Source organism: Adiantum capillus-veneris, chromosome 17 (genome assembly GCF_014529385.1).
Source record: "Adiantum capillus-veneris isolate H3 chromosome 17, ASM1452938v2, whole genome shotgun sequence".
NCBI classification, from domain to species: Eukaryota; Viridiplantae; Streptophyta; class Polypodiopsida; order Polypodiales; family Pteridaceae; genus Adiantum; species Adiantum capillus-veneris.
This window is the reverse complement of record NC_140947.1, coordinates 22912612-22984700: the sequence shown is the minus strand read 5'-3', so window position 1 is coordinate 22984700 and position 72089 is coordinate 22912612.

The following is a 72089-nucleotide window of genomic DNA, read 5'->3' as shown; positions in this document are numbered from 1 at the left end:
AATTAAATTTTGTGGCACCTCGATGTCACCCAACAAGAAGTTTTACAAGATTGAATTGCTAGTCTAGAGGCCTTGCAGATGAATACAGAGGCATCAAGGAATTATTATGTGAAGCAGTGTGAGAAGCAAATTGCTAAGTTCAATCAAAGTTTACCTATTAAGGGTATACATGAAGGAGATCTAGTGATGAAGTATGAGAGCTACTTGGATTTCACATTCCAAAAGAAGTTTTAAGAAGAAGTGGACTGGTCTGTAAAAAGTGCAGAAGGTTTTTTGAATGGGACCTATTAGTTAGTGAGAGAAAATGGGAAGCTTCTTAGGCACAGAGTGAATGGGGTGTGACTTAAGCCATGTTTTGAAAGGAGTCTAGTGCCTTAAGTGCTTCAGATTGTAGCCAAAGGGGGTGGGCAACCCACCTAAAGTTTGCAGTATGCGGAGAGGATGAAGCGTTTGTACATAGCCTATACATATGGTTCTGCTCATGTAAGTGCTTTTAGTTAACAGTTTGGTGTGACAGCTTTTGAAGTTCTATAAATATGCTTTTAGTTGAGCAGCCTCTTTATATGGACATAAAAAGTCCTTTAACTTTTCACCTTCATGTGTCTTTTTATTTCCTTAACTCGCCCTTCACTTACGCACTTAAGATGTTTTGAAAGGTTTTTAATCTTTAGAGACTAGGGAGGCTTAATCGTGTATTATATATATATATATATATATATATATACACACACACACTATATAACTTATATAAACTTATATAATATGTGTAGTTATGGTAGGTCGGACAATTAATTTTTTGGGCATTTACAATGTGAATGCATTGGTTTAGGGTTTAAAATTTATAACAAGATGAAGTGAAGAGGAGCTACTTTTTTTGGAGCATCAAGTCTTCATCAATTCTCTGTGGCCATCATCATTTCCTCTATGTCCATTGCCGTCTATCACTGCTTGCGGATTAGTAAAAAAAAGGGGAGTAGAGCCCCCCTCATTTTCTTGATAAATTTGCAGCTGCTACAGCCCACCCTAAAATAATTTTTTTTGCATTGTGACGCATTGAATGCGCCAGATCTGGGGGAGGTGGGAGAGGGGGGGGGGGGGGGGGGGGGGGGGGGGGGGGGGGGCTCTGAAATCCCCCCCCCCCTCTCCTCCTTTTTTGCTTGATTTCGGAGGCCACTAACACTGCAAATGCTTGAGATGGTCCGGATCTCGTGAAAAAAAGAGGGAGTATGTGGGGGAGGGCTCTATCTCACTTTTTTTTTTTCATAATACTGTTCTTAATTCCTCCATTTTTCGTCCAAAAATTTGGAAAAAGAAAGGGGGGGGGGGTGGCTCTGCCTCCTCTCTTTTTTTTTTTCCTAATACTGTTCTTGATTCCTCCATTTTTTGTCCACAAATCTGGAAAAAAAAAGGGGGGGGGTGATTATCTTTGCAATTTTTGCCTAATACTGTTCTTGATTCCTCCATTTTGTCTGAAAAAAAATGGAAGGGAAAGAGTCCTCCCCATCATCTAAAATCAAAAGGATGATGGGGGGGCTCCCCCTCCCCCCTTTTTCTTTTAGATTTGCAAACAAAATGGAATTACCAAAAGATTAATTTTCAATAATTTTATTTATTTTTACTAATTATAAATATGCTTTTTTAAAAACAAATTAAACATGTATGCTATGACTGTTTTAATCATGCATATTACATTTTATATATACCATGTTGATGTTTGTTACCAGTTCACTAATTTCTCAACTGACTCTCTTGTTTTTCTTTGATGCTTGTGCTTATAGTTTTGTGTTGTTCCTATGTAAAGCATTTCTAGGGCTCATGTCATGTCCAATATTACTCATGAGGCATATATGTTTCAAAAATTTGGTATGGAAAACAAAGACTCAATTCTTGACAAATTGACACCCAAGATGAGAGAGTGGGCCAAGGTGGAGATGACTATGGAGGCAAGGTATTACTATGGTGATGCACCATGCTACAACTCTCCATGTCGATTGATCTCTCAACTTGTGTGGAAGGTGATACCTACACTTTATGTTTATAGATTAATGCATGTATTATTTTATGGTTTCAATAAGGTATTATGTTTTAGGATAAGTTCAAAGCATTTATATCCAAAGAAAATGCAAAGCTTGATGCACTTCGACTAAATGATGTTGAGAAGAAGAAGTGGCTAGACATGGCCACGAAGGTAGAAGAGGAATTGTAAGGTTTCCAGCTTATGAAACCTTAGAAATTGTACAAAACCTGATCAAATTAACTTGGTTGTTAAGAAAACACTGTAGAATGATCCAACTATGGCAAATATTGGTATTTTTGGAATCGTGACCAGAGCTTCACTATGGTTATAATTTTTCAGAACCAAATTTCGATAAAATCTGGAAAAGTTACGGGCTCTGAAAGGTTACACTATGAATCTAATTAGTTAATAAGTAGAATTGAATGGTTTCAGTAATTACTAATGCTAAAGACTTTTTATCCAAAGGTTCTAGAAATTACAGATATTTCCAAGTTTAATCATTAAAAGTCAGGAAAAATAGAAGAAATTGATTCTAGAAGCTGGGGAGGCTGTGTGGAACCTGCCCAAGACACAATTAGTATCAGGGGGCACCATCTTGAGCCTAGGGGGCTGCTTGAGCTGCAAACAACTGCCTTTTTCAACCTATGAGAGCTTGTGAGTGCCAGAAACCTATAAATAGGACCCCTTGCTTCACAATTTCAGACAGACTCGGAGCCTTGGAAAATTCTCTCTCATCTAGAGGGACCTCTACGCAGAAATCACTAGAGAGCAAAGCTCTAGTTGGTTAATCAACGGAATAAGAGGTTATGGCACCTAAAAGGACCCTACCCAATCCTACATTTGATGATGAGGGCAGAGCTCTAAAAAGAACTAGAGCGTCACATGACGATTGGTGGAATTAGGCTTGCAGAGAAACACACACAGCTTGGAGAAGGCGAAGGAAGCTCAAGGCACACAATAGATAGTGTGTTACTTAGTATGCAATGGAAAGATAGATAGCCCTAGAGTGATGGGTGTATATACAATGCACAGGGAAAAAAACCTCCTAAAGAGGGAAAAAATGCCCCGGCGGTCCTAGTGCGTTCACACACATCACTACCACATGTATATGGTAACAAATCCCCCCTGGAGTGATGCGATGAGCGAGAGCTGGCACATGAGTAAAGGAAAGTACCATGCCCTGGGGACATGATCGGTCCACAAAGGGGAGTAAGCCCAAAGCTTTGCGGAAAGCTTCAAGCTTCTCACGAGACAATGCCTTTGTGAAAAGATCTGCAAGGTTGTCCTGTGTTGGCACATAAGCCAAGCTGCTGCTGAGAGCCTCTCCCTGACATAGTGGTAATGCACCTCAATGTGCTTTGTGCGAGCATGAAAAACTGGGTTCCTCGCAATTGCCAATGCGCTCTGACTATCAGTGTAGATAGTGTTGGCAGTGTCCTGTTCAACACCCAAATCAGCCATAAGGCATCTGAGCCATACACACTCAACCGTAGTTGTGAAGACTGCACTGTACTCAACCTCACAACTCGAAGTGGCCACAGTAGGTTGCTTCTTGCTCAACCATGATATACATGAACTGCCAAGCATGAAACAAAAAGCACATGTGGACACTCGCGTGTCAAAACAACCAGCCCAATCTGAGTCTGAAAAAGCATGTAAGTTTGGCGGCAATGATCCCCCCTTGGGTTAAAACAAGCCAAGATGTAAAGTGCCACTAAGGTAGCAAAAAATCCTCTTGGCAGCCTGCCAATGCTTAGACCCTGGGCTATGCATAAATCTGCTGACCTGTGAGACTGCAAACTAAATATCTGGACTCGTGTTGCATACATAAATGAGGCAGCCAACATCAGTTTGGTAAAGAGTGACATCATCAGGATCGCCAGCATCATGTAGACTCAACTTCAAACCTGTTTCCATGGGAGTGGCAATATCCTCAAGTCCAAACTTACATAGCAATGTCTCTATGTAACTTTTCTGACACAAGGCAATACCACCATCACATTGCTTAAACTGTATACCCAAGTAATGATGCAACAGCCCCAAATCTTTCATCTTGAAAGTAGCATTCAAATCAGCCTTAAATTCAGCAATATGTCTCTCATTTGGTCCAATGATGATCAGAAAATCATCGACATAAAGAACCACAATGAGAAGTACATCACCCTCATGCTTTACATACAATGTGCTTTCTGTTGGACTGTTACAAAAGCCTCGTTTAATCAAATGAGTGCCAGCTTTCTTACATCTGCACACTTTGTCCTCTTGTCCTTTTATGACCAAACCGCGAGGCTGCATTACATTAACTTCCTCAAATATGTCACCATTCAAGATAGCAGAAACAATGTCTGATTGATGTACATCCCAACCAAAATGAGCTACCAATGCACATAGAATACGCATAGTTTCCTTATCAAGTACATCATGTACATCTGCATCAGTAATAGGCTGATCTATGACATTTTCAGAAACCCCCATAGGCTATACATTTGCCTCATTGGAACTTACATTCGTATTTCCACCACTGAAAAAGAGGCAACAACGTGTCATAAATGTCATGTGAGCTTACATTACTGTCTCTAGTACATCACAGCAAGGGATGAACAGAATCTTCCACAAACACTACATCCTATGAAACCAGAATATGCTTTGTTTGTGGACGATATAACTTGTAACCTTTGCCTTCAGTACTATAACCAACAAAAATACATTTGACAGCCTTATCATCCAATTTTATGCACTGTGTTTGTGGCACCAAAGCATATGCCAAACAGCCAGAAACACGCATGTGCTCAATAGAAGGCTTTCTATCATGCCATGCTTCATATGGAGTAATAGACTACAAAGCTTTCGTAGGACACCTGTTAAGTACATAAGTGGAACACATGATGGCCTCAAGCCAAAAAGAATGTGGCAAAGCTTGACTTTTGACCATACATTGTGCCATTTCCATCAGTGACCTGTTTTTCCTCTTAGCAACACCATTTTGCTGAGGTGTATAAGGCACTGTACATGTGAGGTCCCCAGCCCGCCGTATCAACCAGCGGATTTGATGGTAAACCTGGTGGCCACTAGATCTATCGCGGAAGCAAACAAAATGGTCCAGGGTTCGACTAGTGGACGATCTCTCATCACAAAGTGAGTCAAGTTCGAGCCTACTAGCAACGAGATCTAGCTCCACCTCGCAGGGGAAGCGTACATAAACTATCTAGCGATCCTAAGACCCACCTTCCAAGAGAATAGAAACCCCGAGTGCCTTTTTCCCCATGTTTCAGAGGCACGTACTCTCGAGATTTCACCGCTCTAGGTGCAATGTGTATTACTAATATTGAAGTAAGCACTATGGGGACAGAGAGTTCCCGACCAATCGGGACCACCCATCTCATAGGCATTGGCAACCTGAGCCAAGCCCCCACTTTTCACCCCCACACTCACAATTCCTTGTGTGTCCTAATTACTACCACAATGATTGTTCAACATAAACATTCCTTGATTAGATTCCAAATCACAATGTTCGTTAAGACAGCCCTTCAACCAGTATTGCAAACAACACCAATACAGTATTCTAGTAAAATTCATTAAAATTCCAATGTTCTCGAGTTACAACATCCCCCCTCCAGCGAGAGTTTACTCCTCCTGTTAAGTATGGAGCCTGATTTACCCTTGTAATTTTCTGTGGTAAAAGCGCACATTTGTAAGGCCTTCATTATGAGGAGAAGCCATCGTGCGTGAAGGAAAATCACTCACCGGAACCAAAATTTTCAGGGACAAGAATCAGGGGCAACTTTAAAGGCCTCGGGGGCAGAGGCCCCCGAGACTTTTTTTTCGCCGGAATATTATGGCCGGACGACAGCTAGAAAGTGGTCGGAAAACAACCGGTCGGTTGGCCGGTGGCCGGTAGTCAATGGCCGATGGCCGGTGGTCGGAAGTCAATGGCCGGTGGTTGGTGGTCGGAAGTCAATGGCCGGTGGCCGGTGGCCGGTGGCCGAATTCAAAAGCGGACTTGTCTTCTCAAGGGCGGCCACACATGGGCGGATTGGAGGGTCTGATTTGGACTTATTTCCACAAGGGCGGCTACACATGGCTGTCTCTCATAAGAGAGGGCAGCCCTTTTGGCCTATAAAAGGAGGCCATTTCTACACACATTTCATAGTGTGAAGTTGATGCAACAAGGTGAGTGTGAGGTGGTGAGAGTGAAGCAAGGCGAGAGCTCCATTAAGGGTATAATCCCTTTGTAAACTACTTCTTGTTTTGAAGTACTAAATCCATTGAGTGGCTGCTTTCCCGTGGACGTAGCCCACATTGGGTGAACCACGTATATCGTGTGTACTCTCTCTCTCTCTCTCTCTACTCTATAATCTCGTGTATATAAATCTGTCTCTCTCCATTAAGTAATCTACTCAATTATCTATTTAGCTACGTCTTATTTCCTGACAACTGGTATCAGAGCAAGGTTTGCTTGTAGCTAAATTATCTCAAGGAAAGGATTCCTTGAATTGAGTGGGAGTTATGGCGGAGGAAGGGAAGCTCAAGATTGAGAATTTCAACGGCAAAAACTACCAACATTGGAAGATGCAGATTGAAGACTATCTCTACCAGAAGGACCTCTATTTGCCACTAGGCGGTCTTGCGAAGAAGCCCGCAACAATGGCAGATGAAGCATGGATTGCCCTTGATCGAAAGGCACTGGGAACAATCCGGTTAAGCTTGGCGTCAACGGTGGCCTTCAATGTTTCGGAGATGAAGACGACGGAGGACTTGATGAAGTCACTTGACGACTTCTACGAGAAACCATCGGCATCCAATAAGGTATTTCTTATGAAGCGCTTGTTCAATCTAAAGATGGCAGAGAATGGTTCAGTTGCAGAACACCTAAATGACTTTAACACAAACATAAGTCAACTTCGATCAGTGAAAATCAATTTCGATGACGAAGTGCGAGCTCTCCTTATACTATCATCTCTACCGGATAGTTGGGACAGCCTTGTGATGGCTGTAAGTAATTCTATCTCTGGCACAAATACTCTTAAGTTTGATGATGTTGTGGGTGTTCTCCTAAGCGAGGAAATGCAAAGGAGAAGCACAGGAGAATCATCAAGTGCTGCACTATCAGTGGAAACAAGAGGAAGGCTTAAGGAGAGGTTCAAAAACCAAAAGGGTCGTGATCGCTCAAGGCGGAGCAAGTCACGCACAAAGTCAGTTCTTGAATGTTGGAACTGCGGCAAGAAGGGCCACGTCAAGGAGGATTGTTGGTCCAAGAAGAAGAAGGAGACAGAGTCTCAAGACAACAAGCCAACATCGGAGGCCAATGTGGCAGGTAAAGTAGAGCAAGATTCTCTAATTCTCTCATTAGACAATGTGTCTAATTCCTGGATAGTAGATTCCGGGGCTTCATTCCATGCGACACCACACAAGCAACATTTCCAAGACTACACCAAAGGTAATTTTGGGTATGTATACTTGGGAGATGATGAAGCTTGTGAGATTGTCGGCAAAGGTACAGTTTCTGTCAAAACTGCTAACGGAAATTAGTGGAAGCTTAAAGATGTTAGGCATGTTCCTTCTCTTCGCAAAAATTTGATCTCTACAGGACAATTGGACGATGAAGGTCACAACATTGCATTCGGAAACAAACGGTGGAAGATTTCAAAGGGATCTTTAGTGGTTGCCAAGGGTGAAAAAGTCGGTACACTTTACTTGTGTACTGTTAGCACGCAACCTTCAGCTTGTGCAGCAACTACACAAGTTGACAGTGCGGTGTGGCACTACCGACTTGGGCATATGAGTGCCAAAGGAATGCAAATCCTTCAAACAAAGAAGCTTCTACCAGGTTTGAAAGAAGTGGACTTAGAGTTCCGTGAAGATTGTGTTTATGATAAACAAAAGAGGGTAAAATTTCAAAAATCAGGAAATGAAAGAAAAAATAAAAAGCTTGAGTTGGTTCATTCTGATGTTTGGGGTCCTGCAAGTACACCATCACTTGGTGGCTCATTGTACTATGTAACATTCATAGACGATGCGACTAGAAAAACATGGGTTTATGTCATGAAAAATAAATCCGATGTATTTTCCATATTTCAAAGGTGGAAAGCCTTTGTGGAGAATGAAACAGATACCAAGGTTAAATGCCTCAGATCCGACAATGGAGGCGAATATTGCAGCCAAGCTTTTGAAAGCTTTTGTGCTAGCAATGGAATTCGGAGGCAAAGGACAACCCCAAGGACACCTCAACAAAATGGGATTTCGGAAAGGATGAACAGGACAATCATGGAACGACCACGAAGCATGCGGCTACATGCAGGCCTACCGCTTGAGCTTTGGGCGGAAGCTGTAAGTACATCTTTGTACTTAATCAATCGGTCACCCTCAACGGCATTGGATGGGGGAGTTCCAGAAGAGGCATGGACAGGTAAACCGGTGAATTATGCATTTCTCAAAGTGTTTGGGTGTGAGGCTTTCATGCACATAGATAGAAGCCTAAGATCAAAGTTAGATGCAAAGTCCAAAAAGTGTTTCTTCATTGGCTATGGTGAAGGAGACTTTGGGTATCGCCTATGGAATCCTGAAGATGGTAAAATCTTAAGGAGTAGGGATGTAATTTTTAACGAACAAAATATGTACAAAGATTACTTGGAAAGAAAACAAACAAAAGAAACAGGTGATGAGTACATGGAGCTTGAGGACGGTGAAGACTCAAGGACTACAAACAGTGACAATGTGCAACAACGTCAACCAAATGAGGAGCCTCAACCTATTCCCCGAAGATCTACAAGAGCAAGTAGACCTCCAGAAAGGTTTGTTCCTTCCTTCAACCATCTCTTGATCTCAGATTCTGGAGAGCCGGAATCATATGAAGAAGCTATGCAACATGAATCCAAAGAAGAATGGATGAAGAGCATGCAAGAGGAGATGGACTCACTACATCGCAACCAAACATGGGAGTTGGTTGAGTTGCCTAAAGGTAAGAGGGCACTTCAAAACAAATGGGTGTACAAGCTAAAGGAAGAAGAAGGTGGGAAGAAAAGGTTCAAGTCTAGGCTTGTGGTAAAAGGTTTTTCTCAAAAGAAAGGTATTGACTTCAATGAAATATTTTCTCCTGTCGTAAAAATGAACTCAATTAGGCTTGTATTAAGCCTTGTGGCTGCTCATGATCTAAATCTCGAGCAAATGGATGTAAATACGGCATTCCCTCACGGTGACTTAGAGGAGGAAATCTACATGCTTCAACCAAAGGGGTATGAAGTAAAAGGTAAGGAGAAAATGGTTTGCAGATTAAAGAAGAGCTTGTATGGTTTAAATCAAGCATCAATACAATGGTACTTGAAGTGTGATTGATGGATGTTGGATCATGGATTCACAAGATGCAACTCGGATCACTGCGTCTACACGAAGAATTTGGGAGATGGGAAATTCATCATCCTAATGTTGTATGTTGATGATATGTTGATTGCAAGTGCTAACATGCAGGACATCAAAGACCTAAAAGAGAAGCTGTCCAAATATTTTTCAATGAAAGATTTAGGTGCTGCAAAGAGGATACTTGGTATGAAAATATCAAGGGACAGGACGAAGAAGACAATAAAGCTATCTCAAGAATATTACATCAAGAAGGTACTAGAAAGGTTTGCAATGCAAAATGCAAAACCAGTTTCTACACCTTTGGCTGGTCATTTTAAACTAACGAAGGATATGTGTCCAAAGACACAAGAGGAGATAGCCTATATGTCTAAAGTTCCATATGCTGCAGCGGTAGGTTCTCTAATGTATGCTATGGTCTGGACAAGGCCAGAGCACATGCAGTGGGAGTTTTGAGTAGGTTCATGGACAACCCAGGTAAAGAGCATTGGCAAGCTGTGAAGTGGATACTTAGGTATCTAAAAGGGACAACAACAAATGCTTTGTATTTTGGAGGAACTGATATTTTTCTAGAAGGGTATACTGATGCAGATATGGCAGGTGACAAAGATACTCGAAGGAGCACTACTGGCTATGTGTTCATGGTTGGAGGCACAACAGTAAGCTGGGCTTCAAAGCTGCAGAAAGTGGTTTCACTTTCTACCACGGAAGCAGAGTATGTAGCAATGACGGAGGCAAGCAAAGAAATTCTGTGGCTTCACAGATTCTTAGAAGAGCTTGGATTCAAACAAGACAATTGTGTCTTGTATAGTGATAGCCAAAGCGCTATCCATCTTGCGAAGAACTCAGCCTTTCATTCAAGGAAAAAGCACATTGAGGTGAGATATCACTTCATACGCACTCTTTTGGAAGACGGACAACTAAAGCTAAGAAAGGTGCATACAAGTGAAAATCCTGCAGACATGTTTACAAAGGTGGTCAACAAGGAGAAGTTGAGCTTTTGCTCATCTTCAATCGGCATTCAAGGATAAGAAGCCAGAATGGAAAGCAGTCACAGGTTTAGTTTGGAGATCAGTCTCCAAGTGGGAGATTGTTAAGTATGGAGCCTGATTTACCCTTGTAATTTTCTATGGTAAAAGCGCACATTTGTAAGGCCCCCATTATGAGGAGAAGCCATCGTACGTGAAGGAAAATCACTCACCGGAAACCAAAATTTTCACGGACAAGAATCACGGACAACTTTAAAGGCCTCGGGGGCGGAGGCCCCCGAGACTTTTTTTTGCCGGAATATTCTTTTTTGCCGGAATATTATGGCCGGACGGTAGCCAGAAAGTGGTCGGAAAAAAACCGGTCGGTTGGCCGATGGCCGGTAGTCAATGGCCGATGGCCGGTGGTCGGAAGTCAATGGCCGGTGGTCGGTGGTCGGTGGTCGGAAGTCAATGGCCGGTGGCCGGTGGCCGAATTCAATGTACGGTGGCCGAATTCAAAAGCGGACTTGTCTTCTCAAGGGCGGCCACACATGGGCGGATTGGAGGGTCCGATTTGAACATATTTGCACAAGGGCGGCTACACATGGCTGTCTCTCATAAGAGAGGGCAGCCCTTTTGGCCTATAAAAGGAGGCCATTTCTACACACATTTCATAGTGTGAAGTTGATGCAACAAGGTGAGTGTGAGGTGGTGAGAGTGAAGCAAGGCTGGAGCTCCATTAAGGGTATAATCCCTTTGTAAACTACTTCTTGTTTTGAAGTACTAAATCCATTGAGTGGCTGCTTTTCCGTGGACGTAGCCCACATTGGGTGAACCACGTATATCGTGTGTACTCTCTCTCTCTCTCTCTCTCTCTCTCTCTCTCTCTCTCTCTCTCTCTCTCTCTCTACTCTATAATCTCGTGTATATAAATCTGTCTCTCTCCATTAAGTATAGCACTACAAGAGGCTCTTCACATTAGCGACGCTCACACAGCGACGCTCAAAAAAAAAATTCCCGGCGTCGCTATGAGCGTCGCTATAAGCGTCGCTATGAGCGTCGCAAATTTACAAAGACATTTGCGACGCTCATAGCGACGCTTATAGCGACGCTCATAGCGACGCCAGCTGGGGTAAAAAAAATAATCGAGCGCGCCCAAAAACTCAGATCTCAGATCTGAGTTTTTCGACGCCCTCAAGCAAAGAGCAGGTAACGCTCTCCCTCACTCTCTCTCTCTCTCTTTTTCTTTTACACACACACACACACACACACACACACACACACGAGGAGAGGAAGGAGAGACAGGTATGCTCCTTCCCTCTCCTCATTCTCATGTTCCCTTCCTCTCTTTCTCTCTCCCTCGCTCTCTCTCTCTCACACACACACATACACACACACATATAGTGTTTTTGAGAGAGAGAGAGAGAGAGAGAGAGAGAGAGAGAGAGTGCAAAAACGCACACACATACATAAACAAAGAATGCACACACACATTGAGAGAGAAAAAGAGAGAGAGAGCATGCATAAACAGAAAACGCACGCATTGAGAGAGGAAAAGAGAGAGAGAACATGCATAAACAAAAAACGCACACATTGAGAGAGGAAAAGAGAAAGAAAACATGCATACGATCCAAAAAAACGCACACACATTGAGAGAGAAAAAAAGAGAAACTAAGGGAGCGTCGTAGGAAACTAATTAAAATTAAAAGACCTAAAGATCTAGCCGACGAGGAGTTGAACTGAAGACCTATTATTCAAGAGAGAAATGGCATAATCAATCTATCATACTTGGCATGGGTGATAGAAAGGTTATACCATTTATCTCTTTTTATTGGCACACACATCCACACACGCGCACACACACAGGAAGAAGAGAGTTATAACGTCGTAGGAAACTATTTTAAAAGACGTTAAAGATTAGGTTATATGTAGACTTACATTAAATTAGATTTAGGTTTATTTTTAACTAGATTTACATTTATTTAAGCTAGATTTAGATTTATGTTATATTAGATTAGATGCGGGTCTCCATAGACTGCGATGCCTGCATGAAGCGGGTGAAGAAAGCCCTCAATGGAATATAGGGTATTGCTGCCTTCACTCATAGTGGGCTCCGTCGATCCAAAAGTACTGGTGAAATGTCTTCAGAAGATAGGGAAGAAGGTGGATCTTCAGGGCGGCAAGAGTCACTACATCCCCGACACAATGACCATCTAGACAACCTCTAGTCATTAGACTTACGTTAAATTAGATTTAGCTTTATTTTTAGTTAGATTTACGTTTATTTAGATTTACGCTTATTTACGTTAGATCGAGTCCACGCAAGAATTACTTACGGTTTAGGGTTTAGAGTTAGACGAACAGTGAAAAGATCTACTGTGAAAAGATGTTAAGATGAAGTGAAGTGCTACAGCTAGAGAAGAGGCAAAGGGATTTTGTCCACTACATGCAGTATCATGTAGACGTGGGTGTCTAGATTTCTTGTACCCACAAATATAGGTATTGACCAATAAAGACGAGATTATAACCCGGTGGTTCTGATCTCCGTGCACCTCTAGACCGAGGTGTGCGGGGATTGGACATGACTAGAGAATGTGAGGTAAAGAGAGAGAGAGAGAGAGAGAGAGAGAGAGAGAGAGATAAGACGAAGAATGCCAATAGAATATTAAATTTGTTGTCTAGGTTATAAGTTTTTTATCCTCATTATGAGTAGCGACGAGGATGTGGGACCGTCCAACCGAAACACCTATCTCTCAACGAGGGTCTTATGTCCTTGTAATCAATGCAAGCATGCTGTGCGACGGACAAGACGTGTTTCTTTGCAGCACGTTCGTGAATTTGGCGAGTTCGATCCATCTATTATAGATCGAGTTGTTGCCAATTATAACTCGTCGGACTCTGACGCTGGCCAACAAGCAGCAATCTTGCAACCCAATAGACGTGTTCGCAGGCGCTTTGGTCAAGCAGCATATGTGAGGCCACAAGATGTAGCCTCTGACAGCTCGGGGGATGATCATGCAGAGCACATTCCCAACGAGGCAATGTTTGAGCCCGAGATTGATGAAATGATCGAGACGATCATGGATTCAGAAAGGCTTATCTATGATGATATGAAAAGTGAAGCCGATACATCATTGTATAATGGAGCACGTATGTCTAGATTGAAAGCACTCCTGGTTCTTCTCAACATGCAGGCAAAGTTTGGATGGAGTGACACTAGCGTCACAGCGCTTTTCAGGTGATCTATTACAATTAGTTTACTTTAATAGAACTCATGGTGTATAATGATCTGATAGATTTTTACACGACTGTATCATATTTTTATGTTGTGTAGATTGCTGAAAGAGCACATTCTACCAGCTGACAATGTGATGCCAGATTCCCGAGATGAAGCAAGAAAGATTTTGCGAAACTTGGGGATGGATTACAATTCTATCCACGCTTGTCCTAATGACTGCATTCTTTTCAGAGGGGAATACACAGACATGGAGAAGTGTCCGAAATGTGATTCCGAAAGATATCGAGTAGATCTCCACGGGACAAAAATTCCACAAAAGGTTTTGCGACATTTTCCTTTGCTTCCTCGCATCAAGCATTTCTTCGAATGTAAGTCCATGGCCGCCCTAGCATCATGGCATGAGGAGAATAAATCTTCGGATGGTGTGCTACGAATTCCTGCAGATTGCGCAGCCTGGAAACATATAGATGGAACATGGTCGGATTTTGCCAGGGAAGCTCGAAATTTGCGCTTGGGCCTGGCTATGGATGGCGTAAATCCATTTGGTCAAAGATCAACATCTTACAGTGTATGGCCCGTTGTCATCGTCAACTACAACATTCCCCCGTGGTTGACTACGAAGAAGGGGCACCTATGGCTAAGCTTGATTGTGCCAGGGCGATATAAAGTGGGGAATATGGATGTGTATCTTCGTCCACTATTGGAAGAGCTACAACAATTGTGGATTGGCATAGAGGTGGTGGATATGAGCCGACACACAGGACGACGGAATGCTTTGATCAGAGGTATTCTAATGTGGACCATGCATGACTATCCCGGGCTAACAGAATGCTCAGGTGATCTATTGACACTCCTCTCTCAGACACTGTAAATCTGGTTTTTCCCCATAGTTGATCTATTATCATGTGTATACATGCAGGGCTTCAAACAAGCGGATACAGAGCATGTGTCACATGTGGACCTAGACTGAATGCACGTAGGGCACCCTCACTGAAGAAGCAAATCTACGAAGGTCATCAAGCGTATCTTCCGGAGAATCATGTGTTACGCGACGGCTTTTTGGGAAGAGAGCCACCAAGGATGTCTGCACAAGCATGGTTAGAGCAGAAGGAGATGTGCGATGACGGATTGCCTCCAGGGATGAAGAGACTATCTCTATGGTACGAGTTACCATACTGGCCTCGACTCGTGATCAATCACTTGCTCGATCCAATGCACATATTCAAGAATGTGGGTAATCTACTATGGGACCATTTGACCGGCAAGAAAGATACTTTGGGAGCCAGAGTTGACCTTAGAAATGTGGATCGTATGGAGCAATATTGGCCGCAAACAGCGTCTGATGGATCGATAAAACTTCCTAAAGCACCATGGATTTTCACAGGAGCCCAAGAACGCAAAGTAAAAGAGGCCATTCGATCTTTGCGGACCCCCACTGGCGTAATGCACTCGCTCCGAACGTGTTTTACTAAAGAAGGAAAGCTTACCGGTTTGAAGTCACACGATTGGCATAAAATGTGTCAGGTACGTTCATAGTGGACTTTAATATCATTGCATAAAATGTGGACTTTAATATCATTGCTGCACATACTTTACAGTTTATCTTACCGGTTGCCATTGAGGGATGTTTGTCTCTCGACATCCGTAACACAATCTACAAACTTGCAAAGCTGGTGCAATGGATCTCACAAAAGGAGATCGACGTAGACTCCATACCATTCGCCAAACTAAATGCTGCGGAGCTTGTGTGCATGTTTGAGAAACATTTTCCTACTACAATGCTAACCATTCAGGTGCATCTTCTTATTCACATAGTTGATGAGGTGGAAATAGCTGGCACAGTTCATTCCAGATGGATGTTCTTCTTAGAGCGTTTCATGAAAACGCTTAAGGGATATGTGCGTCAAAAGGCACGTCCAGAGGGTAGCATGGCAGAAGGTTGGTTGGTATCAGAGTCCCTAGTGTACATTGGAGAGTGGTTAGACGGATTTGATAAATCCCGGGACACGCTATGGCGTAGAGGAGAGTCTGGTTTTCTTGAGGTGGATTCTACTAAGAAATGGACTGACCTAAGAGACACTTTCGTACTACCCGAGCATTGTGAACAAGTAAGTATATAAATAGTTAACATCCCCCTTTTACAAGTTATGTGCTTGAAAGCTCTCATGTAAGTTATGTGGCTCTGGCAGGTAGTATTTCATCCTACAAAGTCTACATCAAACTGGTGGTACGTCATAGAGTTAGCCCCTCGTAGTGCAAGGACGTATGAAGGCTACCATGTGCCAATCACAACGACATCAATGGAGGAGATCAGAGAAGATGCTCAATCAGAAGCCGCTGCGGTGGTGCCAGACGAGCATCAAGATGCTACTGCTCTATATGGGGTGCATGCAGAGGAGCTACAAAATGAAACAGAGGATATGTGTTTAAACGGAGAGCTCTATATAGATATAGGAAGTTATGCTGAGTTATGCGAGGATGAGAGAGAGATCTCTTAAAGCCACAAATATTGTATTTGAATAATTTTGCTCACATCTTTTGATTGAAAATTCTGAGTTTTCGACTTGCCTCTTCTACCACTCGATTCATTGCGTCATTGTATTTATATGCGTCATTACGTCATTGTATTTAATGGTCTTTGCGTCATTGTCTACTCTATTCATTCAATATTAAGTTTAAATATTCGTGTGTTTAATGCAGGTATGGATGATGAGGAGTTTCTTTCTTCTTTGTCACCGCAGCAGAGACAGTGGTACGTGGAGCGTCATCGTTCTGGCGCATCATCGCGCGTTCCTACACCATCCGCATCTCCCTCTCTTTCGGAGCATTCGGCGCGCTCCGAAGCTTCGGCGTCGACGAGACGAGCGTCACACTCTTCTAGACACCGGCGCTCTAGTGGTGGCGGTGGCGGTTGTTGTGGGGATTCCGCCACCGATGCCTCCACACCGCCTCGTGTTCGACGAGGCTCTTTACCCTCCCCTTCTTTGCCCGCCCCCACACCAGCCACAGCATCGCCGTCTACGCCAGGTTTTGCACGGCTGACTGTTCCTAGAAGCTACACACCTCTACCTACTCCGCCAGGAGCCACCCCACTCGACACTCCTCGCTTCGGGGCCCAGACGCCGGTGGAGACACCTGACGTCCGTACCCCCATCGACACGCCGCTAGAGACCCCTGCCGGGACACCCAGGTTCACGCGTCACCGGCCAGAGGGCTTGCCTTACTCCGTCGACATCAGCGGCGGCATCATCATGGATGATGACGGCAAGAAGGTGATCTCGCGCATGCGTGGTCTTTGCTCTCAGCTGTTTAGACACTATATACTAAACAAATGGAGTGAAGTACCAAGTGATTTAAAAAACAGAGTCATCAGCATACTTCATGATGAGTTTCCCGTTCCAACACGGGATCAGCGCTTCAATGAAGACCTGATGAAGATTCGAATGCGCGAATACTGCAAACACAAGCGTTCCGAAGTGCAAAAAGCAATCAAGAATGGGTGGAATAGGCCAGATTGGCTGGCCAAAGAAGATTGGAAGAATGCGAAGAAAGCAGCGCGCGAGAATCCCGACAAGTGGAAGCAACAAAAGGATGCAGCCAGAGCGCGAGTAGAGGCAGGGAGCTCGCACCACTTGGGGAGCGGTGGATGGGCATCATTTGAGGCCGATTTTGTAAGTCTTTTCACATTGCTCTTTATGCATGTTCGATAGTTTAGGGTTTATGAGTTTTTTAGTTCTAACATAATGAAATCTTTGTATGTTTTGACAGTGGTCGATGACAGGACGTGATCCCACACCGTACGAGCGCGAGTACGCAGGCAGGAAGGGCTTAAACGCCCTGATGGACATTCTCAGTTCTCGCAGCGGCATGGTTAGTATTAGGGTTTACTCTTTTTTATTTTTTGTATTGTTTTATAAATGTCGTTATATGTTTATACTTACTGAAAACTGTCTTATTGTCTTTTTTTGCAGAATCCGACAGATACGCCGCTTGGACGCGATGAGACGTCTGATTAGACGACGTCAGTTTAGCCGTAGCTAGATAGCATTAGTTTAGGGTTTCTCATAGCTTATGTATCATGAGACGGATTTTATACGTCTTTTTGAACCATGTATATTATTACATTTGTCACCGCAATTCCTTTTGCCAATCAATTCTTTATGCCTATGATGTTGTACAATTGTCATTATTACATTTGCCAATCAATTCAGTTTGTCTATGATGTGTACAATTGTCAATTTTGCAAACAATGCGTCTTGTGGGTGACTATTTTGGGTCTATTATTTACCTTTGCACTTTTTTTGAAAAGTGAATCAAGTACAATATGGTTGATGGGTGGCAGGCATTCAATGCCCTGCCACCAAAAAAATATTCTCTCAGGCGTCGCTATATGCGTCGCTATTTATGGCTCTGTAGCGTCGCTATATGCGTCGCTATACTCTTCTGTGAGAGCGTCGCTATAACCGTCGCTATAGGCGTCGCTATAGACGTCGCTATATAGCGACGTCTATAGCGACGCCTATAGCGACGCCTATAGCGACGCATATAGCGACGCTCTCGTAGCGACGCTTTTAGCGACGCTTATAGCGACGCCGGGGGTTATAAAAACCCAGTGTATTTCCGTCGCTAAGAGCGTCACAAGAGCACATAACCTCTTGTAGTGTAATCTACTCAATTATCTATTTAGCTACGTCTTATTTCCTAACACCTCCCACTGTCGCCTAGCTGCCCATACAACTAGGTATGTCCACCGCATAGAAAGCACGACATGGACACTCCCACCGCATAGAAAGCAAGAGGTGGGTTCCCACCGCATAGAAAGCAAGTCGTGGGTATCCACCGCATAGAAAGCAAGTCGTGGATTCAAGAGCCCTTAACGAGGAACTCTGCCCTGAGTGATCAGTAGGGGGGTCAGGACTGATTCAACATTGGAAATAAAATGAACATGTCGAGCTAAATTTTCCCTAGCAGACATTCTTTCCTATTGCAAACAGCATACCCATCAATCATTTCTTTCATACTTTAGACTTTAATGTACAAATGAGTTTAATGCCGAGGTTTCCGTCGGATTTCTCCAACATGTTTTGGGAATATGTTCATTCCTAACTAAACGTGTGCAATGTTAATTCAAACGACTTGAATAAAATTATGACCTACCTCTTCCATTTCTTCGTCAATGGCCCGTGAGATGGCCGGTATTTGTTCGTCCATGGGAGCTTTTCCCTTTCCATTGGCATTGCTTGTTCCCGCCTCGCGGTTGTGGGCACCACCGAAGCGAGTTCTCTTATCCGGGGCCATTTTACTCACTACTTTAAATGATAAACTTAAAAACAAACTAGAGTCGGAGAGCATCATAACAAACCAATTGACAGATTAGATTTATTAAAGAATCCTCCTTATGCAAGAGTTTAGATTTCCCCTTCGAGACCTAGCAATTTTATAGGTAGTTCTTTAGTTGCCTATGGGAGCTAGCTCTAAGTTAATTACTTGGCTTAGATGATTAAGAAATTCAGAATTTCTCTAATTGATTTACAAAAGAGATGAAGTACGCAAGCTCAATCATTTTCATAGAGCAACTTGAAGATGCAGAATTACCGCAGGCATGTGTGATAGAAAAATCTCTTCTTGATTGCCTAATGACGGAATAATTTTCAGCCTTAATAACATTTTAATGTGGGAGATGATTGAGTCTAAATTAATTACAATACTGTTGTATGATAAAAGAATGAATTTCATCAAATCTACTTTATTACCGGCAGACAATTATTTAACTATGCTGCCTAGAGAGAGAATCTTTCCGAATAATGTATTAATCACTGATTAAGGATGATGAATGGCTGCATAATTTAGCTAATTGAATGATGATTATGTAATGGAGTATGGCTATGCAAACTTAGGGAGCAGCTATTGGGAATTATAGCTAAAAGTAGGCATAGTAGACGAAGAATTTGGGAGAATAATGATGAGAATTAAGAAGAGCTGGAATTAAACCATAATTACCGTGATTAGGGGCTGAGAATCCTCTGATTTTTCTGATCCAATGAATCCTCAAGATGAGAATTTAGGCAGCACCTCCCTCCTTGCTTCTCCTTCAAAAACAGTGTGTGTGCCGGCAGCACCTCCCCAAGGTGTGTGTGTGTGTGTGTGTACTGGGTGTGTGTGTGAGCATATGTGTGTGTGTGTGTGTGTGTGTGTGTGTGTGTGTGTGTGAGCACACCTTTAAATAGGCCCCCTCAAGCTGAAAATCGATTTGGGTTGCTATTTGCATCTGGGAGCCTCTCTAGTTAAGCATGGCAAGTCCAGTTGCCTACGCACCAAGTGTCCAGTTGGCTTGGTTAATTGACTCTCACACTTAGTAGCAGGCTTAGAAACTCTCCCAAGACTCCCACAAGGCAAGAGGGCGCCCCCTAGCTGCTAAAGCTGAGCTGGAGTGGGCTGGAACCTGTTCCCACACAGCCTCGGGCCCCCAATGCCTCCCCGAACAATTTTGGAAAAATTCTGTTATAGGCTAAAATGGGTCATACGAGTCGGATTTTGATGCCGAAAATTGCTATAGCAAGCTCTAACTAAGGCGTACTCGCTTGAGCACCTGCCATATTTAGCAGCCCCCACGGTTCGAAAATGTATTTTTTGAAATTCGGGGTGCGGGTGCAGTTTTTCGAGACGGTCAAAACTGGACGGGTCGGGTGACCAAAAACTTACTATTTTTGGAAATTTTTTACAAAAATTATTTTAATTCACATTTCAAAGCTTTAAAACATTCTAAACATCATGGCACTGACAGAATTCGGAAAACTACTAAAAATAGTAACTTTTTTTATTATGTTCATTTCAAGGTACAATGGTGCTCTTTTTTATCGGGGTCAGAGACCTTACAACCTCCCCAACGTGGAAAATTTGAGATGTCTTCATCTCAAGAGTGTGTTTGGGTAATCCTTTATGAGCGTTGGTTCGTCCTCCCAAGTTGCATCTTCTTCAGGGTAATCCTTCCACTTTACTAGATGCTCCGTGATAGTTCTGTTGCGTAACTTTCTTTCCCTTGTTTCAAGTACATAGTCAGGTTGGAGCTCGATAACTCCTTGTGCTGGCATGATTATCTGATCTGAGTCCAAGAATTGATCAGGGTTAGGAATATAGGGTTTGATTAAGCTGACGTGGAATACATCATGAACCTTCAAGTTTGCAGGTAACTTTAGCTTGTAGGCCTGGTCACTCACAACCTTAACGATCTTGAATGGTCCACAATACCTTGGGCTTAGCTTCTTATATCTGCCTAGAGATAAGTTTCTTTTCTTTGGTCGGACTCGCAGAAAAACCTTCCTTCTTTGAAAGTTCTCTTTGAACGGTTCTTATCTGCATAGTGCTTCTGTCTATCTTGAGCGGCCTGAATGTCCTAGCGAATAGTTCTAGACTGAGCTTCTATATCTTCTAACATCTTCCTAGATGCTTCTACCCTGATGGTTGGATCTGAGAAGTTCAGTGGTGCTAAACAGTCCTGTCCATAAAGAGCTTTGAAAGGTGACATTCCAATGCTTCTGTGTTCGGAAGAGTTGTAAGCATACTACACCAAAGTTAGATATTGTAACCACTTCTTTGGTTCTTGCGAACAATAGGCTCTGAGAATGTCTTCGATGACTTGATTAACCCTTTCAGTTTGCCCATCTGTTTGTGGATGATACGCTGGTCTGAAAGCTAATTGTGACCCAATAGATTGGAAAAGAGAAGTCCAAAATTTTGATGTAAACTTGGCATCTCTATCACTGACGATATGCTTGGGTAGAACATGTAGCCTAAAAATCTCCTTGATGAATACCCGACTAATATCTGAAGCAGTAAAGGTTGCCTTTACGGGTATTAGATGAGCCACTTTTGTGAGCATATCAACAACCACGAAAACAGAATCATAACCTCCTGTAGAAGGTAATCGTGAAACAAAATCCATACTCATGCATTCCCATTTCATCTGGGGTATGTCAAGAGGTTGAAGTTGCCCTGGTAACTTGATTCTTTTGGCCTTTATCCTCTGACAAGAAAGACATTGCCTCACATAGCGAAGTATGTCTCCTTTTATTCCAGACCAAAAATAACTCCTCCTGATAGCATGAAGAGTTTTAGCATAGCCTGGATGTCCAGATGTAGGGCTATCGTGTGCTTCATACAAAATGGCCTTCTTTAAGGCTGTATCTCTAGGTACACAGAGTCTATGTCTGTAGTAAAGACATCCTCCCATAAGAGAGTAATCTTTACCTTGAGGCATCTTATTTTGCTGGACTAGTGATACTATACACTGGTATTCTTGATCTACTAAAGATGCTTCTTTGATTCTATCCCTGATAGGGTTATTTGGAATAGAGATAGCTCCGAGAAAGGATTTTTGGCTAAGACCATCTGCAACTGCATTTTCCTTCCCTGCTCTATACTTTATGTCAAGGTCATATTCCTGTAATAGCTCTATCCATCGCCGTTGTCGCATGTTGAGAATAGGTTCCATTTTAAGCTCTTGTGGTCTGTAACCAGCTGAAACTTGCGTCCGAGAAGATAATGTCTCCATAACTTTAGTGCATGTATAACTGCTAAAAGTTCCAAATCATGAGTAGGGTAATTCTTCTCGTGATCCCTAAGCTTTCGCAAAGTATACGCCACTGGTCTTCCTTCTTGAGTAAAAACTCCGCCTAGAGCAAATTTGCTAGCATCGGTCGCTACTTCAAATTCCTTACGGAAATCTGGAAGCTTTAAAATAGGAGCTGAGACCAAGAAATCTTTTAGCTTAGCAAATTTAGACTTGTGCTCGGTCATCCATTCGATCCTCATTCCTTTCTTCCAGGAGTTCCGTCAAAGGTGCAGCAATACGGGCATAATCCTTGACAAAAATCCTGTACCATCCCGTTATTCCAAGAAATCCTCTTACTTCACTGACGGTGGATGGTTGAGGCCAATCAACGATATCCTTGACTTTGTCTGGGTCCACTGAAATCCCTTCAGCCGATATGACAAATCCAAGATAGTTGACCTTTGGTGAGCAAAAAGTGCACTTGCTCTCTTTAGCGTAAAGTTGGTGTTCTCAAAGTAGATCAAGTACTTTGCAAACATGTTCTTCGTGATCTGCCTCATTCTTAGAATAGATCAGAATGTCATCAAAGAAAACCAAGACAAAATCATCCAGGTAATGTCTGAAAATATCCTGCATAAGTCGATTGAAGCTTGCAGGAGCATTTGTTAGACCAAAAGACATTACTGTGAATTCGTAGTGTCCATACCTAGTGTTGAAAGCAGTCTTTGGAATATCTGATTCCTTGATCTTGATTTGGTAATATCCTGACCTTAGATCAATCTTTGTAAACATTTTGGCGCCGTGGAGCGTGTCCAAGAGTTCGTCAATTCTTGGAATTGGATACTTATTCTTGACAGTTACCTAGTTCAGTCCACAGTAATCTATGCATAACCTTAAGGTTCCATCCTTCTTCTTCTGAAAAAGAACCGGTGCACCCCAAGGAGAAGTACTGGGTTGAATGAATCCTTGTTCAATGAGTTGCCTAAGTTGTTCCTTGAGTTTGATGGCTTCTGGAAGTGACATTTTATAAGGTCTTTTTGAAATAGGTTCACATCCAGGGATAGTCTCAATCTCATGATCTACCTCTCTATGTGGTGGAAGATTCATAAGGTCTTCTGGGAATACATCATCATACTCCCTCAACCAGTTTGGTCGTAGTGAGGTATCTGCTTGGTCCACTTTGTTGAGCTTTACCGCATAAATTTGTTGTCCCTTTCTTAGTCCCTTTAAGAGTCTGCTGGCCTTAACTAGAGTAGCCCTAGGTCTCCTATTTTCCCCCTGGATTAAGGCTTCATTACCCAAGTTATCTGTAAAGGTAAAGTTTCCTTGTGCACAATGTATGTGGGCCTTATTTTGCTTTAGCCAGTCCATCCCTAGTATCCCATCAAAGAATCCTAAAGGTAGGGTTCGAAATTGGGTAGAAGTTGGGTGTCCCCCTAAATCAAAGTCGATTTTTCTTGCACAATGTTGAGATACTACTTCCTTGCCGTTTGCTAACTCTACCACTAGCTTGCTTGTTGGATACTTATCTAGATTTAGCTTCCTCATGCATCTGGGTGAAAGAAATGAAAGAGTACTACCACAATCTATAAGGAAGTTAACTTGTTCACCTCTGAGAGATCCTGGCGTATGAATGACTGCGTATTGCTCGCAACCATTGGGGTTGTCAATTGCAGCATGCAGGGTTGCTCTCTCCACTACTTTGTCACCCACAGTTGGTTGTACCACTGCGGAATTCACTCTAGCGGTAGCTCCACGCCCTCGCCCTCGCCCTCTGTTCATCCTTCCACGTCCTCCTCTTCCATTAGCTTGGCCACGCCCATGGGTATTCAAGGGTATGGCATTGGCGTTGGTTGCCTGAATGTTCCTGGGGCACTCGCTGCAGCCATAGCATCGAACATTTGGGAACTCCATGGTTGTGGTGGTAGCCACAATAGGGCGCTGGTCATATGCTTGGTTGGCTGGTCTGTTATTTCAAGCAGTTTTCCTTGCCCTTTTTTCCCAATGATTCCTCCTGTTCTGATTAACCTTTTGTACTTCAAGAGCTAGAGGTGTGTCCCTCAACAAGGTATCTTGTAGTGTCGTTGGCCTGAGAGCTTCCAATCGAGTATTCAAAGGGTCAATTAGCCCTTGGCAGAACCTCGCCACCTGTTGTTCCAACGTCATCTTAGGAGCGTATCTCCGAAGAGTGACAAACTTTGCATAATATTCTTCGACAGATGAATTTAGCTCCCGAAGTGAAAAGAATTCATTCATCCTCAAGGTTCTATAGGCAGGTGGTAAATAACGGCCCATTATCGTAGCTTTGATGTCTTCCCAGGATTGGGAAGATCCCTTGATATCCAAATCCCTGCAATGTTGCTTCCACCATATCTTGGCATCGCCAGTCAAGCGGAACATCGCAAGCATGGTCTGATTTACAGGTTGGGTCCCCGCAGCTTCAAAGTAGTTGTCCATGGCTTCCATCCACACTTCCGCATCTCTCTCCACATTTGCCCCCTCGCCCTTAAAGATCGGAGGTTGGTCTTGCTTAAGGAGAAGCTTCTTCTCTTGCGCTGCCAAGTACAAAGCAACAGGCGTTGCCTACAGAGGTTATACAAGATTCTTGATACCATTACTTGGATTTCAAAATAGACACGAGACTTTAAATAAAATTCAAGATACCACTTTATCAAGAGACAGAGATTCAGAGACAAAAAGCACTTTATTGATGAAAATTTATTACAATTGAAACCCCTCAAGGTTTAGGATAACTGATGATCAACTTATTACATGGCTTTTTGGATTGCGTATAAAATACGCCTAGGAGATGGTATTCACATGATGCACTACTTTGTTCATGAAATAGTTTGTGTACTCATCCTTGAGTGGATAATAAACTAAGCTATCAAGCCGGAATTCCTCTTTTGGTACTCCAAAAGTTTTGACTCTCTTTGCTGGGATCACCTCAGTGACCTTTTCTAAAAGCCAGTCGTTGATGGTTTGATTGGAGTCGCCTGAAACAATCAGGTCTAATCAGGTAGGCAGCAAGTAGAATAACTCCACTACCCTCAACTCTTCTCCCCAGCGTATCTTCTTCAAATCGGTAGCCAGGCATCCTAGCTTCCGAGCGTTGATGTAGTAAACCCCTCCTGGAAATGTCCAATCAAGTTCCCATCCTCTATCAATGCGAGTGGAGTGTGGCATATGAGCCTTCATCAGTATCTCCATGACATCTCGCTTGAACTGGTAAGCTGGGGATCTTCGACCTTGCTCATAAATAAGCTCAAACACTTGGAACTTCCGATATTCTAGCACGGGGTCTTCCTGCAACACCAATGCAAGGAATTCGGATCAGCTACCTATATATTTTCACTTCCTTTTTAAATATTCAACCAATACGACTTTATTTCCCAGCCTAACCTAGGCTTTGATACCAGGTGTGAGGTCCCCACCCCGCCGTATCAACCAGCGGATTTGATGGTAAACCTGGTGGCCACTAGATCTATCGCGGAAGCAAACAAAATGGTCCAGGGTTCGACTAGTGGACGATCTCTCATCACAAAGTGAGTCGAGTTTGAGCCTACTTATAGCAAGGAGATCTAGATCCACCTCGCAGGGGAAGAGTACTTAAACTATCTAGCGATCCTAAGACCCACCTTCCAAGAGGAGAGAAACCCCGAGTGCCTTTTTTCCCATGTTTCAAAGGCACGTACTCTCGAGATTTCACCGCTCTAGGTGCAATGAGTATTACTAATATCGAAGTAAGCACTATGGGGACAGAGAGTTCCCGACCAATCGGGACCACCCATCTCATAGGCATTGGCAACCTGAGCCAAGCCCTTACTTTCCACCCCCACACTCACACTTCCTTGTGTGTCCTAATTACTACCACAATGATTGTTCAACATAAAAATTCCTTAATTAGATTCCAAATCACAATGTTCATTAAGACAGCCCTTCAACCAGTATTGCAAACAACACCAATACAGTATTCTAGTAAAAATTCTACTCAAACTTATTCATTAAAATTCCAATATTTTGGAGGTACAACATCCCCCCTCTAACGAGAGTTTACTCCTCCCGTTGTCGCCTAGCTGACCATACAACTAGGTATGTCCACCGCATAGAAAGCACGACATGGACACTCCCACCACATAGAAAGCAAGACCTGGGTTCCCACCACATAGAAAGCAAGTCGTGGGTATCCACCGCATAGAAAGCAAGTCGTGGATTCAAGAGCCCTTAACAAGGAAAATAAAATGAACATGTCGAGCTAAATTTTCCCTAGCAGACATTCTTTCCTATTGCAAACAGCATACCCATCAATCATTTCTTTCCTACTTTAGACTTTAATGTACAAATGACTTTAATGCCGAGGTTTTTGTCGGATTTCTCCAACATGTTTTGGGAATATGTCCATTCCTAACTAAATGTGTGCAATGTTAATTCAAACGACTTGAATAAAATTATGACCTACCTCTTCCATTTCTTCATCAATGGCCCGTGAGATGGCCGGTATTTGTTCGTCCATGGGAGCTTTTCCCTTTCCATTGACATTGCTTGTTCCCGCCTCGCGGTCGTGGGCACCACCGAAGCGAGTTCTCTTATCCGGGGCCATTTTACTCACTACTTTAAATGATAAACTTGAAAAAGAAATAGAGTCTGAGAGCATCATAACAAAGTAATTGACATATTAGATTTATTAAAGAATCCTCCTTATGCAAGAGTTTAGATTTCCCCTTCGAGACCTAGCAATTTTATAGGTAGTTCTTTAGTTGCCTATGGGAGCTAGCTCTAAGTTAATTACTTGGCTTAGATGATTAAGAAATTCAGAATTTCTCTAATTGATTTACAAAAGAGATGAAGTACGCAAGCTCAATCATTTTCATAGAGCAACTTGAAGATGCAGAATTACCGCAGGCATGTGTGATAGAAAAATCTCTTCTTAATTGCCTAATGACGGATTAATTTTCAGCCTTAATCACATTTTAATGTGGGAGATGATTGAGTCTAAATTAATTACAATACTGTTGTATGATAAAAGAATGAATTTCATCAAATCTACTTTTTACCGGCAGAGACAATTATTTAACTATGCTGCATAGAGAGAGAATCTTTCCCAATCATGTATTAATCCCCAATTAAAGATGATGAATGGCTGCATAATTTAGCTAATTGAATGATGATTATGTAATGGAGTATGTCTATGCAAACTTAGGGAGCAGCTATTGGGAATTATAGCTAAAAGTAGGTATAGTAGACGAAGAATTTGGGAGAATCATGATGAGAATTAAGAAGAGCCGGAATTAAACCATAATTACCGTGATTAGGAACTGAGAATCCTCTGATTTTTCTGATCCAATGAATCCTCAAGATGAGAATTTCGGCAGCACCTCCCTCCTTGCTTCTCCTTCAAAACCAGTGTGTGTGCCGACAGCACCTCCCCAAGGTGTGTGTAGGTGTGTGTGTGTGTGTACTGGGTGTGTGTGAGTATATGTGTGTGTGTGTGTTTGTGTGTGTGTGAGCACACCTTTAAATAGGCCCCCTCAAGCTGAAAATCGATTTGGGTTGCTATTTGCATCTGGGAGCCTCTCTAGTTAAGCATGGCAAGTCTAGTTCCCTACCCACCAAGTGTCCAGTTGGCTTGGTTAACTGACTCTCACACTTAGTAGCAGGCTTAGAAACTCTCCCAAGACTCCCACAAGGCAAGAGGGCGCCCCCTAGCTGCTAAAGCTGAGTTGGAGTGGGCTGGAACCTGTTCCCACACAGCCTCGAGCCCCCGGTGCCTCCCCGGACAATTTTGGGAAAATTTGGTTCTAGGCTAAAACGGGTAATACGAGTCGGATTATGATGCCGAAAATTGCTATAGAAAGCTCTAACTAAGGCGTACTGGCCCGAGTACTTGCCATATTTAGCAGCCCCAGGGTCCGAAAATGCATTTTTTGAAATTCGGGGTGCGGGTGCAGTTTTTCGAGACGGTTAAAACTGAACGGGTCGGGTGACCAAAAACTTCCCATTTCAAAGCTTTAAAAAATTCTAAACATCATGGCACTGACAGAATTCCAAAAACTACTAAAAATAGTAACTTTTTCTATTATGTTCATTTCAAGGTACAATGGTGCTCTTTTTGATCGGGGTCAGAGACCTTACAACCTCCCCAACGTGAAAAATTTGAGATGTCCTCATCTCAAGAATGTGTTTGGCTAATCCTTTATGAGCGTTGGTTTGTCCTCCCAAGTTGCATCTTCTTCAGGGTAATCCTTCCACTTTACTAGATGCTCCGTGATAGTTCTGTTGCTTAACTTTCTTTCCCTTGTTTCAAGTACATAGTCAGGTTGGAGCTCGATAACTCCTTGTGTTGGCATGATTATCTGATCTGAGTCCAAGAATTGATCAGGGTTAGGAATATAGGGTTTGAGTAAGCTGACGTGGAATACATCATGAACCTTCATGTTTGCAGGTAACTTTAGCTTGTAGGCCTGGTCACTCACAACCTTAACGATCTCGAATGGTCCACAATACCTTGGGCTTAGCTTCTTATATCTGCCTAGAGATAAGTTGCTTTTCTTTGGTCCGACTCGCAGAAAAACCTTATCCCCTTCTTTGAAAGTTCTCTTTGAACGGTTCTTATCTGCATAGTGCTTCTGTCTATCCTGAGCGGCCTGAATGTCCTAGCGAATAGTTCTAGACTGAGCTTCCATATCTTCTAACATCTTCTTGGATGCTTCTACCCTGATGACTGGATCTGAGAAGTTCAGTGGTGCTAAGCAGTCCTGTCCATAAAGAGCTTTGAAAGGTGACATTCCAATGCTTCTGTGTTCGAAAGAGTTGTAAGCATACTCCACCAAAGGTAGATATTGTAACCACTTCTTTGGTTCTTGCGAACAATAGGCTCTGAGAATGTCTTCGATGACTTGATTAACCCTTTCAGTTTGCCCATCTGTCTGTGGATGATACACTGTACTGAAAGCTAATTGTGACCCAATAGATTGGAAAAGAGAAGTCCAAAATTTTGATGTAAACTTGGCATCTCTATCACTGACGATACGCTAGGGTAGAGCATGCAGCCTAAAAATCTCCTTGGTGAATACCCGACTAATATCTGAAGCAGTAAAGGTTGCCTTTACGGTTATTAGATGAGCCACTTTTGTGAGCATATCAACAACCACGAAAACAGAATCATAACCTCCTGTAGAAGGTAATCGTGAAACAAAATCCATACGGATGCATTCCCATTTCATCTGGGGTATTTCAAGAGGTTGAAGTTGCATTGGTAAGTTGATTCTTTCGGCCTTTATCCTCTGACAAGAAAGACATTGCCTCACATAGCGAAGTATGTCTACTTTCATTCCATACCAAAAATAACTCCTCTTGACATTATGAAGAGTTTTAGCAGAGCCTGGATGTCCAGATGTAGGGCTATCGTGTGCTTCATACAAAATGGCCTTCTTTAAGGCTGGTTTCACCCTTAGGTGGTCTTGAGACAAGAAGAGTATTGGTCATGGTTATTATGGACAATATTTTGATTTAACAGTACCCTATCTTAAGTTTAAAGATGTCTGTTTGCAAAAAGAATGTTTTCAATACGGTCTTCAAGGGCTGTTTTAATGAAATCTAGTTATGAAGGATAAAAGAAATCATTATTATTATTGTGATAAGAAAGTGGTAGTAATTAAATAACAAATGAATCATGTGTGAGTGCGGGGTGCATGGTAAGTGGGGATTGACTAAGGTTGTCAAACATGGACAAGTGGACCTCATTAGTTAGGTAACTATCCATCCCCGCATACTAAAATCATTTGGAAAACATCTTCAGTTGGAAGAGGAGTCTACCAGTGGTTGTGCCCTCACATATGTTAGGGGGGGGGAAAGCGTTGGTTGAGGATACCTTAGCCCAATTTGTGGAAGTTATAGAATTAGTATTTTGGTCTTTTAATACGTTGTCCCGTTTGCGTTGCAAGACAGGACTAGGTCTTCTTCTAAGGCTATAGACCAAATGGTAAAGGCCTATTGCTTGGATTTGTCTTGTTTAGAGAATCTGATTTTTATTAGACCTAGAGACCTGTCAAGGATCCCATCCCGATCTTGGTATTGGCGGGTTGGGGATCTCACAAGTGGTATCAGAGCATGTGTTAATTAAAGTCTTGGACCTAGAGAAAAGTTTAAGGTATTAGGTTGAAATAAGTGATCTCTGACAAATTCAAATTAAGGACATATTTAATTGAAAAGAGGGAGAGAAAGAAAGAGAGAGAATTATCCCCATCTTTGTAGGAAGATTTCCATCAGACCTACTGCAAATCCATGGATTTCAACACTAGGTTTATGAGAGCTTGCCTATCCCAACACTATTCAATGCAAAAAAGTGTGATGAAATGGCTAGATAAGAGCTTTTCTCCTTCCACTTGGAGGATTAGCTCTTTAGGATCTGGTGGAATTTTCTTCATTGATGCAAGAAAGTTAGAAGGTTTAGAACTAAAGATGAAGAGACTCAAATGGGCCGAAGATCTCAAGTGATTGAAGTATACTTTTTCATTGAAACGGAGAATCCAGAGGAAACCCTTGTAATAGATGATGTCCATGTAGCACAAAATCAGTGGGGTGTTTGATCAGGTGTCTAAAGTAATCTACCCAGGTAGAATTAGGCCCATAGGTGTAGGCCCTAGTTTCAATGGACCAAAAGATGTTGTATATTTTGATCCTATATTTGATCCCCCCAAAGTCCACAAGATTCTAGTATAGGATTCTTGTCACCCTTGTACATAGTAGGACCTTCATGGATTGTATTAACTCTTGTACATGTTATGGTTCTCATGGGTACGCTATAAGCAGTTTTGTTTATGGCTTGGAAATTGTCTTCATCCTGTGTGCAAATAAGTTAAAAGCATAAGTGAGAGAGATTTCATTTGGTACTAAATTCCACTAATTTAATCTCAAGGAAATACTAGTAGCCTTTACATTGTTGCTCAAGAGAAAAAGTTACTACTAAAGCAATTTCAATTCCCTACTTTCAAGGGAGAGGGACCCAATTTAGAGCGAGATGCCGAAGCATGGTTAGATGCTATGGACAACTATTTTAAAACTGCAGGAACTACTCAGGAAAACCAAACAATGTTGGGTATGTTCCGTCTCAGTGGAGATGCCAAACTTTGGTGGAAGCAACACTGCAGAGATAATCCCACGAGTAGTCCGTCTTGGGAGAAAATGAAGCAGTCAATCAAAGAACGCTATCTCCCTCCTGCATATCAGGCTATCAAGATGAACGAATTCTTTGGTCTACGCCAATTAGGACTTTCATTAGAGGAGTACTACACCAAGTTTGTTCTTTACGACGCTATGCTCCTCAGATGACCATGGAGCAACAAATTTAGCGTTTTTATCAAGGCCTCAACAAACCCCTGAGTACACATCTCGAAGCCATGAGGCCTACATCAATACAGGATGCCCTTCTTAGGGCTAAGCCTCTTGCAGCCGAAGGAACCAACTCTACAAGGAACTTTTATGGAATTAATAACTTTAGGGGAAGAGCCAGGGGAACTTTCAACCAAGGATATCAACAGCGTGAAGTAGCTACAACAGTGAACTTGGAGCAGACCTTCCCAAACAATAGGTGCTATGGATGCATATAAATGGGGCACTATAGAAATAACTATCCAGAAGAACAAAACCCTCGAACTACTGCTAGAGCCACTCCTCAAAATCAAGGAGATAATCTAAGAGGAGGTAGAAATGGAGGACGGGTTAGAGGAAGAGCAAGAGGAGCCAGATCTTATGCAATCATGGGAGAACCAATCTTAATCAACGAGGAAAATGAAAGAGCCACTTGCTTGGCTGCAGTTAGTAATCCTAGAGCGCAACAACAATAGGAAGTTTTGTAAACCACTATAAGTCAATAATATAAAACGTTGAGTTACTTATATAATGGTATACATTATTTTCTCTCCCAAATTACTTAAGGAATCTAAAGTTAAATTAGCACTCAATCAAGAAATCAAGGATTGATCTAGCAAATGAGATGAAGGTTCTTGATAGTATGAAAAGAATTTGAATCTTGAAATTGAGATAGTTATTAAGAAACCAACTCACATTCTTTGTGCACACTATAGCCTTCCTTGAAAAATGACCTAGATATGAAAGAATTAATATACGAGACTAATAGGAAGCCAAAAAGAACTCTTGGTATGATACTTCTTAAAACCCTTTACATATTGTTGGTCAACCAGGTTAGAGCACAGAGGGGTACCTCTGGTGCAATAGTAGAAACTTGTGCCGCATGCAAATTTCTCAATATGGCAAGAACACGCCGAGCGCATTCAGATTGGCAAAGCTCGAATACATGATACTTGTCGAACACTGATTGCTCTGAATGGTCAGTTAGATTGAGCGTGTTCATGATGACAAGGTGGATATATGGATATTTTATGGAATTGATTTAACCTGGTTTTTTGAGATGATACAAATGGTTTGTAAAGGTTTTTAAGATGAGCTCAAACACTGAGAGTTTCTTGGGGAAAAGTTGACTAGCAAGTAACTCCAACTAGATTGTATTCTCGATACTAGCGAAAGAAGTCTACAAAATAGATTCATCAGAGAACATTTAGTAAAATGGAGGAACTACCTCACTGAAGACGCCACATGGGAGGATGAAGTATCACTTTTCAAAGATCTCCCCAAATTCGGTTGAGATGAGGACATCTCAAGTTCTTAAGTTGGGGTGATTGTAAGGTTTCCAGTTTTTGAAACCTTAGAAATTGTACAAAGCCTGATCAAATTAACTTGGTTGTTAAGAAAACACTGCAAAATGATCCAACTATGGCAGATATTGGTATTTTTGGAATCGTAACTAGAGCTTTACTATGGTTAGAATTTTTCAGAACCGAATTCTGATAAAATCTGGAAAAGTTACGGGCTCTGAAAGGTTACACTATGAATCTAATTAGTTAAGTAAAATTGAATGGCTTCAGTATTTATTACTGCTAAAGACTTTTTACCCTATGATTCTAGAAATTACAGATATTTGTAAGTTTAATCATTAAAAGTAAGGAAAAATAGCAGAAATTGATTCTGGAAGCTGGGGGGACTGTGTGTAGTTGTGTGGAACCTGCCTAAGACAAAATTAGTACCAGGGGGCGCCAGCTTGAGCCTGGGGGGCTGCTTGAGCTACAAACAACTGCCTTTTTTAGCCTATGAGAGCTTGTGAGTGCCAGAAACCTATAAATAGGACCCCTTGCTTCACAATTTTAGAGAGACTCGGAGACTTGGCAAATTCTCTCTCATCTAGAGGGACCTCTATGCAGAAATCACTAGAGAGCAAAGCTCTAGTTGGTTAATCAACGGAATAAGAAGTTATGGCACCTAAAACGACCCTAGCCAATTTTACATCTGATGATGAAGGAAGAGCTCTAAAAAGAACTACAGCGTCACACGACAATGAAGCTGGGCCTAGTAGTAGGCCTACGGAGGAGAGTCTTCAGGCACTAGCGCAGCAACAGATGGCCAATCAGTCCCAGGTGGGTTTCCCATTATTCAATTAAATCTTTAAATAGTTTAAGTTCTTTTATAAGTTAGCATTGCATATGTAAGGAGTGAGTAAGAATCAAAAAAGGAATAATTGACCAAAAACGGAAGGTAACTTACAACATGCATTTGTTTATAAAGTAGGAAAGAATTGTTTGGGTTAAAATTGGTTGAATTAGGAAAGATATGGTTGATCATCCTTAAGGCAGCTTATCTCAAGACACCTCCGACTCCTTGGTACAAATTGATGGTAATGATGGCTTTCCAGCCCCACGGATAAGTCGGTTATCCCCATGAACGATGAGTTTCTACTCCATGTCATGTCTTGATGTTTCTACATAAGTTAGGATACCATTTTAATCCTAGGGGAGCCGCCCATTTGTATGGGCAACTAGTTTGGTGTATGGGTACACGAAACCTTCGGTGGGGGTTTATCCACTCTGGATTATGAATAAGGAATGGGTGCCGTTTTTTCACCCTTAGGTGGTCTTGAGACAAGAAGAGTACTGGTCATGGTTATTATGGACAATATTTTGATTGACAGTACCCTGTCTTAATTTGAAAGATGTCTGCTTGCAAAAAGAATGTTTTCAATACTGTCTTCAAGGGCTGTTTTAATGAAATCTAGCTATGAAGGATAAAAGAAATCATTATTTTAATTGTGATAAGAACGTGGTAGTAATTAAATAACAAATGAATCATGTGTGAGTGCAGGGTGGTAAGTGGGGATTGACTAAGGTTGTCAAACATGGACGGGTGGACCTGATTAGTTAGGTAACTATCCATCCCCGCACACTCAAAACATTTGAAAAACATCTTCACTTGGAAGAGGAGTCCACCAGCAACTGTGCCCTCACATATGTTAGGGGCAAAAAAGCGTTGGTTGAGGATACCTTAGCCCAATTTGTGGAAGTTATAGGGCCGAATTAGTATTTTGGACTTTTAATACGTTGTCCCATTTGCGCTGCGAGACAGGACTAGGTCTTCTTCTAAGGCTATAGACCCAATGGTAAAGGTCTATTGCTTGGATTTTTCTTGTTTAGAGATTTCGATTTTTATCAGACCTAGAGACCTGTCAAGGATCCCATCCCGATCTTGGTATTGGCGGGTTGGGGATCTCACATGAATGGTTGAAAGTTAGGGGATACAAGTACCTATCAATTGCGAATCCCCGCAACGGTGATGAGTTCTTCAAGTTGTTGTTTAGCATTAAATAAGAATAAACTGGGCATGCTAAAGATCACTAGAGACAAGCTTTATTGTCTCAGAAGCTCAAAGATCACTCTCGAGAGATAGTCAAGCCATTTGTCCTACATTTGTTAGTAATATACATACTACTTTATGTTTCTATGCATTTGTTTGATATGATGGTGTTATTTATTGTAAAAAAAGATAATTTTGCATCTTATGAGTCTCACTAAGTCCAAAGATCCACAATATTCTCATTTCAGTGGACTACAAACGTTTTTGGAGTTACATGAAGAAGGAAACTTATTGGCCTTATTCTCATGGGGAGGCTACACTTCTGATTGAAAGGCTACAAGTACAAGGTCCACAATTTCCAAATCCTTTTGATCAATTTTACAAGATAAGCATGAAGAATCATATATTGTACGTATACAATTAAGCATTGTGTTTATTACATTATAGATGTGTTTGGGTTTAGGCAAGATCAACTTGACCATGTTTTTCACTTGTCACTATGTATGTAGACTTGTCTTTGTCTCATGGAGATAATGAAGTCTTTTGAAACCAACAAGAAGATGTTGAAACTTTTATTTTTGACTAAAAAATATATTTTTAAATTTGTATCATTACCTTATACTATTCGATATTACTAAATAATTTATGTGATGGTGTGATTGTTGTTATGTGCACAATTTTTTTTTTTTGAAAAAGTAGTTATATGATTCTTGACAATATTGAGTATAAATTAGAATTTGGTGTGCAAGAGAATCCCTAAATCCCTTGTGGGAGCCCAAAATGGGGTGGAAAACTTTTTTGAGAAAGGGATTATGTTTTGATGACCATATTTTTGATGTGTAAGTAAATTCTTAAATCCCACGTGGGAGCCCAAGATAGGGTGGAGGGTTTCTTTTTAAAAAGAGGTTTGCGTAAAAAGGAGACTGGCAAAATTTTAAACACCATATGTCCTCTTTTGTTTATTAATCACTTGTGATTATATTTCATTCTATTTGTTGAGACTTTGGCTTGCAAGAAAATCCTTAAATCCCTTGTGGGATCCCAAGATGGGGTGGATGGGTTTTTTGAGAAAGAGATTACGTGATGGATCACCACATTGATTATGGCTTAGATTTTCATGTGTTAAAAAATCCTTAAATCCCATGTGGGAGCCCAAGATAGGGTGGACGGTTTTTATTGAATAAGAGGTCTCGGTACAAAGGAGACTCAAGTGAAAATGTTAAAAATCATTTATCCTCTTTTGTTTGTTAATCGCTTGTGATTCTATTTCATTCTATTTGCATGTGTATATGGATTGTGCAATGTGTAGAGGAGCATCAATTGGATGCAACCATAATTTTCACTAGAGAGTGGACTAGTGTGCATGATGAGAATACCATGTACCTTCCATCTTTGCTTAAGAGGAAAGGGACAACATGGGAGACAAATTTTTTTCCTCGGTGGTTGGACTATCCATTGGGTGTCATTCCAAAGCAAGAAATAGACTTGTGGGAGAGTAATTACTTCTACGCTAGTGCCTCTTCTTTTCTTGAGTGTGACCATTAATTTAGTGATAATTTATATCACATTGTGCATATGATGATTGTTGAGTGAAGGGTTTAAGAATGAGAGTGATGAGTACATGAAGGAGGTGTTAGGAAATGTGACGTAGCTAATTGAGTAGATTATTTAATGGAGAGAGATAATTTACAAACACAAGATATTTTTATAGAGTAGAGAGAGAGAGAGAGTACACACGATATACGTGGTTCACACAATGTGGGCTACATCCAGGGGAAAGCAATCACTCAATGGCTTTAGTACTTCAAAACAAGAAAGAGGTTACAAAGGGATTATAGCCTCTTGGAGCTCCCACTTTGCTTCACTCTCACCACCTTACACCCACCTTGCTGCATCAACTTCACACTATGAAATGTGTGTAGAAATGGCCTCCTTTTATAGGCCAAAAGGGATGCCCTCTCTCATGAGACACAACCATGTGTAGCCGCCCTTGTGTAGATAAGTCCAAATCGGACCCTTCAATCCGCCCATGTGTGGCCGCCCTTGAGAAGACAAGTCCACTTTTGAATTTGGCCATCGGCCATTGACTTTCGGACACCGGCCAACTGGCCAACCGACCAGTCATTTTCCAACCACTTTTCGGCCACCATCCGGCCATAATATTTCGGCAAAAAGGAATATTTTGGCGAAGCGAGACTAGGCGTTAAAATTTTGTTTTCCAGCAAGTGATTTTATTTTCCAGCAAGTTATTTTTCTTCACGTACAATGGATTCTCCTCATAATGGGGGCCTTACAAATGTTCGATTTTAACACAAAAAATTACAAGGGGCGAATCAGGCTCCATACTTAACAATCTCCCACTTGGAGACTGATCTCCAAACCAAACTTGTGACTGCTTTCCCTCCTGGCTTCTTATCCTTGAATGCCAATTGAAAATGAGCAAAAGCTTAACTTATCCTTGTTGAACACCTTTGTAAACATGTTTACAGGATTTTCACTTGTATACACCTTTCCTAGCTTTAGTTGTTTCTCTTCCAAAAGAGTGCGTATGAAGTGATATCTCACCTCAATGTGCTTTGTCCTTGAATGAAAGGCTGAGTTCTTCGCAAGATGGATAGAACTTTGGCTATCATTGTACAAGACACAATTGTCTTGTTTGAATCCAAGCTCTTCTAAGAATTTGTGAAGCCATAAAATTTCTTTGCTTGCCTCCGTCATTGCTACATACTCTGCTTCCATGGTAGAAAGTGAGACCACTTTTTGCAGCTTTGAAGCCCAGCTTACTGTTGTGTCTCCAATGGTGAAGACATAGCCAGTAGTTCTCCTTTGAGTATCTTTGTCACCTGCCATATCTACATCAGCATACCCTTCTAGAAAAATATCAGTTCCTCCAAAATACAAAGCATTTGTTGTTGTCCCTTTTAGATACCTAAGTATCCACTTCACAGCTTGCCAGTGCTCTCTACCTGGGTTCTCCATGAACCTACTTACAACTCCCACTGCATGTGCAATGTCTAGCCTTGTCCAGACCATAGCATACATATGAGAACCAACCGCTGCAGCATATGGAACTTTAGACATATCGGCTATCTCGTCTTGTGTCTTTGGACACATATCCTTGGTTAGTTTAAAGTGACCAGCCAAAGGTGTAGAAACCGTTTTTGCATTTTTCATTGCAAACCTTTCTAGTACCTTCTTGATGTAATCCTCTTGAGATAGCTTTATTGTCTTCTTCGTCCTTTCCCTTGATATCTTCATAACAAGTATCCTCTTTGCAGCACCTAAATCTTTCATTGAAAAAGATTTAGACAGCTCCTCTTTTAGGTCTTTGATGTCCTGCATGTTAGCACAGCTCCTCTTTTAGGTCTTTGATGTCCTCCATGTTAGCACTTGCAATCATCATGTCATCAATATACAACATTAGGATGATGAACTTCCCATCTCCCAAATTCTTTGTGTAGACACAATGATCTGAGTTGCATCTTCTGAATCCATGATCTAACATCCATCGATCGAACTTCAAGTACCATTGTCTTGAATCTTGCTTTAAACCATACAAGCTTTTCTTTAATCTGCAAACCATTTTCTCTTTACCTTTTACTTCATACCCCTTTGGTTGAAGCATGAAAATTCCTCCTCTAAATCACCGTAAGGGAATGCCGTATTTACATCCATTTGCTCAAGATTTAGATCATGAGCAGCCACAAGGCTTAAGACAAGCCTAATTGAGTTCATTTTTACAACAAGAGAAAATATTTCATGGAAGTCAATACCTTTCTTTTGAGAAAACCCTTTTACCACAATTCTAGACTTGTACCTTTTCTTCCCACCTTCTTCTTCCTTCAGCTTGTGCACCCATTTGTTTTGAAGTGCCCGCTTACCTTTAGAAAACTCAACAAATTCCCATGTTTGGTTGCGATGTAGTAAGTCCATCTCCACTCGTATGCTCTTAGTCCATTCTTCTTTGGATTTGTGTTGCATAGCTTCTTTGTATGATTTCAGCTCTCCAGAATCTGAGATCAAGAGATAGTTGAAGGAAGCAACAAACCTTTCTGGAGGTCTACTTGCTCTTGTAGATCTTTGGGGAATAGGTTGAGGCTCCTCATTTGGTTGACATTGTTGCACATTGTCACCGTTTGCAGTCCTTGAGTCTTCATCGTCCTCAAGCTCCATGTACTCATCACCTGTTTCTTTTGTTTATTTTCTCTCCAAGTAATCTTTGTACATATTTTGTTCATTAAAAAATAAATCCCTACTCCTTAAGATTTTACTATCTCTAGGACTCCATATAGGCAATACCCAAAGTCACCTTCTCCATAGCCAATGAAGAAATAATTTTTGGACTTTGCATCTAGCTTTGATCTTAGGCTTCTATCTATGTGCATGAAAGACTCACACCCAAACACTTTGAGGAATGCATAATTCACCGGTTTACCTGTCCATGCCTCTTTTGGAACTTCCCCATCAATGCCGTTGAGGGTGACCAGTTGATTAAGTACACAGATATACTTATAGCTTCCACCCAAAGCTCAAGCAGTAGGCCTGCATATAGCTGCATGCTTCGTGCTCGCTCCATGTCTTCATGACATAAACCCATGTTTTTCTAGTTGCATTGTATATGAATGTTACATAGTACAATGAGCCACCAAGTGATGGTGTACTTGCAGGACCCCAAACATCAGAATGAATCAACTCAAGTTTTTTATTTTTTCTTTCATTTTCTGATTTTTGAAACTTTACCCTCTTTTGTTTACCATAAACACAATCTTCACAGAACTCTAAGTCCACTTCTTTCAAACCTAGTAGAAGCTTCTTTATTTTAAGTATTTGCATTCCTTTGGCACTCATATGCCCAAGCCGGTAGTGACATACCCCACTGTCAACTTCTGTAGTTGTTGCACAAGCTGAAGGTTGTGTGCTGATAGTACACAAGTAAAGTGTACCGACCTTTTCTCCCTTGGCAACCACTAAAGATCCCTTTGAGATCTTACACCGTTTTTTTTCGAATGCAATGTTGTGACCTTCATCGCTCAATTGTCGTATAGAGATCAAATTATTCTGAAGAAAAGGAACATGCCTAACATCTTTAATCTTCCAGTCATTTCCGTTAACAGTTTTGAAAGAAACTGTACCTTTGCCAACAATCTTACAAGCTTCATCATCTCCCAAGTATACATACCCAAAATTACCTTTGGTGTAATCTTGGAAATGTTGCTTGTGTGGTGTCACATGGAATGAAGCCCCGGAATCTACTATCAAGGAATTAGACACATTGTCTAATGAGAGAATTAGAGCATCTTGCTCTACTTTACCTGCCACATTGGCCTCCAATGTTGGCTTGTTGTTTTAAGACTCAGTCTCCTTCTTCTTCTTGGACTAGAAATATTTCTTGACGTGGCCCTTCTTGCCACAGCTCCAACATTCAAGAACTGACTTTGTGCATGACTTGCTCCGTCTTGAGCGAACGACGCTTTTGGTTTTTGAACCTCTCCTTAGGCCTTCCTCTTGTTTCCAGTGACAGTGCAACACTTGATGATTCTCATGTGCTTCTCCTTCATATTTCCTTGCTTAGGAGAACACCCACAACATCATCAAACTATTAGTGCCAGAAATAGAATTACTTACAGCCATCACAAGGCTGTCCCAACTATCTGGTAGAGATGATAGTATAAAGAGAGCTTGCACTTCGTCATCGAAATTGATTTTCACCGATCGAAGTTGACTTATGTTTGTGTTAAAGTCATTTAGGTGTTCTACAACTAAACAATTCTGTGCCATCTTTAGATTGAACAAGCGCTTCATAAGAAATACCTTATTGGATGCCGATGGTTTCTCGTAGAAGTCGTCAAGTGACTTCATCAAGTCCTCCGTGGTCTTCATCTCCAAAACATTGAAGGCCACCGTTGATGCCAAGCTTAACCGGATTGTTACCAGTGCCTTTTGATCAAGGACAATCCATGCTTCACTTGCCATTGTTGTGGGCGTCTTCGTAAGACCGCTTAGTGGCAAATAGAGGTCCTTCTAGTAGAGATAGTCTTCAATCTATATCTTCCAATGTTGGTAGTTTTTGCCATTGAACTTCTCAATATTGAGCTTCCCTTCCTCCACCATAACTCCCACTCAATTCAAGGAATCTCTTCCTAAAGATAATTTAGCTACGAGCAAACCTTGCTCTAATACCAATTGTTAGGAAATATGATGTAGCTAAGTAGATAACTGAGTAGATTACTTAATGGAGAGAGATAATTTACACACACACAAGAGATTATAGACTAGAGAGAGAGAGAGTACACAAGATATACATGGTTCACCAATGTGGACTACGTCCACGGGAAAGCAACCACTCAATGGCTTTAGTACTTCAAAACAAGAAGTAGGTTACAAAGGGATTATACCCTCTTGGAGCTCCCGCCTTGATTAACTTTCACCACCTAACACCCACCTTGTTGCATCAACTTCACACTACGAAATGTGTGTAGAAAGGGCCTCCTTTTATAGGCCAAAAGGGCTACCCTCTCTCATGAGAGGCAGCCATGTGTTTCTGCCCTTGTGTAGATAAGACCAAATCGAACCCTCCAATCCGCCCATGTGTGGCCGCCCTTGAGAAGAAAAGTCCGCTTTTGAATTCAGCCACCGGCCATTGACTTCCGACCATCAGCCACTGGCCATTGACTACCGGCCATCGGCCAACTAGCCGGTCATTTTCCGACCACTTTCCGGCCACCGTCCGGCCATAATATTCCAATGAAAAGGAATATTCTGGCAAAGCCAGCTCGAGACTCAGCGTTAAAATTTTGGTTTCTGACAAGTGATTTTATTTTCCGGGGGGCGAGTTATTTTTCTTCACGCACGATGGCTTCTCCTCATAATGGGGGCCTTACAAATGTGCGTTTTTAACATAGAAAATTACAAGGGGTAAATCAGGCTCCATACTTAATAGGAGGCACAAGAAGATTCTCTCCCTCTTATTTCTCATGAAGCTATTCAATACACTATTGTGAGTGGCTCCCAAGCTACACCACTAGCAAGAAATGCACCTACCAAAGGTAAAGGGCAAATGGAGCCTCCTAGTAGTCCTAGAGTACCCACTCCTTCCTCCATGCCAAACATCACACCATCTTTGGAACCCTTCACATCCTCTTTGGAATCCACTACACCTCTTATGCCACCCTCATCTATGGTGGCCACTACATCCTCTTTGCTGCATACTACTCCTTTTATCGTAGAATCTTCTCTTGGTCATGAGGCTTGGGAGAGGAGGCCTCTCAGGAAATTTTTTGGTAAGTCTTGAAACATTATTTCCAAATGAGTGTTTCTTACTTGGTACTCCAATTCCTATTGGGATAATGAGTACAAGATTCCCATACCAAACCATTGTTGATGTTTTACTTGTGGATATCTTGCAAATTGATAAGTTTTTCCTTACAAGGTAGATTTGGATAATGAATATTTATTTACATGTTATGCTGCATAAGTCCATATTTATTGACTTAATTAATGCTTAGCTTTCTTGAAGCATCAATAAATTTTTGGCAACACAAAATACAAACCTATATATAGCAGAGATGATGTGCCATGTTGTGAGGTTGCCATACTTATCTTTGCATATTTCCCTATGACCTTACTAGTGGATAGTCTAGGTCCAATCCCATTGGATAAGTAACTACTCTTTTAACTAGTACCTAAAGAATACTATGGTATTATGTTTACACACCATCAATCTATTTTGTAGAGGGCATGAGTGTTCCCAAATGCAACACATTTTCTAGGGGTCTAGTGACAAGGTGCACGGGTCTTGCATGTGAGTTTTTGTGGTTGATGAGGGGTTTCTAGCGACCATGAGCACATTGGAGATTTCATTGCAGATGCATCAAGGGTAGGATTTGTGCTCCTACATACACTGGACCGTGTTATGAAAAGGCCTATCAACATCCACTCACTGAGAGGCGGTGAGATAAAAATCTTGGTCTCTTCATGTAATATCACAACCAAAAACATTGTAACTAAGTCATTCATTCTTTGAGTTATACTAAATATTTATGCAGGTACTTGATCTTTATGTGTCTTTGGTATCATGCTGGGCATCTTGTGTTGCGCTATGATATAGAGGCTGGGGAGAAAATTTCTGAGAGGTTGTTTCCAACGGATTGTAGATACATGATGGATGATTGTGTCTTACCCATAGAGATTGATGGTGTTATTGCTAGAGGCAGGGCAAAGAGGTCTTCTTTGCTCTTTTAGTAAGACTAGTCTAATGTATGACATTAGTCAATGTTGTAGTACATGTATGTTTGCAATACGTTCTTAGTTGAATTTTTATATGGTCAGTGCTGGCTACATTTACTGACCCTTAAAAATATGTTTTGGACTTGTTTGGCAGGGTGCGGTGGTCTGGGTCGAGCTTGTGTAGAGATATGAGGAATGGCATGTGTCTAGAGCTAGATGATGTGCTCTATGAAAGATGTTTGTCCAACATTGCATGTGGAGCAGTCATATGTTGATACAGGGGGGGCAGCTTTCTTTTAGTGACTCTCTCTAGAGAGTCAATTTAGGAATCACCAATGTCTTGAAGATTTGGCCATATGGACAAATCTCTATAAAAATGCCAAAACCTTCCACAAGGTAGTACTTGAAAAGCTCTTCCGAGCCATGCTCTCAAAACTTTGGCTAATATTTAGCCATGTGGTCAAATCTATAAACTCTCTACTTTTGAAATTCACAAAAGTACTATTAAACATTTGAATTTTTCAACCATCGCTCATTATTTAAGATATTTGAGGTCAAATTATGAACTGTAGGCTGAGAAAACCTAAAATTTAAACTTTACAATATAAAATTTTGACATGTTTAGCTATATGAAACACTAACTAACTTATTGCAGAATTTATTTATCGATTGTAGAATTTTTTCTTACTACTGTAAAGTTTATTCAAAGACTAGAAAGTTTAACTTAAGTATATAAAGTAATTTATTAGTAAAGAAATAAATAAAATAATTAGAAAGTAAAAAGATACACATAGAAGGGGACAAAGTGGGACACACGGTCACATGGAAAGGAGAGATTAGTCTTGAATAATCTTAATGAGGGGAGTTAGAGCCCACAAAAGAAGAAGAAAAAAATTCATTTTGGAAAATGGGTTGGACATTGTTTTCAACTATAAATAAAGCAGTCATACTCACACTTTGGGGATAGAGATTGTCTCTATAATGCTCACAAAGTGTTACCACTTCTCTTAGAGAGAAGGCTTCCACAAACCACTAAGAGAGCAAAAACTCTAGTGGATTAGTAAGGTAAGTGCTACTTAAACATTTAATTAGCTTTAGAAAAGGATGTGTGTGTGTGTTTTCTCTTTCTCTAATCTCTCTAGTGTATTAGTAAGATTCAATTAACTTTAGAAAAGGATGTGTGTGTGTTCTCTGTTACTCTAATCTTCTAGTGAATTAATAAGATTCAATTAGCTTTTGAAAAGGATGTGTGTGTGTTCTCTCTTACTCTAATCTCTCTAGTGAATTACTAAGATTCAGTTAGCTTTAGAAAAGGAGATGTGTGTGTTCTCTCGTACTCTAATCTCTCTAGTGGATTAGTATGATTTAATTAGCTTTATAAAGGATGTGTATGTGTTCTCTCTTACTCTAATCTCTCTAATTATACCTACTTTCTCTAGTTATTATAGCTTAACTATTAATTTATGCATAGTTGATTGGAACTTAATGCATAAGAGTACTCATCACACTCTTATTATACGTAATGAGATTATCATTCATCAATTAAAAAGGATGTGTATGTGTTCTCTCTTACTCTAATCTCTCTAATTATACCTACTCTCTCTAGTTATTATAGCTTAACTATTAACTTATGCATAGTTGATTGAAATTTAATGCATAAGAGTACTCATCACACTCTTATTATACATAATGAGATTATCATTCATCAATTTTATTATTAATTAGATTAATCAGTATTTTGAATAATACTAAGAAATTAATTTAATTGAAGTATAAAAATTGAAGTTAGAATTGTATTAGAAATGTCATGCATAAGAGTAATGCATCTCTAAACTTTCAATTCCGTAGTTTACACACTTAAATTTTGATTAATTAAGATTAGGAAAAATTTTGATATATAAAAATTAGGTGTGGTGTAGTAACATTAAGTGCGAATCCAAATTGACGAGAATTCAAATTACAGTCTCTCTTTTAGTAAAGTAACATTCAAGAAAAATAACAAGGTTACTTATATATAAAAATGACCTTAGTTATGAAGAAAATGACTATGAAAATTGATCAATTTAAAGTTCTAAGTGTATAACCTAAGTGTAGTACAAAAACAAAATGGCTCCAAAGCATGCTCGAACCCAAGATGCTAATGATCATGGACTTGGTACGAGTAATGTGGGAACTCCTGTGGAACATGCTATGTCTCCACCAATCAAGCCAATCAAAACTATGGTACAGGTTAGTACTATAATTTCAAGTTATGCATTCATTTCATATGTGAGACCTTAGAGATATATTAATTACCTTACGAAAATAAAACATAGACCGCAACCAAGGGGCTTAACCCCAACAAACTCAGCATATGTATGACAAGTAGGAAAGAATGTCTAGTTAGATTGTTTGTCATAGGAAGAATGTATGTCCAATACCTTTCGGTATGGTTTCTCTCAAGACTCTCTACTTATTAGTGCTGACAATAGGTGGCAGTTGTCGAGGTTTGAGGTGACACCCAGGGTGGCATAGCTAATACTGCGGTGGGAGTACACCTAGGATGGCCCAGCTGGATATTGTAGTTATGTTTTGCCATGGCGTGAGGATGATGCCCAGGTTGACACAGCAAGTACTTGTCGGCCGGTATGGGACGCTCAGGATGATAAGGATTTTGATGAATAATGTATATACACATCAGACCTAATGGTGCAAGTAGAGATTCTTAAGTGACCCTAATCTAAATGTTGTTGGTTTAAAATGGACTATTCTTGTTTGGCTATTGTTTGTAATACTCTTTGAAGGGATGTTTTAATGAACAAGCACCATAAATAAGGAAAAGGGAACATGTATGTTTAAACACTATGGTAAAAATTAGGTAACAAAAAATGGATGAGTGCGGTGTGGAAAGTGGGAGAATGATACCCTAATGGTATCATTCTATGGACGGGTGGACCCGATGAGTTGAGTACCTTTCCAAACGCTAGGAGTTTTTTTTTTTGTTATTTATAAACCTTAAAAGATATGAATCTTGGTGGCTATGCTTCTGAAATATGGAAAAAAATACAAAGTTTGGTCACTATAAGGTTTATACTCTTAGGTAGAATTGATAATAGATAGGGTTTAGATAGGGTTACGGTGGTCACGCTTTGCCATAGCAAGATAGGACCAATCCTTCACTAACAATTCATACCCATAGCTATGTAGTATTTAAGGCAATGTCTGTTGGTTTTTCTTTCTTAGGATTGGAGACCTATCAAAGGTACTCCGCTCTCAAAAGGGGACAGGGACCTCACAATATCTTAAGCTGCTTTTGAAAGTGGGAATTGGGAAATTCCTAAATTCACTAATATTGTGTTGAATGGCAAGATAAAGAAATGTCCATTCATAGGAAAAAAATTGCAAAGGTTCTCTTGTATGAGGAATAGAATTTCAAATCCTAAAAGTCACAAATCACCAGAATAAGTAGTATCTGCTACCAAGAAGAGTCAAGAATCATTGCATCTCTCAATGCATACAGATCATGAACAAATATGTTGAGCACCTATGTCCACTCTATACATGTCCTATGTTGAGGCCACAATAAGGGGAACTCCAACAACCTAATCCACCTTGCACTGAGTAACCCTGCCCCCAGTGTTTGGCTTCAAAAAGCCTCACGCACAGCCCTTACTAAAGGCTAAGCAATGACACTACTATAGTCAAATCTCAAAAACCGTATGACTTTGCTTCCTTTTCAAAGTTGTAGAGTGATTTTCTTAAGGCCATGGTTTTCTTCCATAACTATGTCTAGGGTTGCTTGTAGTTGTTCGATGCACGATTTGACTCTATGGTAGACCTTAATAGTGACAAGGTGAAGCAAGTCGAAGAAAAGATCACCCAAGCCCACTCAACAACACAGGACATCACCAAGAAGATCTCCACTAAGATACAAGGATTCTTACAAAAGCATCGGCTACAAGAATCACTTGGCCTCAAGTAAGCTCGGTATCCAACAGAATCACCCAATAGAAGAATACTTGTTGTGGTAATTTATAAAAATCAACCAAGTTTACTAGTTCATGGTTTATTATCTACCAATAGGTTAACTTTATAGGTTACACCACCAAGTAATAGGTAGGACTTCAATCATCTTATTTTAATCAAAACAAAGATTCAAGTTAACAATCAATCAATATTGCAAGAGGAAAGATTTATTCAATGGATTTAAAAACAAAACCATGCCTATGATCGGTTCGTACCCATGCCAAGCCAATGATTACTCTCACCAGGGTGGTTAACATTATCGTATAGTGTCTTTCACCAAGTTTGAATCTTTTTAAGACACCATTCATCCATTATTGCAGGAGACCACTTTCTTTCCATGTGAAACAGCCCGAGCTAATGACAGGACCATCTATATGCATCGATAGAACAAGCCCTACATTTTGATAGGCAATCACAAACCAAAGCCGCCGATACACACTATTACACTTCTTTAAGATTTACTAATAAAAGGAAAGCATTTCCTATAGGAAAATAAACCAACCAACCAGAGAAAAAAAAAGGCTCAGTAGAAGCTACATTACAATACAAGTATGAGGGATGGTACCATAGCATCAAATGAATCATACCACATCAATAGGACAGTAGTCCATAATTCATGTGAGATGGAGTCGGAGTGGTCAACTCTACAATAGCATGCTTATCCATGCTTTTAGCCATATAGCCAATTACTAAACCCGACACGCTTGCGGAAAAAAAACCTCACACTCTCAAAGTCTATACAAGTACTCACACGCTCATAGAAGCCACACAGTACCAATGCTAAGTGAGTAGAAAATGCTCACCTTTATAGTGATGGGAGCCCATGGCCATTTCCCTTTACACTACTCTGGCAGGCCAGCTTCAAGATGAAGATGATACAACAACACCACATCATTAAGTGGCTGCATTCCTTCTAAGTTAGTGAGGTGGGCCCAGTTTCTATAACAACCTCATCTCGTACAGAGAATGAGAGACGGGAAAGATAAAGAGATAAGAGAGGGGCAAGAGAGAAGGGAAAAGAGGAAGGTAATGTGCAGTACTGTCGACTTGTAGTAGGTCACAGAAGAGGGCAAAAAATGAGAGATCGAGCTCGCCCACCTTCCTTCAAAGCACTTTAATTAGCTACTAATAGTATTAAAGGTACCTCCAAAAATATCCCTACTGATTTTACTCCAATAATTTACCCAAGGCTCCTTAGGTTAAATAGTCTCCAATTAAAAACCACCACAAGGATATTAACACACTATCCCTAGTAATGTGTGTGTGAGTGTGTGTGTGTGAAAGGCAGTGCCATTGTTGGCAAGTTAGTGATGGCCTTGTTAAGGTAAACTTCATCTCTTCTCATTGTTATGCTCTAATTGGCTTACAACAATTAAAAAACCTAACTTCTATTTTCACCTCTTTCTTAGTAGGTAGCCACCTTTTATGGATAGGATTTAGGGTCTCAAGGCTGATCCCTATTACCCTTGATGAAGCCTTCATTATTAGTCTTCTTACCCCAAAAAAATTGGTCACTAGCAGCTTGGAGATGGTAATGGGGAATGCGTAAACTAGCTCTGCAACAACTATCTACACCTTACCTTCCCTACAAGTGTACTTTAAAAAAAATCTCTATGATGCATGAGTAACAAATTAAATGGTGTATTATCCAAATCATTGCACTTAACAGTAGCACTAGGTCACAATTAAGTGGTCTTGGTTGGTGGGTGTCTCATAAAGAAAAGAAGAAGAAGAGAGCACTCTGGTCACAAATATAGAGCCATGTATGATAGCTTTGCTAGCTAGGCGCGTACACCAGACCTCTCCAATGATCGCCCTTTTCTCTCTCCTCTATGTCATAGGAATATCTTACCACTAAGGCCTTAAGATCCACTCTGATTAACACAATTGTGGCTCAATTAGTAATCACTCTTTTTCTCAAGTGGCTCAATGATCTATGTCAGGTAACTCATAGCAAAGCGAGGGTTCGTTGTAGGTCATGCGAGAGAGAGAGAGAGAGAGAGAGAGAGAGAGAGAGAGAGAGAGAGAGAGAGAGAGAGAGAGAGAGAGAGAGAGAGAGAGAGAGAGAGAGAGAGAGAGAGAGATTATGTAGTATGTGTAGGGTTGATGAGTGACTGTCGTGCTCCAAAATTGTAGTGTGATGAGAGTCGCAATGGAGAGCCCACACTGTGGCTGGGATAGGAAATTGTGTAGGTCTAAGTCATGGATGAAAATGTGAGAGAAGCAAGTTCGGATATGACCAAAAGCTAAGCACTCTAGTAGTATATGGTACACAAACTCTTGAACTTTCAGTCAGCATAATGTACACAATTGATTTGACTCTTCTCCATTGCCCCAACGCCGTGTCTCACGACTCGCATCGAAGGAAATGGGAGCTAAAGTGAATGGTTGTGATAGTGTGTATCGTTGACAAGGGGATAGGCTCAAGCATGTAAGTGTAAGTATGGTTTCCTCTCTCAGTGAAGAACATGGTTTTGTAGTTGGGGGCAATAGGGGTGGGGTAATGTATGAAGAGTGACCCACCGGATTTCTCCCAAGCCATAATACATTGACATTGTAGAAAGCTTCATTCACTGCGAAGCAATTGAAGCATCATGTAGCAAGTGTAATGCATCCATCTCCCAAACCATTTCTTTATGTGCTTTGAATTGTAAAATTTGGCTATCGAGAGCCACTTCCTTTCATCGCATTGCATTAATGTTTCATTGACCTAGAAATTAATCCACTTTTGAATCATGCATGAGAGGACTTTAAATTGCAAAAATTGCTTATGTAGAAGCTCATTCTCTCTCATTGTTGATGTGTATGCATAAATTTGCTATCAAAGAGCATCATGTACATAACCAAAGGCACTTTTTTCCCTTGGGTTTTTTCCCTTTGAAAAATTTGGGTATGCAAGACCCTAGATTAAGGTTTTCATTTAATGTTTTTTTGTGCTTTTGGATTTTAATAATTGGATTTTGTATCTTGTGTTTACACTTAGCTTCAAAAAGCTTCTTTTCCAAATAAAAAAGATCAAGAGACTTCTCTACAAAGGGGATGCTTGTTCAAGGATACACAAAGGGCATGAATAGGTGTAATCCTTCCATGACTTTTCTCTTTTGTTCATCTCTTCGTTCTCTATGCTTGGCTTAAGTGATTTTTTGCTTCTAAGCTATGGTTCTTTCATGTCCAAAGGCTAGGCATCCGAAAGTTTCAACACTTTGCTTTGTGAAAATTAACTCATCAAAAAATTAGGTTTTATGTTTGCTAATCATAGGTAATTGGCCTTGGCATCATGTTAATGTAGGTTCAATTCTCATTAGTCCTAGACTCTTAGTGATAGTCTTAATAATCCATTCTTTTTTAATATGACATAGGGCTATGATTAGGCTTTAGTCCTTTAGTCCAATTGCCATTAGCATCTCATGTGGAAGAAATAAAGTGCTAAAAAATGAAACAATGAAGCAAAAAAGTGTCGAGAAAAAGTAGCAAAAATGCTACTAGACACATGAAAAGAAAATTTCTATGTTATGTTGTGTCTATGTGAGGCCTAGCACCTTATTGGCACTTGGCAAGCAAGGGAAATCACCTTGGGTCACTTGGTCAAGGCCTTAAACCAATGCCATGGGCTGATAGGGGTTAGCCGTCACCTTGGTAGGCTAGTAGGCTTTTGGAACACCTCCTTGAGGGTTCAAAGGAGCCGAGAGTCGCACCTAGACTTGCGTTGGGGTGGTAGCCTTGTGATGTGTTTTACTTTTTTCAATGAATGAAAAAATAAAACTTCCACGAGCTTCAAAAAATCTTTGACAATGTACTAATAGATTAGGAGCTTTTTTATAGCCCATAGACATGATAGAGTTAAATGATTTATTAAGACTGTTCACATAGTTTTTAGGCTAGTAGGTTTATGAACTTGCATTAGCCTAGGTTCATATATGACTGCTTGTGTTTCATGCATTTGAAATTGTCCTATTAACTTGAGAGTAGCGGAAATTAAAGAGAGTACTTTTGAGAAATTACTTTGTGAGCATAGTAGGTGAACATAATTGAAGATAAAAACATAAACATAGCAACAAGTTAACTTGGCACGAACAATACTTTTGCAAGAGAGAGAATTTAGAGAACATGACAACAATTGAGAACCAGATTTATGTGGAGCCGGTACCCCCTCCAATAGGCATTTGTATTATGATTTCTCCCATTAAGAGAGACTTGTTACAATACAATCTTGTGTTCCTTGTGACCTAGGTGATGCAATGAAGATGGAAAGCTTCATGCATCACAAGCATAACAATAAAATTTGAAGAAAGCTTTAACTATCCAAAGCCTCAGTCCCAAGACCTCAAACACCTTGCAAGGTGGACAGAGCTAGCAGGGAATGAGGGTAGGGAAGAGGAGGAAGAAAAATTTATTAGGAGCAATAATTAATTCCTCACTTATCATCACTCTTCTTGCTAGCATAGTAATGAAGATGAAGAAGATGGAAAGCTTAAGCATTGAAGCATGGCTCTTGGTTGGATTTGCACTCCATATCCAAGAGTTTTGGTGTAGGCTCTCAACCTCTACTTGCTTGGAGAAGGAGAGGGAGCTCTTGCACTTTGCACAATGCACAATGATAGTGTGTGTGAGTGTGTGTGGGAGAGTATACCCCCTAAGAAACCCCCTAGCTTGCTTTGGTCGACCCCCCCTTGTAGCTCATGCTTAAAGCTCATTGGACCCCTCCATGCCTAGCCAATCATAAGCAGAAGTCATTACAAGCAACAAGGGTAGACTTGGGACAAGTGTCCCCCTTTCCCCTTTGAGAGAGAGGACTTGTTAAATGAAAAGACAATTAATTAAATCTCCTAAATTATCATTGGACCCCTTGGGTGGCCAACCAATAGGCTTCAGACACACCATGAGGGCAACATGAGGAGGAGCTTGACAAGTGTCCCCTTTGCTTTCTTTGTACTAGGCATGCCTTGTGTTTGTGTGTGTGTGTGTGTGTATTCTCTCTCATCCCCCCTCATGTAGGGCTTGCCCCCTCCATGCAGGGATTGACATTGAACTTTTGCACACCTCAATCCACTCAACTTGGGCTTGGTTCCCACCATAAGCATGGCCCTTAAGCCCCTCAAGCTTGGTCTGGGTTCCCACCTCAAGTACAACCCTAGCAAGTCAAGCATGACAAGCACCTCAAGCATCCCAATCATCAAGTACCTCAAGAACCTCAAGCACCTTAGTCATCAAGCACAACAAGCACCTCAAGAACGTCAAGCTTGGGCCGGGTTCCCACCATAAGCTCAACCCTAGATTACCTAAGTTCAAAGGATTTTTACACTCATTATTGGAGGTCTTCAATGAAGCTAACCCTAGGTCCTATGCTCCATTGGTTAGCCTTGCTCTTTGATAGACCATCTCTCATTTGGGCCCCTTTACCATTGGCCCCGTGTTGAGATAGATCTATAAGCACATGTCTATATCTTAACCCTTGTTCTTGTTTATTCTTCCACATTAAATGATCAGTTTAATATGAGAAAATCATTTGGGTTGGTTAGATATTAGACTTTATGAAATTACCTCTCTCTTGAAATCATAGTCGTCCTCGACTATGAGGTAGAAGAGGTAGAGCGTTAGTCATTAGTCAATCTTACTTAGCGTGCAGAGGATCCCTTTTACTCTACGACATCTTTCCAAGATGGATTACTAATCCCTTTGGTGCTTGGGAGACATAGCTGCCGCAAGCATGTCTTCTCTTTAATCCATTTCATTTTCCAAAAGTAGAGTGACAAATTCTACTTGATTTTTGAGAGACATAGTCATCACAAACATGATTCTAAGCATGCGTACTATTTAAATTTGTGCACAATTAAAAAGATAACTAGTCTTATTAGACAAAAACATGGGTCATTTAAAAGAAATTTGTACATTTGCTTACTCTAATGTAGCATTGTAAGCATTGACAAGGTTCATACTATCCTTAAGTTGTATTCCTTGAATCCATTTAGCATCTTCAAAAGGGTGTTTTTGAACTTAATAAGATATCATCGGATAATCTTACCATGTCGTAGTACCGTGTCTTGATGCCAAAGGATAAGCTTCGGGTTGTAGCACCTCTTCTTGGTCTTCAGCTTTGGGAGGGTCTTCAATAATTGGTTCACTTGGTGGATCTCCTTTGTAGGGCTTATGTAGGATCACATGAAAAGTATTGTGTATGAGCCAATGGTTGGGAAACTTGAGTTGGTAGGCCATCTCATTGATAGGCTTCAAAATTTGGAAAAAACCATAGTATCTTTTTGCTAGCTTAGCATATTAATACTTTTGATGGACGATAGGATTTTACCCGTGGTTTGTGTTAATCGAGCCTTAGGGAACTTAAGCAAGACCCAATCATTTTATTTGAACGTTAAGGCCCTTGTATGCTTGTCAGCAACAGCTTTTTGCCTTTGTTGAGAGATGGATATAGACTCCTTAATCTTTTGAAAAGATTCTTGTAGGTCAGGGCTATACTCATCGACGGCGAAGATCTTCCCATGTACTTTGAGTAGCAAGGGACTTTTAGGTCTTCCCTCAATGATCCCAAAAGGTGCTTTTCCCAGAAATATGTACAGTATTATTGTAGGCATACTCTATAAGAGGTAAGTACTTTTCCCATTGTGAGTGTTGAGCTACTTCTGTAACATAAGTCTTTAGTAGATCGAGTATCGTAAGATTGGCTATCTCACTTTGGCCATCTGTTTGTGGGTGATAGGCCGAAGAGAAATTCAATCTTGTTCCTATATTTTCAAAGAGACCTTTCCATAAATTACTGGTCATTCTAGGATCTCTATTTGACACAATGGATGTGGGTAATCGATGGTGTTTGAAAATCTAAGATATGAAGAGAGTTGCCATTTGGTGTGCCTTAATAGTCTTTTTGACAAGAATAAAGTGTACTTGCTTGGTAAACCTGTCGACTATTATCCATATTCCTGTATTCCCATGGATAGACTTGGACAATCTAAAGATGAAATTTATGGATATACTCTCCCATGGTGAATTTGGGATAGGCAATGGCTGGAGTAATCCAGGTTGCTTCCCTCTATCATATTTGGTCTATTTGGCATACTACACATTTTGAAACATACTCTTGTATGTCCACTTTTATGGTAGGCCAATAGAAATACGTCTCTACTCCTTGAAGAGTAGGTTGAATACCTCTATGCACGCATAGGGAGGAGCATGGGATTCATACATAACTTTCTCACGAAGGAAATGGGTAACAGATAGCCTATTTCCGTGGAGAAGATAACCATCCTACAAGGTGAATGGTTCCTCTTTCTTTCCCAAAGCAAGGGCTGACATTATGTCTCTAAAGTCAGGGTCAATGTCATACTCACCTATCATAGAGGATAGATCATTGTGAGTAGCTATTGGCACCGCATTAAATTTTGGTCATCGTGAAAGTGCATCGGCCACTTGATTGTGCTTACCAGCAATGTGAGCAATATGGAAATTAAATTGTGAAAGAAAATCTTCCCACCTCATTTGTTTGTCAGAAAGCTTGGTTTGCATCATGAAATACTTGAGACTTTGGTGGTCGATGCATAGAATGAAAGGAGTCCCCAATAGGTAGTGCTTCCATGTGTCTAGGGCATGTAGAATAGCTAAAAGCTCTTTCTCATAAATGCCCAAGACTCATTCATTAGTATCGAGCCTTTGGCTTTCATATGCTGTGGCATGCCCTTCTTGAAGCAAAACTGCTCCAAAGCAATCACCACAAGCATCACATTGGACCTCAAATGGCTTTGAGAGATCCGAAATCATGAGGACTTTTGGGAGGTAAGCTTCTCCTTGAGCTTAACAAAAGTATTTTTCTCCTTAGCAGTCGATACATACTTAATGTTCTTCTTATTTAAGTCATGTAGTGGTCCTGCTACTTGAGAGAATTTTGTTATGAAGCGTCTATAGAATGCGTACATACCAATAAATCTTCTTAGACCATGTAGATTCCTTGGGTTAGGCCATGATTTTATTACCTCTAACTTCAATGGATCCATACGGATACCATCTTGAGAGATAATATGACCTAGGTATTGAATCTCTTGAAGGAAAAAGTCACTTTTCTTTTGGTTGGGAAAAAGCTTATTCTCCCTCAATGCTTGAAAAATCACTTGGAGATGTTGCTTATGTTCCTCCAAAGACTTGGATTAGATGATGCCAATGATTTTGTGATAAGGTCTAAAAAGTTTCTCCATTAGACGATTGAACGTAGCTGGTGCATTATTCAAGCCAAAAGGCATGACTAGATATTCATACAGACCAAAAGTTGTGCGAAGCGCGGTCTTTAGGATATCTTCATCCACTATCCTTATTTGATGATAGCCATTTTTAAGGTCAATCTTACTGAAGTAGGTAGATCCTTGTATCTTATCAAACAGATCTTCTACCCGAGGCACGGGAAATCTGTTTTTGATAGTGATATGGTTTAGTGCTCGATAGTCCACACACATACGGTATGTACCATCTTTCTTTTGCACTAAAAGGATTGGAGAACAAAAGGGAGAGGAACTAGGCCTCACCATCCCTTTGTCTACCAATTCCTGTACTTGCTTCATGATCTCCTCTTGTTGAGCTTGAGAGACTTGATAAGGAGGCGTGTTGATCAGTGAGCTTCCTAGAAGGAGCTCAATACGATGGTCATCATCCCCTCATTTTGGAGGTAAATCCATAGGGATATCATCGATGAACACATCTTGGAATATTTGTAGAAAATTAGACAAGTCTAAATCTTCTTGATTCCTACCATTTACATTTAATGAAACATTAGGATCTTTTAGAGACTCTTTGACAAAAATCATGTACGCAGAAACTGAGCTCTTCATTGAATTATCAAAAGCAGGAGGATTTACAACTAGAATAGTGCGCCCACGCTCACTAGCATCTATATACATGTTCTCTCCCCTGTAGGTGAAGTAGATTCTCCTTTTAGGGAACTTCATATTGGCATCCATGCGATCAACCATGGCTCCCCTAGGATAGCATCCTCATGCTGGAGAGGAAGATGAAAAAGTCTTCTTTGTCGACATAGCTTTGGACATGAAGCCTCAACTTCCCAATCAAGGGAGTAACGGAGACTTGTTGTCTCTTGAAATCTATGTCAACCATTACCATATCTCCCATCTCGAAATCTTGAATGCCCAACTTGGTGTCCACCTCCATTGATATAAAGTTGTGAGTAGAGCAAGGGTCAAACAAGATGAAGGCATCATGCTCTCTTCCCTTTCCCCAAATATAGGAAAGTGATGATCCTTTGCAATGAGCATCCTCTTTTGGATCTTCGATGGTGGAAGACCTAGGAGTCTCATTGTGAGCATTCTTCTTGGGGCAAGAGTGATAGCCATGTCCTTGCTCCCCACACTTGAAACACTTATGGTCCTTGCAGAAAGCTTGAAGCTCTTCAAGAGAGAGTTTGTTTTTGCCTTTGTAAACTCCCTTCTCCTTGGACCGATTGTTGTTGTTGTTGTTGGTAGTGCCTTGGGAAGAATTTTGAGCATTGGTTTTCCCATTTGCATCATTTTTGTCTTTGTTTTCCATGGGCTTGACATTTTGTCTACCCCCTTGATGGAAATTGATGCGTGAAGAAACCATTGTGTGATGGATTACTTTGCTGATAGAACTAGGCCATTGAGAGTTGATGTATTTGGCCATCTCTTCAGGTAGTCCCGCAAAAAATCGATGCCTTTGCTCGGCACAGTCTATCTTTTGAAATACAATAGCCTTGAGATGTAAATCCCAAAACTTGTCTACATACATGAGATACAAGCTTCAAGTTGCACCATTCGGTAAGCACTTTGTCCTTTGCATCACTTGCAAGGAATTGCTTCATGATGGAAACTCGTAAAGTTTTCCATGTCTTTGGGGCTTCGCCATTTCCACGAAGGCTAGCCCACCATTGACGAGCTGATTTTTGGAAGTGCATATCTACATGGTGTAGCTTGGAGGACTCTCTGAAGCGCTCATCTCCAAAGGCCACATCAAATTGCTAGATGAAGGCCAACACTTTGTCTGTAGCACCAAAGGTGACATCATAGGTGAGAAAAGTGATACTCTTTCCTCCCTCCTTGAACTTCTTTAGCTTTTGGGACCTTCACCATGCAGGGTATGATTTGGGATGTCCTCCCCCTCTTGTATTCTCTAGGAGAATTGCCATAGCTTTTATCGGAAGAGGAGGAAGGTGAAGAAGAAGGAGAAGAGGGTGACCTCTTTCTAGCCCTTTTCTTCCTTTGTTTCCTCCCTTCTCTTTTGGAATTACAAGGAAAGGGACTGTGTGTTGATATTTTCCTCTTAGGAGGCATTAAGAAAAATATGAACCCTCTAGGGGCCCTTTGGGATTAAGGTTAATTAGAGGTCAGCCAATAGGAAGAGGGTGGTGGACACACTCTATACCCTCAAAAACGTAGGGGGACAAGGTAGCCTTACACCTCTTAATTGTCTCTTACCTAGTGAGAAGGTAAGGGAGGTGGCTAGGGGAAAGAGGGGGGGGGGGGACCACTTTGACCTCTTTTCCCCCACTTTTTGGCCCGGATTTAAAAATACACTAAAAATTTCAAATTTTTAAAAAATTTCAAATTTCAAGTTTTCCCTCCTTAAAAGGTCCCCAAACCTATTTCATGGTCAAAAAAGTATTTTTGACCTTCAAAAGTTAAAAACGTACACTAAAAAATCCAAAAAATTGATTTTTTTTAAAAACAAATCAAAACATCATTTTCACCCTCCAAAGTCTTTCCAAACCTATTCTATAGCTAAAAAGTGTTTTTCTCTCTCTACAAACCTTTTTTCAAGCTCTCCATTGCTGCAACAACCACATGCACCCCCTATAGTCTATCATTATCTCTCTGCTAGCTTTCTCCCACCTCCATTGTAGCACCAAGCAAGCTCCTCCTCCATCTCTTCCCCTTACCCACCACATAGTTTCACACCAAGCTAGCTCCTCTCCCTTCTCTCATCTCCATTACAACATGAAACAAGATTCTACTCCTTCTACTTTCATTCACTCACACTACATGGAAACCTCTACTCCCGAAGGTGGCAAAAGTATGAGCTCACATGAGTTGCATACCACAACAATAGGAGGTGTGAATATCGCGTGGGCATTGCAAGGGTTCATCTCCAACACAAAGATAGAATGGTAAGAAAACTACCCTTGTAGCTTACATTCAGAGCTTAATATCATCTCCATCTTTAAGTTTATCATGCTGGAGAGAATTAACCTCTTTATGGATTTTAGTGTTTAGGCTTCACACCTCATAACACTGGGTGGTGCTATTTTGTTGATGACTTTGGTGCGCCATCTATAGTTGTGTAGCATGTGATTTGAGTCTCACAATGTTAGTAAGTTGTGTTATCTATGGAGAGTCGTCAAAGATTTTTCTTGTAATTTATTCTTCGTATAATTGTCATTAGATAATTGGAATGATATCATTTTGTACTTTATAACTTTGTGCTCACATAATCTTTTTTTTACTTACAGATTCGACTTGTTTTAAGAGGACATGAGCAAGCAACCATGTGCAGAGATGGAAATCACTCTATTTTTGTTCCTTGAGGAACCTTTCACTACCATGTTAAAAGATTTTGATAAAAATAGTAGGTGTTTTTTAGAATCTTGAACCAATAGGGACTCTCTAGGAGCTCTCATAGAAGCCATCCATATAGTACTACTATCTTCCCTAGTGTCATAGACACACAAATACTCAAGTGTATATGAATCTCTAGATGAGGAAGACAAATACTTGTAAGATAAGCCTAACAGCAACAACATTGTCTCCATTTGTAATTATTTTTCATGAGGCTGGATTCCTCTATAAATGCAATATAAATATGTTTTTTTGTTAAATGGTGTCGCATTGAGTGAGAGTATTTAATTCATTACTGAAGTTTCATACAGATCTGAGAAATATTGTTTACTTTTATCGATATTTTGATTTGCCTGTACGATGATTCAAGTCGCAAGTCTTAATCACTCCACCTTGAAAAAATTTAAGCAATATTTTGATTTCAGTTTAATCATTAATGGTTATTCTTATTAAAGTGGATCATAAACTTTGTCAAGATGTCCTCATTTGGGGATGTTGAATATATATCATTAGCAATGTTTCACAAGAACACTAGGTGGACACAAGGAAGTAAAAATTGGCTCCTTGTTTGGTCGATTTCTAGTGTTTAATGTTTAGTGCACAGGATTTGTGAGGCCGTTGACATGGGGAGTTCACTAAAGTATATGTAACATAGCACATGTGTTCAACAGAAGGGATTTTATATTCTTGTAAAGTTGCAGAAACATGTGTAGATAAGGCCTATAAGGGGTACTTTTAATCCATTCTAGTGAACGCACGTGATATAGGAAAATTTTACATAGTGAATGCTCCGGACCTTTGAACACAAAGAAAGGGGGGGGAGGGGGGGGGGGAGCTCTAATTACATCTGAGTGAAAAGAAGTGGAATTTGTACTGTCATGTTGCATAAAGATTTGCTTTCACTTAATCTAAAAAAAAATTGGTATCTTGGGGTGCAGACAAGGCCATATAATGCAAAAAAAGGGGTGGCCACAAGCGCGCGTAGTGAGCCATCCAAAACTGCTGGATGGGCCATATGTGGGCCCTTGTGGCCACCCTTTTTTTGCATAATTAGGCTATTGATGCACTCTAGAACCCTGGAAAAGATGAGATGAACCTAAAATTGAACTTTTCAAGCACATTATGTCTTCCTTCAACTCAACTTACTAGTTCCCTGTACCAAAAGGGAAAATCACATTAGACAGTATAAAAATCTAGTCTCATGCTGCATAAACATCTGGTTTCATCAAATATTAACATTCTTGCTATTATAAGGGGCATATAATGCAAAAAAAGGGGTGGCCACAAGCGCGCGTAGTGAGCCATCCAAAACTGCTGGATGGGCCATATGTGGGCCCTTGTGGCCACCCTTTTTTTGCATAATTAGGCTATTGATGCACTCTAGAACCCTGGAAAAGATGAGATGAACCTAAAATTGAACTTTTCAAGCACATTATGTCTTCCTTCAACTCAACTTACTAGTTCCCTGTACCAAAAGGGAAAATCACATTAGACAGTATAAAAATCTAGTTTCATCAAATATTAACATTCTTGCTATTATAAGGGGCAGACAAGGCCATATAATGCAAAAAAAAGGGTGGCCACAAGGGCGCGCATGTGAGCCATCCAAAACTGTTGGATGGGCCATCTGCGCGCCCTTGTGGCCACCCATTTTTTTGCATAATTAGGCTATTGTTGCACTCCAGGACCTTGGAAAAGGTGAGATGAATGTAAAATTTAACTTTTCAAGAACATTATGCCTTCCTTCAACTCAACTTACTAGTTCCCTACACCAAAAGGCCAAATCACATTGGACAATATAAAAATCTAGTCTCATGCTGCATAAACATCTGGTTTCATCAAATATTAACATTCTTGCTATTATAAGGGGCAGACAAGGCCATATAATGCAAAAAAAAGGGTGGCCACAAGGGCGCGCATGTGAGCCATCCAAAACTGTTGGATGGGCCATCTGCGCGCCCTTGTGGCCACCCATTTTTTTGCATAATTAGGCTATTGTTGCACTCCAGGACCTTGGAAAAGGTGAGATGAATGTAAAATTTAACTTTTCAAGAACATTATGCCTTCCTTCAACTCAACTTACTAGTTCCCTACACCAAAAGGCCAAATCACATTGGACAATATAAAAATCTAGTCTCATGCTGCATAAACATCTGGTTTCATCAAATATTAACATTCTTGCTATTATAAGGGGCAGACAAGGCCATATAATGCAAAAAAAAGGGTGGCCACAAGGGCGCGCAGATGAGCCATCCAAAACTGCTGGATGGGCCATCTGCGCGCCCTTGTGGCCACCCTTTTTTTTGCATAATTAGGCTATTGTTGCACTCCAGGACCTTGGAAAAGGTGAAATGAATGTAAAATTTAACTTTTCAAGCACATTATGCCTTCCTTCAACTCAACTTACTAGTTCCCTACACCAAAAGGCCAAATCACATTGGACAATATAAAAATCTAGTCTCATGCTACATAAACATCTGGTTTCATCAGCTATTAACATTTTTGCTATCCTAAGGGGCAAACAAAGCTAGAAAATGCAAAAAAAAGGGTGGCCACAAGGGCGCGCAGATGAGCCATCCAAAACTACTGGATGGGCCATCTGCGCGCCCTTGTGGCCACCCTTTTTTTTGCATAATTAGGCTATTGTTGCACTCCAGGACCTTGGAAAAGGTGAGATGAATGTAAAATTTAACTTTTCAGGCACATTATGCCTTCCTTCAACTCAACTTACTAGTTCCCTACACCAAAAGGCCAAATCACATTGGACAATATAAAAATCTAGTCTCATGCTACATAAACATCTGGTTTCATCAGCTATTAACATTTTTGCTATCCTAAGGGGCAAACAAAGCTAGAAACTGCAAAAAAAAGGGTGGCCACAAGGGCGCGCAGATGAGCCATCCAAAACTACTGGATGGGCCATCTGCGCGCCCTTGCGGCCACCCTTTCTTTTGCATTTTCTAGCTTTGTTTGCCCCTTAGGATGGCAAAAATGTTAATATTTGATTTAAATTTAACTCTTCATGGCCAAAACCACTTAACTTAAAACACATGGATAAACAGAAAAGCCAAATCACTATGGAGACAGTAGACACAACTCTTAATCATTTTGTCATTGCAAAGTCATCTGAAATGATGTGAGCCTCTACAACTTCTTGAATAGCCTCCAACGCTATTGCTTGCATTTTATACTGATTTCCATAGCTTTGAAGCACCTCCTTCACCGTGTGAGCATATTTTTGATGCATGGCCATGATTCAAGTGTTAAGTTTTTTTTTTTTTCTTAAGTGTTGAACTTTTCGGTTGTTTTCAACAGCTTCTAGATTTCAATCGGCTCCGAATCTGTCTGGGCTTGTCTCACATGAATTTGTTCATCTCATCGCGTTCTTTGACCATCATGTGATAAGAAAAACTCATATCTTGCTCGCATTCTCCAAAAATCAATGTGCAAGTTGACAATTTATTTAAAAATGATGTAAAACATACATTTTTTACTTTTTTCTTAATCTACGGACTCCAACGAGCATTAAAACCATGGAATCTGAAAATACTCAAAGAACCATTGTTTTTTATTGTGTTAAGGACTGTATTTCCTACATACAAAACTTTCCCAAAATCTCGCCCTAACACCTTCAAAAGTGGCTTCCAAGGAGTATACTCGGTCAAAATTTGAAACTGAAGAAAAACAATCAGAATGAACTCCTAGACTGTGTATAAATTTTAGAATAACCAAAATTTCCTTCAAAAAAAAGTTATGCTAAAAATTTGAAAATAGCCCCCCATTGGACTCCCCACAATGATAGAGGTCAAAGGGTTCAAGGAGAGGTATGGTGTCACAAGTGCATGGTGGGAATCTCATCGAGGTTTATTCTGTCAAGATCTCTTGTACTTTATCATGTCTTCTCATGTAAAATCTTACAAAAAAAAAAGATACTTTAAATGACTACAAATCTTATTTAACTTATCAAACAATCTAAAATATGGTAGACCAAGAGTGCTCTTATACATCAACAAACAAAAAAGTCCAAACTTCTTCTCATTAACTTTGATAAACATACATTCGTGAACAACTTCCAAGGGGTAGTGCAGTCATAGTTCTTACATCCATTCCATGACATGGTATGCTCATGGGGTGACCTATCATATAAAAATATCTCTGGTGGGGGTGCCCTCATGTTAGGAAAGGGTGTGCTGCTGATGAAAAGTTGTTGTATTGTCCTACTAGGGATCTCTCCATGTTAGCATAGTGATTTTTGGTGTAGTGGGAGCCACATTGCTTAAGGAGAGCTTTGTGCCACCGTAAAAGCTTCATGTTATGCTAGTTCCTTGAGCCATTCTTGCATTAGGATGAGATTACCCACCTCTAATAAAGATGGATTTGAAGTACCTACCTGCAAGATGTAACAAAGAAGGCTGTTTTAGAGGAAAAGTGGTGACACTTGACCTCTCTAACCTGCACCCACTATTTCTTGTAATGCCACTGTTTTGAGCTGAAGAGCTTGACAATCGTGCATCCACGAATGCAAAGAAGCACCTGCACCCATACACAACCAATTGCAATAGCCTAACAAGCCTACTTCTCCCCTCCCAAGATATTGAAGAACCATACACATTCGTCTCACCGACAATATGACGATCTTGGGATGACCTCTGCTCACCCTCACGTGCGGCCTTCGGTGCAAACACTGCGGACAAGAAATATGTACACTTTTGTTGTGCGGAGTACAATGTGGTGGAGGGATACGATTTGTGATGTTCGTGAGCACCATGGCAGTTGTTGCGTGAGGAAGCAAAGAATGAAAAGAAAGAGGGGGGAGGGAGAGGGAGGAACATGGGAGGAGAGAAGGGGGCAGAGGGGGAGAGGGAGAGAGAGGGGAGGAGGAGGAGAGAAGGGGTAGGGAGGGAGGGAAAGGAGAGGAACATGGAGGAGAGAAGGGGGCAGAGGGGGGAGAGGGAGAGAGAGGGGAGGAGGAGGAGAGAAGGGGGTAGGGAGGGAGAGGAGGGGAGAGAGGAGGAAGGAGGAGGAGAGAACAAAGGTTTTTTTTGGGGGGGGGTTTTTTTTGAAAAAGTGGACTTTTAGTGTTTGTAGGTTTAAAAAAATGTCAAAAAATGATTTTTTGATGTGTATATATGTTGGGAGGGAATTTTAAGTCAAAAATAAGTAAAAATAACTTTTTTGAAAAAAAGTCAAATTTTGGCTCTTAGTGACCCACGTTTTTGCTGATGTGGCCACACCCCTTTACTCCCTTCACTTTCCAAAAGCTAGAGAGAGAAAGTGACCTCTTAGGTCCACATCCTACATGTGTCTAAAAAAAGGCTAGAAAAGTCTACTCAAAACTAGCTTCTTGAATGCCCTTGTCCCCTTAACCCTACACAACATTAGCTTTAATCCCTAAAAATTAGGATTCCTTACAAGGCCCATGCAAGGTTCATATTTCTCCTAATGGAGTGGGCGATCGTTTAGACCGCCATCTTCGTGGAGCCACATCTTCAGAGGAGCTTAAAGTTTCATTGTTTTCATTCCTCCCCTCTTATGGGAGAGAGTCTTCTTTTGGGGTTCTCTTCAAGAGGCCTCCTAATCTCTCTCTCCTCTTGGAGAGGAAGGGAAATCGCATAAGCTCGAAGTTGTTGTGTAACTTCGGCTTGCAAAGCAAGGTTGCCCATAGCTTGCTGCAACCTAGTAACAAGATAAGTGACAAACATGGGAGCATCATCATTAGCACCTTCATTGCAAAATCAAAGCTATCAATGTTCATTCTACTCTCTTGATTATTGCCATCCATGTTAATAGAATGTATGTATGTACTTAGTGTAGGCTTTGGTAATTCAAAACCTTAGTTGCCACTCCTCTTAGCCTTTAAAAATTGGTTCTTAAGTATGTACACCCATGGATCGAAGTGGTTAATTATAGAGAGTAGTGGAGTATAACATAGTAGAGTTGCCAAGGGCTAGCTCCTTTTGGACTTCTTATGGCTCAATAATGGTAAAACCGTAGACGAGTCTAAAAGACTCCATTATTATGTCCAAAGCTCTCAAGGTGTGCACCATATCCCACATAGTGGGCTCAACAAAACCGATAATAGATCCCAGTTCCAATTACACTAATATAATTAACAACATCAACCATTCTCTTCTTAACAGGAAAAGAGAAACCAAATTCTCTGATACCAATGTAACAAAATTGTCCTATTAACTTGAGAGTACTGGAAATTAATGAGATTACTTTTGAGAAAATACTTTATGAGCATAGTAGGTGAACATAATTGAACATAACAACATAAACATAGCAGCAAGTTAACTTGGCATGAACAATAATTTTGCAAGAGAGATAATTTAGAGAACATGACAACAGTTGAGGACATGATTTATGTGGAGCCAGTCCCCCCTCCAATAGGCATTTGTATTATGATTTCTCCCATTAAGAGAGACTTGTTACAATACAGTCTTTGTGTTCCTTGTGACGTAGGTGATACAATGAAGATGGAAAGCTTCATGTATCACAAGCATAACATAAACTTTGAAGAAATATTTAACTATCCCAAGCCTCAGTCTCAAGACCTCAAACACCTTCCAAGGTGGAGAGAGCTAGCAGGGAATGAGGGTAGGGAAGAGGAAGAAGAAACATTTCATAGGAGAAAGAATTAACTCTTCACTTATCATCACTCTTCTTGCTAGCATACATAATAGCATAGTAATGAAGATGGAGAAGATGGCAAGCTTAAGAATTGAAGCATGGCTCTTGGTTGGATTGCACTCCATAGCCAAGAGTGTTTGTGTAGGATCTCAACCTCTACTTGCTTGGAGAAGGAGAGGTAGCTCTTAAACTTTGCACAATTCACAATGAGAGTGTGTGTGGGAGAGGTATACCCCCTAGTCAGCCCCCTAGATTTCTTTGGTTGACCCCCCGTTGTAGCTCATGCTTGAAGCTCATTGGACCCCTCCAGGCCTAGCCAATCATAAGCAGAAGGCATTACAAGCAACAAGGGTAGCCTTGGGACAAGTGTACCCCTTTCCCCTTTGAGAGAGAGGACTTGATAAATGCAAAGACAATTAATTAAATCTCCTAAATTATCATTGGACCCCTTGGGTGGCCAACCAATAGGCTTCAGGCACACCATGAGGGTACCATGAGGATGAACTTGACAAGTGTCCCCTTTGCATTCTGTGTACTAGCCATGCCTTGTGTGAGAGAGTGTGTGTGTGTGTGTGTGTGTGTGTGTGCTCTCTCTCATCCCCCCTCATGTAGGGCTCGCCCCCTCCTTGTAGGGATGTACATTGACCTTTTTCATACCTTAATCCACTCAACTTGGGCTTGGTTCCCACCATAAGCATGGCCCTTAAGACCCTCAATCTTGGGCCGGGTTCCCACCTCAAGTACAACCCTAGCATCTCAAGCATGACAAGCACCTCAAGCACCCCAATCATCAAGTACCTCAAGCACCTCAAGCACCTTAGTCATCAAGAACAACAAGCACCTTAAGCTTGGGCCGGGTTCCCACCATAAGCTCAACCCTATCTTACCTCAGGTCAAAGGAATTTTGCACTCATTATTGGAGGTCTTCTATGAAGCTAACCCTAAGGTCCTATGCTCCATTGGTTAGCCTTGCTCTTTGATAGACCATCGCTCATTTGGGCCCCTTTACCATTGGCCTCGTGTTAAGATAGATCTATAAGCACATGTCTATATCTTAACCCTTGTTCCTATTTATTCTTCCGAATTAAATGATCAGTTTAATATGAGAAAATCATTTGGGTTGGTTAGATATTAGATTTTATGACACATCTCATCCAGCATGAGCGACATGACTTAGATATGTTGAACTTTAGCTTGAGTGTAAGCCTAATAACTACAACTCTTAGCACAAAGTCTATTACAACTTGAAGCTTTGGGACTAATGCTTTTCTCATTCTATGGCTTCGCAACCCTCGACTCTGACTATACCAAAGAGTATTTTTTACACCCTAGCAACTTGACTTTTTATATTTTTGTGCTTACTCTACAAGCATTTCTTCAGGTAAAAGTAAGCTTGAATCCTCAAAAAGAGGATTAGTGAAGGACCCAGTTGGCATTAAAGGTTTATTTTGCCATACATTTTTTATCATCTTTGAATCCGCAATCATGTTGGTTGAGTTGTCCTTCTTTGAGTAAAGGCTCCATTATCTGTTTGATTCTCCAATTAGGCATGTTGATAGGAGTCTTTGATATTGTTGTAGGCCTATGTTCATTGTCGGTAGTTGGTGTTTGACTAAGAGCATTGGAAGACTTAGGAATCCAAATCCCTTGAGGACCTTTGTAACTCCTTTATTAACTTTGCTTAGCTCTAGGTCTTGTTGAGCTCTTGAGATCTTCATGCAGGTCTGGTGTAGTTGCATTTGGCTTGTGATTGACTGGTAGCCAAATCTTTGTATAACCTGTGTAGAATCCATGTTTAAGAGGAAGATTCTATGAGATCCATCTTTGTTCTATATCCTCTTGAGAATCGTGGTAGACTTTAGCATCTTTCAATGTTGTTCTGTTGTATACCTGCTTTTTAGTTATCCTAGGATATTGTCGGGGTTGATACCTTGTGAGCCTTCTTTCTTGGGAGGGACTTGACGTTACTTCATATGTCCTTACCTGAGATTTTGGTATCCATATATGTATGTTAGCTCTATAATACTCTTGTTCCTTTAAGCTCCATTGCGATGCTATCCATCCCATGTGTTTGTTTTTCTGTATTGATTTCATGTCTTTAATCCAAACCAGATCATGACTTTGACTAAATTGCTCTGAACAAACACTTTCTTTACTTTTTTTTATTTCTTGAATACTTGAGCTAATATATCTTTGCGTTTCTGGGTGTCTCCTTACAGGTTTTAGTTGGGTCAGCAAAATTGACTTGAAGTTTTGAAAGCCTGACTTGCTAGAAGTATTTGATCCATGAGGGTTCTTTGATGTAGAGGCATATGTTGTCACACATTTTGTGCTAATTGGTGGAAGGTCCACTTTGGTTTTACCTTTATCTACAAGATTTGTCATTGATTCTTGTGACTTTTGCAACTTTGAATCTAGCATTAATGGTATCTATGTTTGTTGCTTGCTAACACTTGGGTAAGAGTGTATCAACATTGTATCTTCCCTCTAAGCCTTGTGTTGGTCTAACCACTGATGTCCAAGGATGACATCTACAAGAATTTATTTGAAGCTTTACTTGCTCGTCATGCTTTTGGATGCTAAGAATAGCAACCATATCTTCACTCAAGTATTCTTTGGATTCTATCTACAACTATGTTGCACTTTGCTTCTTTATCCAATAGAGAATTACACGTGACACTTTCTCCTTTTGTACTGCTAAGAACTAAATCTATTCTCATTAGAGGTTATATTGAAGATTTTTGTCCTGCTTTTGCCACGGTCTCATCTTGGTCTAAATGTGTCTCTATGGAGGGTGGCTTGAGACTCTGCTTTCCAATATGACTTTCATCAGCTGATTTTGTAATGTACCCAATATTTTTCAATAAAAGTATTTCATTTACTTTTAATTATGATTCTTATTCACTTAAAAACAATAGGTTGATGGAAAACTTAAGCCTCAAGACTGTATCTAGAGATAACAGTTGACCTTTAAGAAAGAAGGAGCAATTTTAGGAGTATTTTTAGGAAAGAAAGAGGAGGGAGTTAAATTTAGAGTTCTTGTCTTGAAAGACAAGCTTCTTTTAAAATTGAGAATCAAAATCATGCATCGGATATAAATAATATATATGAGCCAGGAACTCACACAAACTTATCTCTCTTTGCTTCCCTATATTCTTAGCTGGCCTTGAGAGCCTATATAAAGACCCCTCTTCCTTCAATTTCAAATGGACATAGACACACACTCTTAGAAGCAGAAGCTCTCTTGTGTTGACTTCGGAGTTACCTTCTCTCCCTCAAGCTCTCTCAAGCTCTTACCTTCAAGCCATCTCCATCTCGAATTCTTTCTCTACCATATTCGTCGTGTTTCCCTTCGGATTCTTGAGTTCTCTTTCTCTCTTTCCCTTTTCCCTACCTCGTTACGATGGCCCCAAGGCGAGTGACCCAAAGATCAAAGGATGTTCATGTCGTTCGATCTCCAAGAAAGGTGCAAAAGAAGGTATCGTCTACATTAACCATAACTCAAGCGAAGGTATCGACTCCGAAAGAAGGTGAAATCGTCCAACCTCAAACACGAGACGTAATCGAACATGTCGCTAATCCGGTAAATCAAATTTATAATTTTGCATTGCTATTCATGCTAACTTGGGAAGCTAAGCATGGGGATCCCCTTAAACTATCCAAGAAACATGATTCTATCACATAAGACAATCAGATGTTTTTATAGATTAGTGAAAGAACTGTTTGATACATTGTCACTGTTAGTTGAATTGTTATTGCTTGATAAATTATTTGATAAGTTGATACTGGTTGACATGAAGAGTATTTAAAGATAAGAATAAATATTGAAAGAATATACTTTGTTCTCATGGTTAGCGAGATGATTCCACGGTTAGTGGAGATTAATTTGAGGTTATCGGCTCTCTTTTGTTCCCCACAGTTAGCGGGATGCCTCGCGGTTAGTGGGATGCTTCGCGGGTAGTGGGATGCATGGCAGTTAGCAGGATGCATCGCGGGTAGCAGGATGCCTTGTGGTTAGCGAGATGGGAAGGTTGTGCAATTTGCGGTTAGCAAATAAATATTTTGCAAAGGCTCTATTGGTTAGACAAAGAAAGTCCGCAGGTAGCTGCAACTCATGAAAATTTGAAAAAGTTATTTTTGTTGATTTATAGGCTGTCTTCATTAGGCCTTGTGTTTGAATTGTTTTGATTGTTTGAAGGGCTGTATAAAAGAATGTGTGTCTGGAATTAATTAAGGAATATTGTTTATATGTGTAAAACAGTGCGGTAGTAATTAGAAAACAAGTTAAAAAGTGTGAGTGTGGGCTGGAAAGTGGGGGCTGGCTCGTCGGTTGCCAGTCAAGGATGGGTAGTCTTGATTAGTTAAGAAACTCTCCACTCCCTCGTATTGAGAGAAATGAAATTAGAGACTCATTGTGCCAAGAGTCGAGATGTCCCAAATCTACGCACCCGTGAAAGCTATGGACCCAATTAGTCGGGTACCTTTCACAAGATTACTAGTTAATTTAGACTAATTCTCATATCATATTTATGGTTTATGGATGGCGGTTGTGCCTCTTAAACGTGGGGAAAAAGGCATTTTTTATGGATTCCAAATATGTCAATGGGATTTCATCTTTATGTTAAGAAACAGTTTTCATTAGAATCCTAGATTTATCGACTTGGCTTGTGGATGACCCTTATAACCACGTAAACAATGGATACAGGACTTCCTATCTTCTGTTGCTCGTATCTATACTTTGTGGAAATGGAGTAGGGTGTCGTCAATGGAAAAGAAGAATAAAAGAAGGCCATCTATCAAGTTGCCCCAATCTTCTCGAGGTTGGGGACCTTATAATTGGTATCAGAGTGTAGGTTAAAAAGATTAAATTGGCTACTTCAAACTTCCTCATGTGTATGATTTTCTATACTCATAACTTGACTCGCAGAGATATTATATTATGCGGATTGATGTGTACCATAGTTATGGTTGAAACCTCTATTATGTTTTCGCATGGATCCGAGAGATCTTTTGTAGACCCATATATGACATTTTGTTTTCGCATGGATCCGAGAGATCTTTTCATATATGACATTTTGATGACTTTATGATTAGAAGATTGAGTTGTTTTTGGACAAATAAATTGTTTAACTGGTTAAGTCATGAAAGTGAGTTTTTTTGGTGGATTGAATGAGCCATGACTGGTTAAGTCCTGTGATGAAAAACTCATGTGACTGGTTAAGTCATGTGATTGAGATAAGTCACGCGACTGGTTAAGTCAAGATTGGTTAAGTCATGTGATTGATTTTTAATGAATTGAATTGGTAATGATTGGTTAAGTCATATGATTGAGCTTTTAGTGGACTGGATAAGTCCAAGTTTAAAAAATACCCTATTGATTTGAGTTATTATAAACATTGATGTACACTCAAGGGAATCCTCAAATCACTTCTACGTTAGAAAACCCTCAGAACGATGCTATTTACATGAAAATTCAAGAAAAGAAATTGTTACTCAAACAAATGCAACCATCTTCTTTTAAGGGAGAGGATGATGATATTGAGAAAGATGCAGAAGTATGGATTGAAGCTATGGATGATTACTTCTCTGCTGCAAGGACCACACTTGCAAATCAAGCAATACTAGGGATGTTTCGCATCTTAGAGGAAGCGAAATTATGGTGGAAACAACATTGTCGTGACATGGGAGTGTTGGAGAGCTCTCAGAGTTGGTGGGAAATCAAACAAGCAGTGAAGGAAAGATACTTATCCCCTATCCATGAAGCGATAAAAATGAATGAGTTCTTTAGCTTAAAACAATATAGTTTATCCTTCAAAGAGTACTACTCAAAGTTTGTAAGGCTTAGAGGTTACGCACCGTCAATGACCATAGAGCAGCAGGTAGTTCGTTTTTGTCAAGGTTTAAGAGAACCAATCAATTTGTGATTAGAAGCTTTAAATTCTACCACTGTACAAGATGCTTTACTAAGAGCTAAACCTTTAAGAAGGAACAAGGAATTATAAGAAGAATTAAACAAAATCAAAGCTTTAGAGATACCCAACCACAAAGAGCTTATGTTGCTAATGTGCAAGATCCTCCACGCTTGAATGTTTGATGCTTTGAATGTGGAGAGTTGGGACATTATCGGAACTCTTGTCCATGATTGACTAATGGAGCAACAGTAGCAAGTGAAGCAAACTAAAGACACCACTCTTTTGGATATAATAATGGTCGAGATAGTAATTAGAGTAGGAGTATCCTCACTTTTCTCGAGATGAGAAAATCTCGAATCCCTAAGTTGGGAAGATTGTAATGTACCAACATTTTTTCAATAAAAGTATTTCATTTACTTTACAAATATATAAGGTTTTCATTTTATTAAGTCAAAAAGCATTCTAATGGAACGGTAGGATCAAAAATTGGACTTTAGAACTATTAAATATGATCCTTATTCACTTGAAAACAATAGGTTGATGGGAAACTTGGAAGTTAAATTTAGAGTTCTTATCTTGGAAGCCAAACTTCTTTTAAAATTGAAGAACCAAAATCACGCATCGATTTTTGTGTCTGCAATATATATATCATAGCCGCGGACGCATGCAAACTTATCTCTCTTTGCTTCCCTCTATTCTTAGCTAGCCTTGAGAGCCTATATAAAGACCCCTCTTCCTTCACTTTCAAAAGGACACAGACACACACTCTCAGAAGTGGAAGCTCTCTTGCGTTGACGTCGGAGTTACCTTCTCTCTCTCAGGCTCTTACCTTCAAGCCATCTCTATCTTCGATTCTTTCTCTATCGTCATCGTGTTGCCCTTCCGATTCTTGAGTTCTCTTTCTCTCT